A 71,656-nucleotide genomic window follows, 5' to 3' on the forward strand; every position below is an offset into this window, starting at 1 on the left:
CCTATGAGGCCAGTACTATGCTTACTCCCATATGGCATATAGGAAAAGATGAGCACAAGGAGGTTGAATGACATGCTCCAGTTCTCACATGGACAAGTGGAAGAGCCTGGATCTGAACCCACAGGTCTGTGTCGGAGTCTTTACTCTTCCCCTGCCCTGCAGCCCCACTACCAGGGTGGTTTTTTCGGTACATATGGGGCGGGGGGGCAGGAAGCAAGTAACTCTTAAGGACAAATGTAAAATGGCAACTCACTTGTGTGTTTTATTAAGGTAGAATAAGCAAATTTTATAAATAACAAGGGATGAAAATTATCCAGTATGGAAGAAGAAGTAGGTGGAATCCAGCTGAGAACAGACCAGAGATTCCAGGAGCTCCTTCTTCCCTCTGCACAGACCTAATCAGTCATTTATTGCCTGATTTAGCCAGAGTAGAATTGAACCTGCTACCCTTCAAGCTGTAGGCTGCCACTCTTACCACTGAGTCAAACCTGCTAGGGTTTGCCTCCCTTTTTAAACTCAAAACTTCATAATGATGACTCAGTCTGTCTGGATTTTGTCTTTTTTTTCTTGGTTATTGTTCACTATTGTATCTTTGGCACTGAGAACATGTCCCTTAGAGACCTTCTATACTAACAAAAGCCTAGGTGGCGTCATGCTCTCACGTGCAATCTTGTCATAAGATGGCCACCACAAGATGGCGGCCACAAGATAGCCACAAGCATAGTGGAGGCCAGGCCTGGTGGCAGCTTAGTGCATTAAGATCTGGGAGTCCCACGGCTCTGCCTGGCACAGAGGAGGCCGGTCCCAGCGTGTCCGTTACCTTGTGTGGAGGAGGCGGGTCCTGGTGGAGGAGGCGGCTCACAGCAGGGGAGGGAAGTTGTGGGCAATCAGGCCAGCAAGGCAGGGCAGTTGGGGATGATCAGGCCAGGGTGGGGGGCAGTGGTGGGTGATAGGGATGGCAGGGGAGGGATGTTGTGGGCAATATGGCCAGCAGGAGAGGTTAGTTGGGGGCCATCAAGGTGGCAGGAGAGCAGTTGGGCATCAATCAGGCCAGTGGGGGGTGGTTAGGGGGAGATCAGGCAATCAGGCAGGTTAGTGGTTAGGAGCTTGTGGTCTCAGATTGCAAGAGGGATGTCCAACTGCCTAAACTGTTAGTCGGACATCCCCTGAGGGGTCCCAGATTGGAGAGGGTGCAGGCTTGGCTGAGGGACCCCACCCACCAGTGCACGATTTTTGTGCACTGGGCCTCTAGTCTATTACAGTGGTGCCTCACACAACGAACTTAATTCGTTCCAGGAGCAAGTTTGTTATGCGAAAAGTTCGTTAAGTGAAACGCGTTTTCCCATAACAATGCATGTTAAAAAAAATAATTCGTTCTGTAGCATAAAATATGCTAAGATGACATAAAAAAATATGCTAAGATGACATATTTTTATTTAGATACATCTAAAAACATAATTTTTTTTGAAAAAAACACACATTTTTTTAATTTTAAGACAGACTAAGTAGAGTCTACCAAATCTTGCACATCTTCATCCATTTTCTGCTTTTTGGCCGATGGTTTCATGAAAAACCTGTCCAAAGTTCGCTGTGCGAGGCGTTCGTTATGCGAGGCACCACTGTATATTGTAATATCATCCTTTAATATAGGAAGAAGCTGAGGCTAAAAGAGCCAAAGGATTTTCCCTTAGATCACAGGATGAACAACAGGTCCAATGCCTGGCAATGGGAGGTGAGTACAGGTGATGTAACTAATTTTTGGTTGTGCTTTTCTTTCCCCTTTTCTCCTCTGGATGGAATGATGATGAGCATAGGAGCATTAGATTTAAGTCACCTGTCTAGAACTAGGGAGCAGTGATTTGAAAGAGCATAGGTGTCTGATGCCTTGGAGACACCAGTCAAGTTCTAGTAACCTCTCTTGTATTTCTTTTTAGGGCACCAAAACCATAAATTGAAATTCTTAAAAATATTTGTTTCTAAATCCCTTGAAAAATAATAATGTACATTCTATCCTCAAGACATTTATGATGAGAGAGATTATATTTCAAAGAAGTGAATCCCAGTAGAAGGTGCGAAAGATCAAATAAATGAGATGTAATAACAAGTTGATCTAATCACAGTGAGAAAGAAAAAAGTCCTAGGAAAAAGAACTAAGAAAAGGGTATAAGAAAAATGGATTCTCTTCATTTGATGTCAAATTTCATTTCCAGGTTCTCTACCCTCTGCTGCATACTGGGAGGACACATCTCTTTGCCTCACCACTGGGTACTCTTTCCCTCTTGTTGTTCTCAGAAAAAGTGACACTGATAGCTGTAGGGCAGGAGGAGGGTGATTGAGGTTTAATTCCTTGCCTCTCTGCTGTTAGGCTGTGAGCTTGCCATGGTGGTGTTACTCTACCTAAGGAGAGAGCCCCTGGCTGTGGGCCTTTTTTATTTTTATTTATTTATTTTTTTTGTCATAGAGACTAACACCAGTACAGCCACAGCTTTCCTATGTTCTGGTCACTTATATTTTCCTTTACACTTCAGGATGCACAATGGCAAAAGCTCCCTATTATGATTTATCTTTAGGGACCTCTGTATCCTTTATTTATTTCCTTTAGTCCTGCTAACCCTTTATAGACAGTATTTTTATTAAACTCTCTTCAATTTCCCTATTTGTTTGTACCTTGTGTTTTTGGCTGGGACAAGAAAGATACATGCATATAACAAACAAACTCATAGAACAGCAAGATAATGTGTGAAACTTGAGGTTATTAACAACAATTCATATTTGAAAACTATGTCTCTGAAGCAGAAAGGACCTGGGTCTCTCACAGCCTAAGCTACCAGCATCCACAGTTTCCCTGAAAGAGCTTCACGTCTCTGGACTCTCCCTCATGGGTGCCTATGGCTCCTTGCAGTAGTGACCATGTCGACTAAGAGGTAGAAAACAAAGATAGTTCTGAGCTGACTCTTACCTGAGCACCATCTTCTTGTTGAAGGTAGTGAGTGGAAAAAGAGGAGCTTTCCAGGGAGTGCTGAACACCAGAGAATGCTCTCCTACCCTGGATAGGAGGTGTCTGCAGAAGCAGGAGTGGAACTTGGTGACCAAGTGAGGCTTATCAAGATGCTGGGCGGCCCCTGGTACTTCCTGCACAAGGGGCCCGAGCAAGTGAGATTCTGGGGATTTGAGACAAGGGCTTCATGAGATGCTTCTCACTTGCCCTAAGTTCAACGACTTATCTCTTCCTCTCTCCGTCTTACCCCATCTGGTCCTCCTCCAATGAGGAATGGCTGAACTAGAACCTGCAACTGCACACTGTGGGTGTGTGCAGGAAGCCCCCCAAGAAGCAACGTGAGCTTGCATAGCTGAAGAAGAGTTTACTTGGCATTCAGGTCCTGCATGGCCTGGCTCATCTGATCTGTTTCCATTTACTCTCAGGAGGGATGTATGTACATGAGTTTATTTCAGAGGACACAAGTGTATATAAAATAAAAATGTGAAGACTCTTCTAATCTCAATCACCAATAGCAACCAATGTTTACAGTTCTCATTTTAACTCTTTTTCAAGTTATTTTATAGCTTTGTGTAATGAAACCTGCTTTCTTGTTGTGACTTATTGATATCAACAACTGTGTATACTGTGTTACCTTTAAAAATTTATTTTTATTGTTTAAAGTGTTACAAATAGTAGTACATATATCTCCTTTTTTCCCCCCATTGACCTCCACCTGGCCTCCACTACACCCCAGTACATGCTCTCACCTGTCCCCCCGCAGTGTCTTGTATTTATTGGTTATGCTTATATGCATGCATACATGTCCTTTAGTTGATCTCTTACAGTACCCCTTCCAATCTCCCCTGTCTTCCTGTTCTAGTTTGACGGTGTGTGCAATGCTTCTTTGTCTTTGTATCTATTTCCCCCCCCCTCCACCCCAATTTCTTTTGTTTAAAAAATCTCCATCAGGAGAGAACTTGGGGGTCAACAGAGTTGGAGCACAGACCCTCACCCACCCCCAATCCTGCAGGAGCCTGAACCCTCACCCCTTCTGAGGGAGGTCTCCTGCCCCCTTACCTGCTTCACTTCCAACGTCCAGCTCAGATCAGGACCCAGGTAACAGACAGAGACCTGGCAGCACTGAATCTCAAAGTTACTTTAGGCTGATCAGTATAGAGGCTCTCATCACTGCCCCAGACTGTGCCCCAACATGCACAGCATTTCCCCAGCTCAGATTGGGACTCGGGTAATAGACATAGAGACTTGGCAGACAGCAGCTGCCCTATATCTAAATCCAGACTATCTCCAGGAATGCTCAGGGCCTACTCAAGAATGCAAACAATCCTTTCCACTAATATTTACAGGGTAAACTAAGATTGTTGGTAGAGTCTTAAATTTGACAGTAAAATAGTAACCAAGTTTTCAGATTAATTTAAATTGGCTCATTGAAATAAGTGAATATTCAAGAAAATTTAATTGTACTGGACAAAAAGCTGTTCCTAAAGTATTAACTAAAATTTCTATTGGTAGTTAATCTCATGGTAAAATTGCTTAACATGCAATGAACCTAAAGCAGTCATATTTTTGTGCAAAGCTTTAAATTTAAAGTTATCAAGACTACATTATAAAATTTACAAAAGCCTTCATTAATCAAAAAAAGGGGAGCTAGTAGGGTAATATCATGCATTCCCTTTTAACAGATAAGGAATTTAACACACCACAGGCACTACCAGTCAGTCATTTATTCCTCTCCCTGCCCGCCCCCCTTCCCACTCTCTCCCTGACATTTGTTAGCTAGATTATTTTCACATGATGTGGGGATAACCAGTGTTTTCTACTTTAGTTCCTATGACTTCCTTTCATGTGCCCATGCCACAGACAAATTGAGTTAGATGACATTTTCTTAAAAACTTAACTATGAAGCATTTGAAACAATGAGAGAAACTTATTCACTCATTTCTGCATTTACCCAAATCTACTGTGTGCATATACTGTGCCAGATCCAGGCAGAGAAGGTGCTGTAGACCAATGACACCAGAGGACCTTTCACAGGCCCAATTTTATGGACTGTGCTTATCTAAGGATATCATTTTACCTAAACCCAGACAACCCAATGAGATTAGAGGTAGGCCAACTCATTTATTCAAGCTTTTAACATGTAGAATGCCCCCGACCACAGAACTAAGCATGAATTTAAAGGGCGTGTAGTCTGAGAGAAACATAGGGAATCTTCTTTTTCTATCCAATCAGGTAGAACAATTCTGAATGGCTCTTTATAGTTTTGGACAAGGATTTTTATTTTTAACTTATTAAATATTACCTCAGAAGTCAATAATATATTAGAGACTTCACATGTATTAACTGCTGATCTTTATGAAATATTTAGTTATATTTGGTGCCTGGTTGAGTCCTTTTCTTCTGTTTTCTATATTATTCCTCACTAAGATCCTATGAGCAGATGATTTCACTGCATTTTACAATGAGTTAACTGAGGCTTGGAGAGGAGAGCTGCAGAACCAGAACTTTAGACCTGAATTTGTCTGATTTGGACAGGAATTCTTTCTGTTGCAATGAAGATTCTAAAGAAAAAGCATTCAAGCCAAAACCGGTTTGGCTCAGTGGTAGAGCATCGGTCTGTGGACTGAAAGGTCCCAGGTTCGATTCCGGTCAAGGGCATGTACATTGGTTGCGGGCACATCCCCAGTAGGGGGTGTGCAAGAGGCAGCTGGTCAATGTTTCTCTCTCATCGACGTTTCTAGCTCTCTAACCTTCTCTCCTCCTCTCTGTAAAAAATCAATAAAAGAAAAAAAAAGAAAAAAAAAGAAAAAGCATTCAATAAAGAAATACTATAAGATTACATGAGAAATTTATTGGTATTGTCAAGAATGATGGAGAGTTATAATATTAGAATTGATGCTTTCTCTGAGAAGAACTAGAGCAGCCATATTAAAAACTACCTAGTTGAAGAGACTGGGGAATCACTGAAGCATTCTGAGGCTGAGGCTGAGAGAAGACTAGATACTTTCCAAGCCTGGCAGGGCAGCAGTGAGTCTCAAAGTTACTTCAGACAGATCAGGACAGAGGCTCTTCATCACTGCCCCACACTGCTTCCTGACATTTCCAGGGTTTCTCCAGGAAGGCTTTCTCTAAGTTCATCCACTTCAGGAGTGTCCTGCAGAGCCCTCTGGAGAACCAGCCTCATGGTGTGTCGCGGCTTCCATCATCTCTGCCTGAAGGAGCCAACAAAGAAGTAAATGATGGGGTTGGCACAGCTGTTGACACAAGACAGTGGTACTAGAAATTCATAAACATAAAGGAAGGCATCAAAATTTTTTTCAAGCCAGTAAAGGAGGAACCAGTGGATGCCAACGGGCAGGCCACAGAGGAGAAAGACCAGCACTGTGAGCAAGACGGTTACATAGAGCCTGGTGGGTGGCAACCAGTGGGAGCCACACAACAGTCTTGTCATCAGGGCCAGGCTGGACCCAGAGAGCAGCACAAATAACAAAATTAGCAACACCACGGTGATGATATATAACACTGGACACCAAACTTCATAAGCATTCTCAGTCAGATAGCCAAAGTAGTTCCCTTCCAGCATGCTCAGCAGCAGGGACAGGGCCCAGAGTAGGGCATACATGATGGTACGGTAGATAGTTTTCTGGGGCGGTGGCAGACGTGCAAGATGGGCCACAGGACAGACATGCAGCGCTCCTTACTTATGGCGCTGAGAAAGCTCAGGCCTGAGATGTAGATAAAGACTAATACAGGCAAGAGAAACTTGTTCATTACTCTAAGGAAAAAAATCGACGTCGAAAAATAAAACTAGGGTAGTTATAAATCGGCAGCAGAGGAAGAGGAAGTTGGCTCCCGCCATGGTGAGGATGTAGAATGAGAAGGCGTTCCTGTGCATGCGGAAGCCCAGTAGCCAGAGCACCACCGCGCTCCCTGCCAGCCCCACTGGGGCCACGATGACTGTCAGTACATCCAGGATTTTGTTCTCTGTAAACTGTTGATCACTTCCATGGGTTGGTGTGAGCTCAGTCTCCCAGGCTGTGACAGTCATATCCATGCTCAGAAACGCTGCAGTTGTGGGCCTGGAAACAAAACAAGACTTCTAAAGGTTTTGGGCATCTTCCTTAGCAGTTTGATTTGTGGCTCTATTTCCTCCGGCTTAATTGTCTCCCCTTTCTAATGTCTTTTGCAGTGCACTATTGCAACTGCCTTTGGGAGCCAGATGTCCTCTTCTTTCTGGCTGAAGTTGGTAACCCTCCTTCTCAGGGTATGGCACTGTGTCCCCATCAAAGGGACTGGATTAAGGCCAAAAGTTTACTGATGTTCCTCTGTTCAGGAACTGTGCTTAAATGGTGTAGTCCACGGTGACTACCGCTGCCCTTGCATATCAGAAAGTAACTGCTCCCATCCATGAAGAGTACCTCGTCTGGTGATGATGGTGGGACATCTGTCAGGTCTGGGTCTGTTACCTCTGTGTGGTCATGAATGAGTTCCTCTGGATCATCTGGAAGCAGGCTGGCAGGGTTGATGGCCAGTGTTTTATGGAACCGGATGCAGGGCTGGTCCAGGAGAAGAGCTTGGCACTGGGTGATTCTGGTGTTTGATATCCATCTCTCTGGAGTACCTTGAAGGAGGGTCTCAATGGCATGGGGTGTTGTCAGGGCTAGCTCCTGGCCCAGAGTCTGCTTATCTGCCTCCTTCACCAGCAATGCTGTGGTGGCCACTGCCCAGAGGCACACTGGCCACCCTGCTGCCAGAGGGTCTAGCCTCTTAGACAGATAGGCAACAGGTCTATTAAAAAATGCATAACCATGCTTTAAACCTCCTATTATATTAAAATATTTGGAAAAGGCAGAGGGAAGAGGGAGCATGCCCAGCACCCTGTTCCCAGGCTCCAGCTGCTTGAATGAGAAAAAAAAAAAAAAAGGTATCCTTAAATATAAAATGCCTAATTATACAGAATCTCAGACCACTTGCCTTATTTCCCCTGCTAAGGACAGAACAAATGGTTAATGTAGAGGAGGGGAGGGGAGTGTCAGCAGATAATTGTAAAGCTGTAAGAAATAAGGTTTTGTTTATTTTTACTGGCTACAGACCACTTTGCTAGTCTTGGGGTCTTATCAGAACTTCTAACTGCCCTGGTGATTTAAAAGTTGACTAGCAAACTCATCCCCCAAGAACCAGATAAAAGAAGGAAGTGAGGAGGTCTGGATGCCTGAGCTGCCAAGGGTTTAGTACTTATTGCTGCTGGAAGGGGGTGGGGCGGGGGCAATACCCAAGCCACTGCCACAGAAGCACTTTGCAATATGCAAAGCAGTTTCTAACTACAACTCAGGCCATTGTAGAATGGCAACTTAGAGTCAAACAGCAAAGGAAAGGCACTTTCTTTGGACTGGGAAGCCTTCAGGACTTTGAGAATCTCCAAGAGAGGAGAAACCTGACTGGGGGATGGCAGAAACTCTGTTGGGTTAAAAGGACCTAAGGCCACATGTTAAACTTATAAATTAAGGCTTTCTAGGCAGATGTTCAAGCCCAGTTATATAGGGTTAAGCTGCCTGTTTATAGCAAAACAACTTTCTCCCGTGCACAAATAAATTTCAGGGAAATTAGACAGACTGTGTTATGGCTAGAAATAAAAACTGGCCAACATGCACAACCCTAACAGTGCCCTGCAGAAAACTGTATAATAGACTTAAACGACATTGCAAAATCTTTAAAAGAAAAATATTTTGAGGGTCACTTGGTCCTTCTGTGTATATGTCAACTCTTAAGTTATAGTTTTAAAATCAGTAATATTAATGGAAACACAGTCAGATAGAAGAGTTTTCCAGAAAGGCCAGGGAGACTGATTGCAGTGTAGGGGTCACTGGTTCCCCCAACGCCTTTGTCAGCAGGAGGCAAGCAATTTTCCCAGTGGACCACCAGATGAAAACACCTTGGTGGGAGAACCTCCTTCACCACCTGGGACCCAAGCTGTTGGCACAGGGTGATTCTGGTGTTTGATATCCATCTTTCTGGAGTACCTCGAAGGAGGGTCTCAATGGCATGGGGTGTTGTCAGGGCTAGCTCCTGGCCCAGAGTCTGCTTATCTGCCTCCTTCACCAGCAGTGCTGTGGGGGCCACTGCCCAGAGGCACACTGGCCACCCTGCTGCCACAGGGTCTAGCCTCTTAGACAGATAGACAACAGGTCTCTTCAAAAATGCATAACTATACCTTAAACCTTCTGTTATTTTAAAATATTTGGAAAAGGCAGAGGGAAGAGGGAGCAGGCCCAGCACGCTGCTCCCATGCTCCAGCCTCTTGAAATTTAAAATGCCACATTTTCGCCGAAACAGATTTGGCCCAGTGGATAGAGCGTTGGCCTGCAGACTAAAGCGTCCCGGGTTCAATTCTGGTCAAGGGCATGTACCTTGGTTGTGGGCACATCCCCAGTTGGGGCTGTGCAAGAGGCAGCTGGTCGATGTTTCTCTCTCATAGATGTTTCTAACTCTCTATCCCTCTCAATTCCTCTCTGTGTAAAATCAATTAAATATATATATATATATTTTAAATGCCACATTTTTCCTACAGATACAGATCTCAGATTCTGATTGGCCTGAAAAGAGGAATGGGAGAATTTCTAACTGCGCCTTTAAGACCCCTAACAGAACATGGTGAAAAGTGTCCAAGGAGTTGCCAGGGGTTCTTGGGTCTCATTGGGGTGTATTGGCTCACAAGGGAATTCCCTTCCTTATTCCTACCACCACTACTCAAAACAACCCATGGAAGGGATGGACTCCCAGTGGGTGGAGACAGGGAGGACAGCCCGAGGTCCTCCTGTGCTTCCACTTAGATCGCTTCAGGCTTCACATATTTCAGAAATGAGCTCACACAAGAAAGATACAAACACACAAATACACAGACACCTACCATAGCCAGTCAGGCTCTCCAGGTCGGGGGTTCCTCGGGGTCTTGGGCATCCTGGAAGAGCCCTCAAATGTTATGCACAGATTTCATGATCCCCAAAGACCACCAGGGAGCCGAGTCAGATGCAAACGCAGAAGAGTCTTTTTATTACAGGCTAGCCTGGCTCACCCCTCCACATACCGACGCAGAGGCAAGGTGGAGGAAGAAGAGACCCGGTTTCTCCAGAATAAGAGATTTAAAGGGGTGGTGAGGTCACTGCTTTGGCTGACCCAGATTGGGTGAGTGGGGGCCAGGGTCCAGTTACATAGTGACATAGTTATGCAAAATGGAGGAAGTTAACCCTGTCCTGCCCTTTCACTTTCATTCATTATTTCACTTATTCAAACAACATTTATTATGCTAAGGAGCCAGTCTAAGGACTGCCAAAATCATCAAGGCTGCTCACGGGGGCTTGACTGAACTTTAATTTGTTTAATTTATAGAGACATTGTAGGAGAATGACCACAAAAATTGTCAAGAATGTAATGTTCATGTAGTTTCTATAAAATTCAGTGATGAAAGAAATTTAGACTTTTCCTGTACTTCATCTTCTGCTGTAGGTGAGATTCTGTAATGTGATAGCAGTGCTGGACATTAGCTCCCAAAGATGGCAAAGCTCCCATGGGCATGGGGTGAAGGCCCTGGGTGAGGCAGTCCTGGGACCTTGCAATCTGTGTTTGTCTAACAGGTACTGTCTCACTTCATCCTCTGGAGCTGGATTATTATGTTAATTGTTTTAATGCAGGGGTCCAGAGGGTAAACACGGTAGGAAAACCAATCAAATGAGAGGGACAAAGCTGGCTTTCAAAGTCAAACCTGTCTGAACAAAGCAAGGCTCTGAATCAGGACACCAGACTTTCTGACATGGCCATGGTTTCCCCAGGAAGGCTTTCTCCAGGTTCATCCACCTCAGGAGTGTCCTGCAGAGCCCTCTGGAGAACCAGCCTCAGGGTGTGTCTCTGCTTCCACCATCGCTGCCTGAAGGAGCCCACAAAGAAGTATATGATGGGGTTGGCACAGCTGTTGAAACAGGACAGGAGAACTGTCACTAAGAATAGATAAATGGAGCCATCAAAATCTTGAAACCAGGATACCAGGAACCAGTAGATGCCAAAGGGCAGGCCACAGAGGAGGAAGTTCAGCACTGTGAGCAAGATGGTCACATAGAGCCTGGTGGGTAGCACCCGGTGGGAGCCACACAGCAGTCTGGTCATCAGGGCCAGGGTGGACCCAGAGAGCAGCACAAATAACAACATCAGCCACGTCACAATGATGAAATCTAACACTGGACACCAAAATTCATCCTCATTGTCATCCAGGAAGCCACAGTAGTACCCTTCCAGCATGCTTAGCAGCAGGGACAGGGCCCAGAGCAGGGCACACATGATGGCAGATAGTTTTCTGGGGCGGCGGCAGCGGTACCAGATGGGCCACAGGACAGACATGCAGCGCTCCGTGCTGATGATGCTAAGAAAGCTCAGGCCAGAGAGGTAGGCAAAGATTGACACAGGCCAGAGAAACTTGTTCATTAGTATAAAGAAAAAATTAACTTCATAAAATAAAATTAGGGTAGTTATAAATCGGCAGCAGAGGACGAGGAAGTCGGCCCCCGCCAGGTTGAGGATGTAGACTGAGAAGGCGTTCCTGCGCATGCGGAAGCCCAGGAGCCAGAGCACCACCACGTTCCCTGCCAGCCCCACCAGGGCCACGATGACTGTCAGTATTAGTAGAATTATGATCTCTGTATAATGTTGATGATCGGCCTCAAATCTTCCATAGGTTGTTGTAAGATTGGTCTCCCAGGTTGTGACAGTCATATCCATGTTCAGAAACGCTGCAGTTGTGGGCCTGGAAACAAAACAAGACTTGAGCACCTGCTCTATGACAACTGGCCCTCATGGCCACTCTGTCTGTTCTGTGGCAAATGGAGGCTTCCAGAGATTAAGATTCTTCCTGAAACACACAGTTTTGGGGTCCTGGGGCCTGAATTTAAACCCAGTTTTTTCTGAATCTTAGAGCCTGGGCTCATTCTACTGCAATACAGACCCTCCATGTCCAACCTCTCCACTCACCATCCAGTCCATGGCATGTGCCCTGGAGGCAGGAGGAGAAGAGTCTGCTCAGGTCCTGTGGAGGACAATAGGGTTCTGAGTTCCTCTGTATTTGTGCTCTGGGAGAGTGGCTTTGTTTGACTGTAGGCTGTTAGAAGCTCCAGGGCAATCTCAGCAACTGAGAGTGAACTACTCACTGGGAAAAAGCAGGTTATGACTTAGGCTCATGAAGGCAATGAGACTCCTTGTTAGGAGAGAGTGAGGACACCCAAAGCTCTGGCATTAGAAATGTCCCAGTGTGTCATCTTTATGAGGATAGACACAATGTTGTGTCTCCAGGGCCCAAGTCTGTGTGGGAACAAAATGGGGCTGTCAAAAAAATTTAAACCCACAAATGAATGAGTGAATGAGTGGATGATTGAGGAGTAGTAACAAAATTTGGATTTATTATAATATGATAATTTTTAAAATGAAGAATATTAAATGTAAAATAGAAGTCAGCACTTTTCACCTCCAAAACCATACAAGTAACAAAAAGAAAATTCATGTTCCAATTATTTATTCTGTGAAAAGGTCTTGTGTGCTTGAAATAATTTTTATGCCTGCAGACATCTCCTATCCAGGTGCGAGAGGATTTAGGACTGAATTAAACTTCTCTGCATTTTAGAGGAGAAAAAAGCCATTTGGGGAAGGAGAGAGACAGAGGTGGCCACGGGTATGAATAGAGGTAGTTGGGACAGAAATACAGAAGGGGCATTATTAACTGGGTTTCCTATGATGTGTGTAATAGGAAAGCCACGCATTGTCCCTTTATATGATTCGAAGTAGAAATTTTTATATATCAAAGCATTTGTGTAAGAGAATTCTCATGGTGGTGGTGAAATTAAGAAGTTCTTAGTTCTGTTTTACAAAGTGCTATGGATTAAAAGGGAGAAAGTCTTGCAGAATTTAGGTGAGAAACACAAACCAACTCACACATATGTGAAGAGGAGCAACTGATGAGAGCTTACATGCTATTACCTTTTTTAATCCTCCTAATAGCTCTAGAAGCAAGTACTATACTTACTCCCATCTGGCATACAGGAAAAGAAAAGCAGGAGGAGCTTGAATGACATGCTCCAGTTCTCATGTGCACAAGTGGAAGAGCCCAGATCTGAACCCACAGGTCTGTGTCAGAGTCTTTCCCCTTTCCCTGCCCTGCAACCTCACTACCAGGGTCACTTCTAACAAGGGAACTAATCTGTGTGTTTTATTAAACTAGAATAGCAAATTTCACAAATAACAAAGAAATGGGAACAGACCAGAGATGCCGGGAGCTGCTTCTTGCCTCTGGACAAACCCAATCAGTCACTTCTTTGCAGGTTCACTGCGATAGCTCAGTGTTCCCTGTGTTCTGGCAACTTATTTTTCCTTTTAAACTTCAAGATGTGAAAGGCAATAATTCCCTTTTATGACTAATCTTTAGGAGTGTCATCCTGTTCACCCTTTCTACAGTCTTTTATTTACTCCCTTCAATTGCCCTATTTGTTTGATGTCAGAGTGGGTCCAGAGACATGGAAACATGGAACAGAGTGCAGAATCTCTGAGTGAAGGCGTGGGGCGGGGAGGGGGAGAAGGTAGGTGGGTGGGAGGTAATCAACCAAAGACCTTGTTTGCCTAATCCATGGACTCAGATAATACCGTGCTTCCCCGAATATAAAACATCCTCCGAAAATAAGACCTACTTACAGGTTTCCTTCTGAGTGAAATATAATGCATCCCCCTGAAAATAAGCGCCCCGCCCCAGGCTGTCTCAGAATGAAAATTAATTTACCGTAAACTGGTCACTAGGGCCGCCCTGACTGGAGTCTAGCAACCAGTGACATTACGTGGAGTCCTGATGTCACTGCTGTTTGGAGGCAAACGGAGGTCCCAGTGAGCAGTGAGCACGGGGCGGGAGAGAGGAGGAGACTTTTGCAGATGTGTGTAGAAGAACAAGAGGATTAGAGCAGACAGGACGCGGTGGTGAATGCTGGTCTGTCTCTGGTGACACTACCTTATGCTCACGGCCGCCCTCATGATGACTGAAGGTTCTCAGTCAGTGGCAGACCCTGCCCCAGCCCAGATTCAGGCTCCAGCAAGCCCAGTGACAGTCCCCAGGCAGGCCCCAGGGGGTAAATGTCTGATAAAGGGGTAGGGGGATGTCTGGTGAAGGTGTTCAGTGGCACAGGGGTGGGGGAGGAGGATCACTTAAAATGACACAGGAGGATCAGAGGAGGCAATCAAAATGACACAGGAGGATCAAAAGGGGTTACTAAAATGGTAATCCCCCCTCTGATTCTCCTGTGCCATTTTGATTCCCCCCTCTGATCCCCCTGTGTCATTTTAAGTGATCCCCCTCCCCGCACCTTGATACCCTAATTCCTTTTTTTACCCCTAGAAATGAGCGCAAAAAGAAAAAGCTACTCCGTGGAGTACAAGAAAGGAATCATGGAAGACTCTTGGGGCCAAAATCTTACTGCTTTCTGCAAAGAGATGTTGAGTATCCGATTGGTCTGAAAATGGCAAGCAGAGTATGGTAACTTCATTAAACAAGTGGACAAGGGAAATGCTAAAAAGCGCAAGTGTGGATCAAGTAGGCAACCGTTACTTTCCGAGCTGGAAGACCTGATCTGTGAATGGGTTGTTGACAGGAGAGCACAGGCTTTGGATGTGAATAGGGCTCAGATTCAAGAATTTGCCCTTGCAATGGCACCACAGTTTGACATAGCTCCGAAGACTTCAAAGCATCACAACATTGGCTGGATAATTTCCTTCAGTGAAGTGAACTGTCTTTAAGAAGATCTACAACATTGTCTAGGTTGGAAGATACTCAAGTTATTAAGCAAGCACTTGCATTCAAGTCCTTTATTGATGATGCTGACTTCTCTAAATACAATCTTTCCAACATGATTGCTATGGATGAAACTGCAGTGTTTATAGGCCAATCATCTCAAACAACAATTGAACAGCGGGGTACCTCCTTAGTGTATGTTCCCTCCACTGCTTACAAAAGTGCACGTGTTTTCTGTATTTTGGCAATTCGTCTGGATGGCACAAAAATTCCACCTTTAATCATTTCTAAGGGCAAGAAGGAAAAGATTGAACGTGTTTTGGGCGTTTTTATTCTTAAAACTGAAAAAGTCTGGGCCACACAAGCAGTTATAAGAAAGTGGGTTGATTTAATGCTGCCCCTTGTTAGGTGAGGGAGCCAAAGAGGTCTGCTAGTCTGGGATGCAGCCAACACTCACCAGGCTAAAGACATGAAGACATTTCTTCATGAAAGAAAAATAGATCAGATAATAATTCCTGCAGGAATGATGGCCTATCTCCAGACTCTTGATATTGCAATAAACAAGTCATTCAAAGACAATTTGCACATGAAAATTAATGACTACATTGAAAATAGAATGGAGAGAAATCAGCGTGGAAACGTTGTGAAACCTAAACTGCAAGAAGTTGTGACTTGGGTGAAGATTTCATGGGACAAAATCACTGACAGTCGCATTGCAAATGCACTGCGAGCAGGCTACCTTGACTAGAAGTACTCATTTAAAGACAGTGCTATTGCTAAACATGAGAGATTTGACCACTGATTCTGAAAGAAATGGAGTAACAAGAAATTCACCAGGAAATTCAGGAATTGGATGGTTATGATGATGTTCCAGAATATGATGACATGATTGTCATTGAATAAATGAGCAAATTCTTGATACTGTAGGATTCAGAGTTTGTCTGGTTTGTGTTGGCAACTACCATACTATCGTACCGTGTACAGGTAATAAATTTCCTTTATTTTTATTTAAAAATGTTTCTTCATGGAAAAATAAGACATCCCCTGAAAATAAGACCTAGTGAATCTTTGGGAGCAAAAATTAATAACAGACACTGTCTTATTTTGGGGGAAACAGGGTAGGATAGTGAAGGCCTGATCAGGAGAGGAGGCATGATGGAGTCAATGGGGCAAAAAGGGAACAATTGTAATACTTTGAACAATAAAACTAAAAACAATATGTCCGTATGGGTGCATCAATTTCAATAAATGTGCCACATTAATGGAAGATGTTAGTAATAAGATAAACTGTGTGGGGAATTTGGAATGGGGGGTATAGAAATCTTCTGTACTTTATGTACTATTTTTCATAAAAAGTGCTCTAAAGTATAAAAACTATTAAAATGAATAAGCAAATTAGCATCTGAATAAATAGTTACAATATACATAACTAACCAAAGCCCCGTTCGGCATATATCAAAACTCCTACAAACAAAGAATGCAAAAAGGCAACCATTAATAAAAACTTGCAAAACTAAAAAAGACACTTCAAGAAATATAAGTAACCTATAAGCTCATGAAAGGATGCTCATGCTTGAAAAGGTTGAAAAATGATGAAAATAATGCACTTAAAGAGGGTGACTCAAATCTGGTAATGGGATTTAGCAGAGACTTGACTTGAAAATTACCATACTTTCATTCTTTAGTTCACTTATTCAAACAACATTTATTATGCTAGGGAGCCAGTCTAAGGACTGCCAAAATCATCAAAGCTGCTCCCTGGGGCTCAATTGAACTTTAATTTGTATAATTTATAGGGACATTGTAGGAGAATGACCACAAAATCTTGTCCAAAATGTAAGGTTCATGTAGTTTCTATCAAGTTTAGCGATGAAAGAAATTTAGACTTTTTCTGCACTTCATCTTCCTCTGTAGGTGAGATTCTGTAAATGTGATAGCAGTCCTGGACCCCAGAGATGGCAAAGCTCCCATGGGCATGGGGTGAAGGCCCTGGGTGAGGCAATCAAGGGACCTTGCAATCTGTGTTTGTTTAACAGGCACTATTTCACTTCATCCTCTGGAGCTGGATTATTATGTTAATTGTTTTAATGCAGGGGCCCAGAGGACGAACATGGTAGGAAAACCAATCAAATGAGAGGGACAAAGCTGGCTTTCAAAGTCAAACCTGTCTGAACAAAGCAAAGCTCTGAATCAGGACACCAGACTTTCTGACATGGCCATGGTTTCCCCAGGAAGGCTTTCTCCAGGTTCATTCACCTCAGGAGTGTCTTGCAGAGCCCTCTGGAGAACCACCCTCAGGGTGTGTCTCTGCTTCCACCATCGCTGCCTGAAGGAGCCAACGAAGAAGTAAATGATGGGGTTGGCACAGCTGTTGGAACAGGACAGGAGAACTGTCACCAAGAAATAAGGAATGAAGGCATCAAAATATGGAAACCAGATTACGAGGAACGAGTGGATGCCAAAGGGCAGGCCACAGAGGAGGAAGACCAGCACTGTGATCACGATAGTCATGTAGAGCCTGGTGGGCAGCACCCAGTGGGAGCCACACAGCGGTCTGGCCATCAGGGCCAGGAAGGTCACAGAGAACAGCACAAACAACAAAATCAGCCACACCACAGTGATGAAATCAAACACTGTGCACCAAAAATAATGCATAGTCTCCTCCAGGACCCACAGTAGTTCATTTCCAAGATGCTTAGCAGCAGGGACAGGGCCCAGAGCAGGGCACACATGATAGCAGACATGTGAGTGGGGCGGCGGCAGCGGTACCAGATGGGCCACAGGATGGACATGCAGTGCTCTGTGCTGATGGTGCTGAGAAAGCTCAGGCTTGAGATGTAGGCCAAGACGGACACGGTGATGAAAAATTTGAAGATGAATATGTTGATGAGAGAGATGTCCCAGATGAGTCTCTCCAGGGCATCCATAATATAACAGCAGAGTAAGAGGAAGTTGGCTCCAGCCAAGTTGAGGATGTAGACAGAGAAGGCGTTCCTACTCATGAGGAAGCCCAGGAGCAAGAGCACCCCAACGTTCCCTGCCAGCCCCACCAGGGCCACGATGACTGTCAGTAATTGCAGGATTGGGAACTCTGTTTTGAAAGTTTGTTCTCCTCCACTTATAGATGAGAGATGGCTTCTCCAGGCTGTGACAGATGGATTATTGCTCAGGAACCCTCCACTGGTGCCACTGGAACCAAAACAAGACTTGGGCACCAGGTGCCTGATCAGTGAGTCTCATAGCTACCCTGCTACCTGGGAATTACTGTCCATGTTACAGAGGTGGGAAATGGAGGCTTGCAGAGAATATGATACCAAAGGCTTCACTGCCTTGGAGTCCTGGAACCTGGATTCAAACCCAGTTCTCTTTGACGCTAGAGTCTGGGGTCTCTCTATGCAACTCGGACCCTCTGCTGACATGGGAATATTCTCTAGTCCAAATACCTCCACCCATAGTCAGAGACCATGTCATGTCTGCTGGAGGCAGGAGGAGAATAATCTGAATTCTCTTCATTTGACATCAAATTTCACTTCCTGCTTCTCTACCCTCCTCTGTGTACTGAGAGGACATGTCTATTCCCCTCACTACTGGGCTCATCTCTGGCTCCTGGGTGGTCTCAGGAAGGATAGACACTGGCAGGTGGTTGGAGGGTAGGAAGAGGGCAGGTTTCCACTCCCTAGTTCTGGGAGGTGAGTTGGTCACGGTGGTGTTATTCTACATGAAGACATAGCCCCTGTCTGGTTGCCAATCTTACAGTTAAAATGACAATCACCACTACAGCCATAGCCTCCCTGTGTTCTGGTAACTTACTTTTCCCTTTACTCCTTAGCAGTAGCTCCCTGTTATGACTTATCTTTAGAGTCCTCTCCATCTTTATCAATTTCCCTTAGTCCTGCTCACCCCTTTGTACATATTCCCATTATTGAACTTTCTTCAATTATTCATTAGTTTGTGCCTTGTGTTTTTTGCTGGGACAAGAAAGGTGTACAAACATATAACAAACAAACAAATCCAGCGAACAGTAAGCTAATGTGTAAAAGCTGAGTTATTAACAACAAATCAGTTTTGAAAACAATGTCTGTGAAGCAGAAAGGACCTGGGTCCCTCACAGCCTAAGCTACCAGCACCCACAGCTTCCCTGAGGAAGGTTCAAATCTCTGGACTCTCCTTCATGGGATTCCATGGCACCTTGCACGCTGCACCCCACGATGCAGTAACGACCATGTGGACTAAGAGGGAGAAAACAAAATTGCCTTTTAGAGAAGATATTTCTGAGCTGACTCTTACCTGAGCACCATCTTCTGGTTGAAAGTGGTGAGTAGAAGAAGAGGAGCTTTTCAGGGAGTGCTGAACACCAGACAATGCTCTCCTACACCGGATAGGAAGTGTCTGCAGGAGCAGAAGTGGAACCTGGTGACTAAGGGAGAGTTATCAAGATGCTGGGCTGCCAATGATGTGACTTCCTGCACAAGGGGCACTGGCAAGTGAGATTCTGTAGATGTGAGATAAGGGCCTCATGAGATGCTTTAGGTTTGACTTGAGTCAAATGTCTTATCTCTTCCTCTCCCCATCTTACCCTAACTGGTTCTCCTGCTGTGAGGAATGTTTAAACTGGATCCTATACAACTAAATAAAAGGAAGATGAATGATCCAATTAAAAAATGGGCAATGGACCATATAGAATATTTTCAAAAGAAGACAGAAGGAAGGCCAAAAGGCACATGAAAACATGCTCAAAGTCACTAATTATCCGAGAGATGCAAATCAAAACAACAATGCGGTACCATCTCACACCTGTCAGAATGGCCAACATCCACAAATCAACAAACGACAAGTGTTGGCGAGATTGCGGAGAAAAAGGAACCCTCGTGCACTGCTGGTAGGAATGTAGACTGGTGCAACCACTGTGGAGAACAGTGTGGAGTTTCCTCAAAAAACTGAAAATGGAACTCCCATTTGACCCAGTAATCCCACTCCTAGGAATATATCCCAAGAAACTAGAAACACCAATCAGAAAGGATATATGCACCCCTATGTTCATAGCAGCACAGTCTACAATAGCTAGAATCTGGAAACAGCCTAGGTGCCCGTCAGCAGATGATTGGATCCAAAAACTATGGTACATCTACACAATGGAATACTATGCTGCCATAAAAAAGAAGGAATTCTCATCATTTGCAGCAACCTGGGTAGAACTAGAGAACATCATGCTGAGTGAAATAAGCCTGTCAATGAAAGAGAAATACCACATGGCCTCACTCATTTATGGATATTAAAAAACATTATAAACTGACAAACCAAAAGATAGATATAGAGACAGTAAAGCAACAAGTAGACTGTAAAATTACAGCGGGGAGAGTAGGGAGATCTGGGGGAGATAAGAGATCAACCAAAGGACTTGTATACATGCATATAAGTACAACCAATGGACACAAAACTCTGGGGAGGGAGGGTATGTATGGGGGGGGGCAATGTTTAAAATATGTACACAGATAATAATTTAATAAAAAAAATAAAAAATAAAAAAAAAATAAACTGGATCCTATAATTGCCCACTGTGGGAATGTGCAGGATGTGCACCCAAGTAATGTGAGCTTCTATAGCTAAAGTGAGTTTCATTGACATTATGTATGTGCCCTGCATGATGGAACACATTTGATCTGTTTCCATTTACTCCCAGGAGGAATGTATGCACATTAGTTTATTTCAGAGGACACAAGAGTAAATAAAATAAAAATGTAAAGTCTGTCCTAATCTCAATCACCAATAGTAACCAATGTTTACAGTTCCCATTTCAACTCTTTTACAATTTATTTTATAGCTTTGTGTAATGAAACCTGCTTTTTGGTTGTGACTTATTGATATCGGCACTTGTGTATATTGTGGTTCCTTTAACAGATAAATAATTTATTGCACCACAGGAATGACTTGTCCCTTCTCCCTCCCACCCCCCAGGACATTTGTTAGCTAGATTATTTTCACATGATGTGGGGAAAACCAGTGTTTTCTGCTTTAGCGCCTATGACTTCCTTTCATATGCCCAGGCCACAGCCAAATTGAGTTACATGGTATTTCCTTAAATAAATTAACTACAAAGCATTTGAAACAATGAGAGCAACTTATTCACTCATTTTTGTGTTTTCCCAACTCTATTAGTACTGCGTGCCTATACTGTACCAGATCCATGCAGAGAAGATGCTGTGTAGACAAATGCTAATAGAGGTCCTTTCACAGGCCCAATTTCCTTGATTGTGCTTATCTAAGGATATCATTTTCCCTTAACCTAGACAACCCAATGAGATTAGAGGTAGGGCAACTCATCTATTCAAGCTTTTAAGCTGTAGAATGCTTCCAACCACAGCACTAAGCATAAATCTAAGGGGCTATTATTATGAGAGAACCATAGGGAATCTTCTTTTTCTATCCAATCTGGCAGAACAATTTCTAAATGATTATTAATAGTTTTTGACAGGGATTTTTTTTAACTTATGAAATACCAGAGGGCTGATGCATGAAAATTCATGCACTGGACGACATGGGGTCCCTCAGCCCAGCCTGCCCCATCTCACAGTCTGAGATCCCTCAGAGGTGGGAGGCAATCCAGTGATCAGGGGAAGGTGATGCTCCCATCACACTTCTGCTGCTGCCACTGCCAGCAGCTCAAGCCTCAGCTGGCCCTGGTTACCTGAGCCTTGAATGGCCCTGGGAGGCTGGGCAGCCACCATCTGAGGCTTGCCTGCACATCAGGGCAGCCCTGGGCAGCTGAGAAGCCACCATCATAGGATTGCCTGCTCCTCAGGCTGGCCCTGGGAAGCTGGGGGGGCAGTGGGAATAGGGGATGCCAGAGGCAGATGTGTGGCCTTGCCTCATGCCTGCCACCCTGGCAGGGCTGATGGGATTGGACACTGTCATCTTGTGGCTATGGGTGCTGCCATATATGAGGGCATGGCAGTTAATTATCATATGCCCTCCTGATTTGCTGTGGGTGCCGCCATATTTGAGGGCAGGACAGTCAATTAGCATATTACATCCTTATTGGCAGTGGGTGCTGCCATCTTTGAGAGTGCAGCAGCCAATTAGCATATTCCCTCCTTATTTGTTATGTGTGCTGCCATCTTTGCAACAGCATGAGGGTCAATTATCATGTTTTCTCTTTATTAAATAGGTTTACCTCAGAAGTCAATAATATATTAGAGGCTTTACATGTATTAACTCCTGATGTTCATGAAATATTTAGTCATCTTTGGCACCTGGCTGAGTCCTTTTCATGTGTTTTATAATTTACTAGAGGCCTGGTGCATGAAATTTGAGTACTGGGTGTGTGTGTCCCTGAGTCCAGCCTGCACCCTCTCCAATCTGAGACCCCTAGAGAGATGTCCAACTGCCCAGTGGGAACGGGCCTAAAAGGGCAGCCAGACATCCCTCTCACAATCTGGGACTGCTGGCTCCCAACCTCTTGCCTGCCTGCCTATGTGATTGGCTCTAACCGCTTCTGCCTGACAGTCTAGTCATCCCCTAATCACTCCCTTGCCAGCCTAATCAATGCCTAACTGCTCCCCTGCCAGCCTGATTGCTCCAAACTGCCCTCCCCTGCAGGCCTGGTCACCCTAACTGCCCTTCCCTGATTGCCTTGTCGTCCCCAACTGTCCTCCCTTTCAGGCCAAGTCTCTCCCAACTGCCCTCTCCTGCAGGCTTAGACCCTCCCCTGCTGGCGTGATCACCTACAACTGCCCACCCCTGCTGGCTATCTTGTTGCGTTTTTTTTTTTTAAATATATTTTATTGATTTTTAACAGAGAGAAAGGGAAAGAGATAGAGAGCTAGAAACGTCTATGAGAGAGAAACATCGACCAGCTGCCTCTTGCACAACCCCTACCGGGGATGTGCCCGCAACCAAGGTACATGCTCTTGACCGGAATCGAACCTGGGACCTTTCAGTCCGCAGAACGATGCTCTACCACTGAGCCAAACTGGCTTCAGCTGGCCATCTTGACTTGGCCATTAAAGATGGGGCGGTCATCGTTAATCAAATGGGGGCAGCCATAACGTGTGTTGGAGTAATGGTCAATTTGCATATTACCTCTCTATTATATAGGATTCCCCACTAGGATCCTATGAGCAGATGATTTCACCACATTTTAAAGTGAGTTAATGGAGTCTTGGAGAGGAGAGCAGATCTGCCAAACCATGGCACCAGACAGGAATTTGCAGATCTGCAAAACCAGGATATCTGACTGGGATTCTTTCTGTTGCAATGAAGATTCTAAAAAAAAAATTCCTAAGAAATTTAGATCACATGAGAAATGTATTGGTAATGTCAATAATGATGGAGAGTTATAATGTTTGGACTAATGCATTCTCTGAGAAAAACTAGAACAGCCAGATTAAAAACAACCGATTTGAAGAGATTGGGGAATCACTGAAGCATTCTGAGGCTGAGGCTGAGAGAAGACTAGATACTTTCCAAGCCTGACAGGGCAGCAGTGAGTCTCAAAGTTACTTCAGACAGATCAGGACAGAGGCTCTTCATCACTGTCCAGACTGCTTCCCGACATTTCCAGGGCTTCTCCAGGAAGGCTTTCTCCAGGTTCATCCACCTCAGGAGTGTCCTGCAGAGCCCTGTGAAGAACGAGCCTCAGAGTGTGTCTCTGCTTCCACCATCACTGCCTAAAGGAGCCAATGAACATGTAAATGATGGGATTGGCACAGCTGTTGACACAGGACAGGGGTACTACAAACTCGTAAAGATAAGCAGAGAAATAAATTTTTTTTTTAAACCAGTGAAAGAGGAACCAATTGATGCCAAAGGGCAGGCTGCAGAGGAGGAAGATCAGCACTGTGAGCACGATAGTCATGTAGAGTCTGGTTAGCGGCACCCGGTGGAAGCCACACAGCAGTCTGGTCATCAGGGCCAGGCTGGACCCAGAGAGCAGCACAAATAACAAAATCAGCCACGCCACAGTGATGAAATCCAATACTGGACACCAAACGTCATGCATATTGCTAATCAGGAAGCCACAGTAGTTCCCTTCCAGCATGCTCAGCAGCAGGGACAGGGCCCAGAGCAGAGCACACATGATGGTAGATAGTTTTCTGGGGCGGCTGCAGGGGTACCAGATGGGCCACAGGACAGACAGGTAGTGCTCCGTGCTGATGGCGCTGAGAAAGCTCAGGCCAGAGATGTAGGCAAAGATTGCCACAAGCAAGAGAGAGTTGTCCATTACTCCAAGGAAAAAAATCAACTTTTAAAAGTGAAACTAGGGTAGGTATAAATTGGTAGGAGAGGAAGAGGAAGTCGGCCCCCGCCAGGTTGAGGATGTAGACTGACAAGGTGTTCCTGAGGATGCGGAAGCCCAGGAGCCAGAGCACCACCGCGTTCCCTGCCAGCCCCACCAGGGCCACGATGACTGTCAGTACTTCCAGGGTTATGTTCCCTGTAAACTGTTGATCATTTCCATGGGTTGTTGTGAGATTGGTCTCCCAGGCTGTGACAGTCATATCCATGCTCAGAAACGCTGCAGTTGTGGGCCTGGAAACAAAACAAGACTTGAGCACCTGCTCTGTGACCACTGACGCTTATGGCCACCCTGTCTGTTCTGTGGCGAATGGAGGCTTCCAGAGCTTAAGATTCTTCCTGAAACCCACAGTCTTGTAGTCCTGGTGCCTGAATTTAAACCCAGTTTTTTCTGAATCTTAGAGCCTGGGCTCATTCTACTGCAAGACAGACCCTCCATGTCCAACCTCTCCACTCACCATCCAGCCCATGACATGTGCCCTGGAGGCAGGAGGAGAAAACTGCTCAGATCCTGTGGAGGACAATAGGGTTCTGAGTTCCCCAGTATTTGTGCTCTGGGAGAGTGGCTTTGTTTGACTGTAGGTTGTTAGAAGCTCCAGGGCAATCTCAGCAACTGAGAGTGAACTACTCACTGGGAGAAAGGAGGTTATGACTTAGGCTCATGAAGGCAATGAGACCCCTTGTTAGGACAGAGTGAAGCCAACCAAAGCTCTGGCATTAGAAATGTCCCAGTGTGTCATCATTATGAGGATAGTCACAATGTTGTGTCCCCAGGACCCAAGTCTGTGTGAGAACAAAATGGGGCTGTCAATAAAATTTAAACGCACAAATGAATGAGTGAATGAGTGGATGATTGAGGAGCAGTAAGAAAATTTGGATTTAATATAATATAATTTTTAAAATGAAGAATATTAAATGTAAAACAGAAGTCAGCACTTTTCACCACCAAAAACACACAAGTAACAAAAGAAAATTCATGTTCCAATTATTTATTCTGTGAAAAGCTCTTGTGTATTTGTAAAAATTTTTTATGCCTGCAGACATCTTCTATCCAGGTGGGAGAGGATTCAGGACTGAATTAAACTTCTCTGCATTTTAGAGGAGAAAGAAGCCATTTTGGGAAGGAGAGAGACAGTGGTAGTGGTAGTTGGGACAGAAATATAGAAGGGGCATTATTAACTGGTTTTACTATGATGTATATAATAGGAAAGCCACTTATTTTCCGTACATATGATTTGGAGTAGTATTTTTTTTATATATCAAAGTATTTGTGTAAGAGCCGAACCCAGTTTCGCTCAGTGGATAGAGCATCAGTCTCTGGGTTCGATTCCAGTCAAGGGCATGTACCTTGGTTGCTGGCACATCCCCCAGGGGAGGGGGATGTGCAAGAGGCGGCTAATTGATGATTTTCTCTCATAGCTGTTTCTAGCTCTCTATCCCTCTGTCTTCATCTCTGTGAAAAATCAATAATATATATATATTTGTAAAAAGCATTGTGTAAGAGAATTCTCATGGTGGTAGTGGAATTAAGAAGTGCTTAGTTCTATTTTACAAAGTCCTATGGATTGAAAGAGAGAAACTCTTGCAGAATTTAGGTGAGAAACATAAACCAACTCATACATATGTGAAGAGGAGCAGCTGATGAGTGCTTACATAGTATTACCTCTTTTAATCCACCTAATGGCTCTAAGAGCCCGTACTATACTTACTCCCATCTAACATATAGGAAAAGACAAGCAGGAGGAGGTTGAATGACATGCTCCAGTTCTCATGTGCACAAGTGGAAGAGCCCAGATCTGAACCCACAGGTCTGTGTCAGAGTCTTTCCCCTTCCCCTGTCCTGCAGCCCCACTACCAGGGTCACTTCTAACAAGCGAACTAATCTGTGTGTTATGTTAAACTAGAATAGGCAAATTTCACAAATAACAAAGAAATAGGTGGAAGCCAGCTGAGAACAGATCAGAGATGCCAGGACCTGCTTCTTGCCTCTGGACAAACCCAATCAGTCAATTCTTTGCAGGTTCACTGCGATAGCCCAGCCATCCCTGTGTTCTGGCAATTTATTTTTCCTTTTAACTTCAAGATGTGTATCGGCAATAGCTCCCTTTTATGACTAATCTTTAGGTGTGTCATCCTGTTCACCCTTTCTACAGTCTTTTATTAACTCCCTTCAATTGCCCTATTTGTTTGATGTTGGAGTGGGTCCAGAGACATGGAGACTTGAAAAGAGTGCAGAATCTCTGAGGGAAGGCTGTGTGTGTGGGGGGTGGGGGTGGGGGTGGGGCGGGAGGTGGGGAAGGTAGGTGGGTGGGAGGTAATCAGCCAAAGACCTTGTTTGCCTAATCCATGGATTCAGATAATAGGATGGTGAAGACCTGAGTAGGAGGGGAGGCATGATGGGGTCAATTGGGGCAAAAAAGGATGATTGTAATACTTTCAACAATAAAACTAAAAACAATGTGTCCATATGGGTGCATCAATTTTAATAAATGTGGCACATTAATGGAAGATGTTAGTAATAAGATAAACTGTGTGGGGAATTACAATAGGAATGGGGGGGGTATAGAAATCTTCTGTCCTTTCTGTACTAGTTTTCTTAAAAAGTGCTCTAAAGTGTAAAAACCATTAAAATGAATAAGCAAACCAGCATCTGAATAAATATTTACAATATACCGTATTTTTTGGACCATAAGACGCACCGGACCATAAGACGCACCAGTTTTTAGAGAAGGGAAATGAAGAAAAAAAGATTCTGAAACAAATAGTGTCCTAAAATATTTTATGTGCATTAAAACCCAACATCACAGTCATAAACACATGTAATCAACCCTGTAAAGTAAACAGCAGCATTTAGAACCATTTTAGAGCCGGGCAAGCACACAGAGACCACACAGAGCCGGGCAAGTAAAAAAACTTTTTTTTTACAGTATATGTGTAGGCTATATTTGGACCATAAGACGCAGGGACTTTTTCCCCCCACTTCTGGGGGGAAAAAAGTGCGTCTTATGGTCCGAAAAATACGGTATATAACTAACCAAAGCCCCGTTCGGCATATATCAAAACTCCTACAAACAAAGAATGCAAACAGGCAACCCTTAATAAAAACTGGCAAAACTAAAAAAGACACTTCAAGAAATACAAGTAACCTATAAGCTCATGAAAGGATGCTCATGCTTGAAAAGGTTAAAAAATGATGAAAATAATGCACTTAAAGAGGGTGACTCAAATCTGGCAATGGAATTTAGCGGAGACTTGACTAGAAAATCGACATACTTTCATTCATTAGTTCACTTATTCAAACAACATTTATTATGCTAGGGAGCCAGTCTAAGGACTGCCAAAATCACCAAAGCTGCTCCGTGGGGCTCAACTGAACTTTAATTAGTTTAATTTATAGGGACATTGTAGGAGAATGACCACGAAAACTTGTCCAAAATGTAAGGTTCATGTAGTTTCTATCAAGTTCAGTGATGAAAGAAATTTAGACTTTTCCTGCACTTCATCTTCCTCTATAGGTGAGATTCTGTAAATGTGAGAGCAGTCCTGGACCCCAGAGATGTCAAAGCTCCCATGGGCATGGGGTGAAGGCCCTTGGTGAGGCAGTCCTGGGACCTTGCACTCTGTGTTTGTTTTATAGGCACTGTTTCACTACATCCTCTGGAGCTGGATTATTATGTTAATTGTTTTAATTCAGGGGTCCAGAGGGCAAACACAGTAGGAAAACCAATCAAATGAGAGGGACAAATCTGGCTTTCAAAGTCACACATGTCTGAACAAAGCAAGGCTCTGAATCAGGACACCAGACTTTCTGACATGGCCATGGTTTCCCCAGGAAGGCTTTCTCTAGGTTCATCCACCTCAGGAGTGTCCTGCAGAGCTCTCTGGAGAACCAACCACTCTGAGGATGTGTCTCTGCTTCCAACATCGCTGCCTGAAGGAGCCAACAAAGAAGTAAATGATGGGGTTGGCACAGCTGTTGAAACAGGACAGGAGAACTGTCACCAAGAAATGAGCAATGAAGAAATCAAAATCTTGAAACCAGATTAACAGGAACCAGTGGATGCTAAGGGGCAGGCCACAGAGGAGAAAGACCAGTACTGTGAGCAAGATGGTCATAAAGAGTCTGGTGGGTGGCACCCGGTGGGAGCCACACAGCAGTCTGGTCATCAGGGCCAGGCTGGACCCAGAGAACAGCACAAACAACAAAATCAGCCACACCACAGTGATGAAATCCAACACTGTGCACCAAAAATAATGCATAGTCTCCACCAGGAACCCACAGAAGTTCATTTCCAGGATGCTCAGTATCAGGGACAGGGCCCATAGCAGGGCCACATGATAGCGGACATATGAGTGGGGCGGCGGCAGCGGTACTAGCTGGGCCACAGGACAGACATGCAGCACTCCGTGCTGATGGCGCTGAGAAAGCTCAGGCCTCAGATGAAGGCAACGACAGACACATTGATGAAAAATTTGCGGATGAATATTTTGATGAGAGAGAAGACCCAGATGAGTCTCGCTAGGGCATCTATAATATAACAGCAGAGTAAGAGGAAGTTGGCTCCAGCCAAGTTGAGGATGTAGACAGAGAAGGTATTCCTACTCATGAAGAAGCCCAGGAGCCAGAGCACCACCATGTTCCCTGCCAGCCCCACCAGGGCCACGATGACTGTCAGTAATTGCAGGATTGGGAACTCTGTTTTGAAAGTTTGTTCTCCTCCACTTATAGATGTGAGTTGGCTGCTCCAGGCTGTGACAGATGGATTCATGCTCAGGAACCCTCCACTGGTGCCACTTGAACCGAAACAAGACTTGAGTATCAGGTGCCTGATCAGTGAGTCTCATGGCTACTCTGCTACCTGGGAATTACTGTCCATGTTACAGAGGTGGGAAATGGAGGCTTGCAGAGAATATGATACCTAAGGTTTCACTGCCTTGGTGTCCTGGAACCTGGATTCAAACCCAGTTCTCTTTGACCCTAGAGTCTGGGGTCTCTTTATGCAACACAAAACTTCTGCTGACATGGGAATATTCTCTAGGCCAAATACCTCCACCCATAGTCAAAGACCATGTCATGTCTGCTGGAGGCAGGAGGAGAATAATCTGAATTCTCTTCATTTGACATAAAATTTTACTTCCTGCTTCTCTACCCTCCTCTGTGTACTGAGAGGACATGTCTATTCCCCTCACCACTGGGCTCACCTGTGGCTCCTGGGTGATCTCAGGAAGGATAGACACTGGCAGGTGGTTGGAGGGCAAGAAAAGGGCAGGTTTCCACTCCCTAGTTCTCTAAGGTGATTTGGCCATGGTGGTGTTATTCTACCTAAAGACATAGACTCTTTCTGGTTACCTTTCTTATGGTCAAAGTGACAACCACCACTACAGCCATAGCCTCCCTGTGTTCTGGTGACTTATCTTTCCCTTTACTCTTTAGCAGTAGCTCCCTGTTATGACTTATCTTTAGAGTCCTCTCCATCTTTATCAATTTCCCTTAGTCCTGCTCACCCCTTTGTACATATTCCCTTTATTAAACTTTCTTCAATTACTCATTAGTTTGTGCCTTGTGTTTTTTGCTGGGATAAGAAAGGTACAAACCTATGACAAACAAATCCAGCAAACAGTAAGCTAATGTGTAAAAGCTGAGTTATTAACCAATCAGATAAAAAAAAAAAATGTCTGTGAAGCAGAAAGGACCTTGGTCCTTCACAGCCTAAGCTACCAGCACCCACAGCTTCCCTGTGGAAGGTTCAGTTTCTGGACTCTCCTTCATGGGTTTCCATGGCTCCTTGCATGCTGCACCCAAAGATGCAGTCACGCCCATATGGACTAAGAGGGAGAAAACGAAACTGCCTTTTAGAGAAGATAGTTCTGAGCCAACTCTTGCCTGCGCACCATGTTCCAGTTGAAGGTGGTGAGTGGAGAAGTGGAACTTTCCAAGGAGGTCTGAACACCAGAGAATGCTCTCCTACCCTGGATAGGAGGTGTCTGTAGGAGTAGGAGTTGAACCTGATGTCCAAGAGAGGCTTATCAAGATGCTGGGCTGCCACTCTGACTTCCTGCACAAGGGGCACAGGCAAGTGAGATTCTGTAGATGTGAGATAAGGGCCTCATGAGATGCTTTAGGTTTGACTTGAGTCCAATGTCTTATCTCTTCCTCTCCCCATCTTACCCTAACTGGTCTTCCTCCTGTAACTAATGTTTAAACTGGAGAATGTAATTGCCCACTGTGGGAATGTGCAGGATGTGCACCCAACAAGTAATGTGAGCTTCTATAGCTAAAGTGAGTTTCCTTGGCATTCAGTGCCCTGAATGATCAAGCTCATGTGATTTGTTTTTATTTACTCCCAGGAGGGATGTATGCACATTAGTTTATTTCAGAGGACACAAGAGTATATAAAATAAAAATGTAAAGTCTCTCCTAATCTCAATCACCAATAGTAACCAATGTTTACAGTTCCCATCTCAACTCTTTTACAATTTATTTTATAGCTTTGTGTAATGAAACCTGCTTTTTGGTTGTGACTTATTGATATCAGCACTTGTGTATATTGTGGTTCCTTTAACAGATAAAGAATTTATTGCACCACAGGCATGACTTGTCACCTTCCCTCCCCTCCCCAAGAACATTTGTTAGCTAGATTATTTTCACATGATGTGGGGAAAACCAGTGTTTTCTGCTTTAGCACCTATGACTTTCTTTCACGTGCCCAGGCCACAGCCAAATTGAGTTACATGGTATTTTCTTTAAAAAATTAACTACAAAGCATTTGAAACAATGAGAGCAACTTATTCACTCATTTTTGTGTTTTCCCAACTCTGTTTAGTACTGCGTGCCTATACTGTACCAGATCCAGGCAGAAAAGATGCTGTAGACAAATGCTAATAGAGGTCCTTTCACAGGCCCAATTTCCTTGATTGTGCTTATATAAGGATATCATTTTCCCTAAACCTAGACAACCCAATTAGATTAGAGGTAGGCCAACTCATCTATTCAAGCTTTCAAGCTGTAGAATGTTCCCAACCACAGCACTAAGCATAAATCTAAGGGGCCATTATTATGAGAGAACCATAGGGAATCGTCCTTTTCTATCCAATCTGGCAGAACAATTTCCTAATGATTATTAATAGTTTTTGACAGGATTTTTTTTAAAAAACTTATTAAATACCAGAGGGCTGATGCATGAAAATTCATGCACTGGAAGACAGGGGTTCCGTTAGCCCAGCCTGCCTCCTCTCAGAGTCTGGGATATCTCAGAGGTGGGAGGCAATCCAGTGATCAGGGGAAGGTGATGCTCCCATCACACCTCTGCTGCTGCCACTGCCAGCAGCTCAAGCCTCAGCTGGCTCTGGTTACCCGAGCCTTGAATGGCTTTGGAAGGCTGGGAAGCCACCATCTGAGGCTTGCCTTCTCCTCAAGCTGGCCCTGGACAGCTGGGGGGCAGAGTGGAATGGGAAATGCCAGAATCAGACGTGTGGTCTTGCCTCATGCCTGCCACCCTGGCAGGGCTGATGGGATTGGGCACTGCCATCTTGTGGCTATGGGTGCTGTCATATATGAGGGCATGGCAGTTAATTATCATATTCCCTCCTGATATGCTGTGGGTGCCACCATCTTTGAGGGCAGGACAGTGAATTAGCATATTACATCCTTATTGGCAGTGAGTGCTGCCATCTTTGAGAGTGCAGCAGCCAATTAGCATATTCCCTCCTTATTGGCTGTGTGCGCTGCCATCTTTGCAACAGCATGAGTGTCAATTATCATATTTTCTCTTTATTAAATAGGATTACCTCAGAAGTCAATAAAATATTAGATGTTTCACATGTATTAACTCCTGATGTTCATGAAATATTTAGTCATCATTGGCACCTGGCTGAGTCCTTTTCATGCATTTTATAATTAATAGTGGCCTAGTACATGAAATTTGAGTACTGGCGGTGTGTGTCCCTCAGCCCAGCCTGCACCCTCTCCAATCTGGGACCCCTAGAGAGATGTCCAACTGCCCAGTGGGATAGGGCCTAAAAGGGCAGCCAGACATCATTCTCACAATCCAGGATTGTTGGCTCCCAACCTCTTGCCTGCCTGCCTACCTAATTGGCTCTAACTGCTTCTGCCTGCCAGACTAATCACCCCATAACCACTCCCTTGCCAGCCTGATCAATGTCTAACTGCTCCCCTGCCAGCCCAATTGCTCCTAACTGCCCTCTCCTGCAGGCCTGGTCACCCCAACTGCCTTCCCCTGCTGGCGTGGTCACCCCCAACTGCCATTCCCTGCAGGCCTGATCACCTACAACTGCCCATCCCTGCTGGCCATCTTGTGTTGGCCATCTTGTATCCACATAAGGGTGGGAATTATGTGTGTTAGAGTGATGGTCAATTTGCATATCACCTCTTTATTATATAGGATTCTCCATTAGGATCCTATGAGAGATGATTTCTCCACATTTTAAAGTGAATTAACTGAGGCTTGGAGAGGAGAGCAGATCTGCGAAACCATGATACCAGACAGGAATTTGCAGATCTGCATTACCTGGATATCTGATTGGGATTCTTTCTGTTGCAATGAAGATTCTAAAGAAAATTTTAAAGAAATTCAGATCACATGAGAAATTTATTGGTAATGTCAAGAAAAAAAAAGAAAACATGATCAAGCCAAGACCGGTTTGGCTCAATGGATAGAGCGTTGGCTTGGGGACTGAAGGATCCCAGGTTCGATTCTGGTCAAGGGCATGTACCTTGGTTGCGGGCATATCCCCGGTAGGGGGTGTGCAAGAGGCAGCTGATCGATGACTCTCTCTCATCGATGTTTCTAACTCTCTATCTCTCTCCCTTCCTCTCTGTACAAAATCAATAAAATATATTTAAAAAAAAGAAAAAAGGGAAAAAAAAAGAGAAATTTATTGGTAATGTCAGTAATGATGGAGAGTTATAATGTTTGGACTAATGCGATCTCTGAGAAAAACTAGAACAGCCAGATTAAAAACAACCAATTTGAAGAGATTGCGGAATCACTGAAGCATTCAGAGGCTGAGGCTGAGGCAGAGAGAAGACTAGATACTTTCCAAGCCTGGCAGGGCAGCAGTGAGTCTCAAACTTATTTCAGACAGATCAGGACAGAGGATCTCATCACTGCCCCAACCTGCTTCCTGACATGTACAGTGTTTCCCCAGGAAGGCTTTCTTCATGTTCATGCACCTCAGGAGTGTCCTGCAGAGCCCTCTGGAGAACCAGCCTCATGTTGTGTCGCCACTTCCACCATCTTTGCCTGAAGGAGCCAACAAAGAAGTAAATGATGGGTTGGCCCAGCTGTTGACACAAGACAGGGGTACTGGAAATTCGTAAACATAAAGGAAGGCATCAAAATTATTTTCAAGCCAGTAAAAGAGGAACCAGTGGATGCCAACGGGCAGGCCACAGAAGAGAAAGACCAGCACTGTGAGCAAGACGGTTACTTAGAGCCTGGTGGGTGGCACCCGGTGGGAGCCACACAACAGTCTGGTCATCAGGGCCAGGGTAGACCCAGAGAGCAGCACAAATAACAAAATCAGCCACGCCACAGTGATTAAATCTAACACTGGACACCAAACTTCATGCTCATTCTCAGTCAGGTCGTCAGCATCCTCAACCAGGAAACCACAGTAGTACCCTTCCAGCATGCTCAGCAGCAGGGACAGGGCACAGAGGAGGGCACATATGATGGTAGATAGTTTTCTGGGGCGGTGGCAGCGGTACCAGATGGGCCACAGGACAGACATGCAGCGCTCCGTGCTGATGGCGCTGAGAAAGCTCAGGCCTGAGATGTAGGCAAATAATGACACTGGCAGGAGAGAGTTGTCCATTACTCCAAGGAAAAAATCGACTTCGAAAAGTGAAACTAGGGTAGTTATAAATTGGTAGCAGAGAAGGAGGAAGTCGGCCCCCGCCAGGTTGAGGATGTAGACTGAGAAGGCATTCCTGCACATGCGGAAGCCCAGGAGCCAGAGCACCACTGCGTTCCCTGCCAGCCCCACCAGGGCCATGAAGACTGTCAGTACATCCAGGATTTTGTTTCTGTAAACTGTTGATCACTTCCATGAGTTGGTGTGAGCTCAGTCTCCCTGGTTGTGACAATCATATCCATGCTCAGAAACACTGCAGTTGTGGGCCTGGAAACAAAACAAGACTTCTAAAGGTTTTGGGCATCTTCCTTAGCAGTTTGATTTGTGGCTCTATTTCCTCTGGCTTTTAATTGTCTCTCCTTTCTAATGTCTTTTGCAGTGCACTATTGCAACTGCCTTTGGGAGCCAGATGGACTCTCCTTTCTGGCTGAAGTTGGTAACCCTCATTCCCGGTGGATGGTACAGTGACCCCATCAAAGGGCCTGGATTAAGGCCAAAAGTTTACTGATGTTCCTCTGTTCAGGAACTGTGCCCAAATGGTGTGGTCCACGGTGACTACCGCTGCCCTTGCATATCAGATCCCATCCTGAAAGTAACTGCTCCCATCCATGAACAGTACCTCATCTGGTGATGATGGTGGGACATCTGTCAGGTCTGGGTCTGTTACCTCTGTGTGGTCATGAATGAGTTCCTCTGGATCATCTGGAAGCAGGCTGGCAGGGTTGATGGCCAGTGTTTTATGGAATCGGATGCAGGGCTGGTCCAGGAGAAGAGCTTGGCACTGGGTGATTCTGGTGTTTGATATCCATCTCTCTGGAGTACCTTGAAGGAGGGTCTCAATGGCATGGGGTGTTGTCAGGGCTAGCTCCTGGCCCAGAGTCTGCTTATCTGCCTCCTTCACCAGCAATGCTGTGGTGGCTACTGCCCAGAGGCACACTGGCCACCCTGCTGCCACAGGGTCTAGCCTCTTAGACAGATAGGCAACAGGTCTCTTCAAAAATGCATAACCATGCCTTAAACCTCCTATTATTTTAAAATATTTGGAAAAGGCAGAGGGAAGAGGGAGCAGGCCCAGCACCCTGTTCCCAGGCTCCAGCCTCTTGAAATTTTAAATGCCACATTTTCGCCGAAACCGATTTGGTTCAGTGGATAGAACGTTGGCCTGCAGACTAAAGGGTTCTGGGTTCGATTCTGGTCAAGGGCATGTACCTTGGTTGTGGGCACATCCCCAGTTGGGGCTGTGCAAGAGGCAGCTGGTCGATGTTTCTCTCTCATAGACGTTTCTAACTCTCTATCCCTCTCAATTCCTCTCTGTGTAAAATCAATTAAATATATATATATATATATATATATATATATATATATATATATATACATACATATATATATATACATATATATATATATATATATATATATTTTTTTTTGAAATGCCACATTTTTCCTACAGATACAGATCTCAGATTCTGATAGGCCTGAAAAGGGGAATGGGAGAATTTCTAACTGGGCCTTTAAGCCCCCTAACAGAACACGGTGAAAAGTGTCCAAGGAGTTGCCAGGGGTTCTTGGGTCTCATTGGGGTGTAGTGGCTCACAAGGGAATTCCCTTCCTTATTCTTACCACCACTACTCAAAACAACCCATGGAAGGGATGGACGCTCAGTGGGTGGAGACAGGGAGGACAGCTTGGTCCCAGGTGGTGACGGAGGTGCTCCCACCAAGGTGTTTTCATCTGGTGGTCCGCTGGGAAAATTGCTTGCCTCCTGCTGACAAAGGTGGCGTGGGGGGAACCGGTGACCCCTACACTGCAATCAGTCTCCCTGACCTTTCTGAAAAACTCTTCTATCTGTCTGTGTTTCCATTAATATTACTGATTTTAAAACTATAACTTAATAATTGACATATACACAGAAGGACCAAGCGACCCTCAAAATATTTTTTCTTTTAAAGATTTTGCAATGTCATTTAAGTCAATTATATAGTTCTCTGCAGGGCACTGTTAGGGTTGTGCATGGTGGCCAGTTTTTCTTTCTAACCATAACACAGTCTGTCTAATTTCCCTGAAATTTATTTGTGCACGGGAGAGAGTTGTTTTGCTATAAACAGGCAACTTAACCCTATATAACTGGGCTTGAACATCTGCGTAGAAAGCCTTAATTTATAAGTTTAACATGTGGCCTTAGGTCCCTTTAACCCAACAGAGTTTCTGCCATCCCCCAGTCAGGTTTCTCCTCTCTTGGAGATTCTCAAAGTCCTGAAGGCTTCCCAGTCCAAGGAAAGTGCCTTTCCTTTGCTGTTTGACTCTAAGTTGCCATTCTACAATGGCCTGAGTTGTAGTTAGAAACAGCTTTGCATATTACAAAGTGCTTCTGTGGCAGTGGCTTGGGTATTGCCCCCCTCCCCCACCCCCCTTCCAGCAGCAATAGGTACTAAACCCTTGGCAGCTCAGGCATCCAGACCTACTCACTTCCAGGGCAGTTAGAAGTTCTGATAAGACACCAAGACTAGCAGAGTAGTCTGCAGCCAGTAAAAATAAACAAAACCCTATTTCTTACAGCTTTATAATTAACTGCTGACACTCCCCTCCCCTCCTCTGCATTAACCATTTACTCTGTCCTTAGCAGGGGAAATAAGGCAAGCGGTCTGAGATTCTGTATAATTAGGCATTTTATATTTAAGGATACCTTTTTTTTTTTTTTTCTCTCATTCAAATCTATAACCATTGTTTTCCTCATAGATTTTTTACTCTAAGCCCCTAGATTCCTAGAGGATCTTAAATCCTCTTTTACCATTCTTGATTTCTCAGACCACGCCCTCCCCACCCTGTCCCATCCCCCAGTCCAATTGCTAGTCTCTCTTTCCCATTGTGAATCAGAGGAAGACAATTTCTACAGAGGCGGGAAATAGAAACACTGGGAGTTTCAGAGAAGACTACAGACTGCTGCTGTAGCAGTCCTCCTTTTCATAGGCTGAGGTTTGACCTGTGAAAAATAACTATTAGTGAGCCTGGAAAGATAGGGAGGAGGAAGATAAGGGTGTGTAGGGAGATTTCTTGCGAGCTAAAAGCCTGGATGGTCTCCTGAAAGAAAGGTTATTTAATCCAGTTACAGATGCTATTAGAAGTGGGGGTCCATAGGTGGTTAATAATAACTCCAGCCTTAGTTCCATGTTGGATGATGATGTCACATGCAGGGACAGGGCCTGTAAATCTCTCCACCCTGTGGAGCTGTAAGTCCCTGAAAGTTTCCAATTACCAAAAGAGACAATAAAGCCATTAATAAAAGTTCTTTGTTCCTTGAAATTTCACAAATTTATACCTTTAAATTAACCTTAGGGCTTTATAATTTCAATTTAATATGGCAAATTATAAATCAGAGCAAATGAAACCTTTACTTATGCAAACATACAAACAGAGAGAGAAATTTTTATAAGCTAAGTGGGCTGATTCCCTCCACTGAGATAGAGAGTAAACATCTCTGAGAAAAATAACTCAGCAGCTGCTTAAGATGTTTACAGACCATCAGAGCAGGACTGCCTTATCTTCAACAATTTAAACAACAGAAAGATAAATACTCCCATGCATCCATAGCATAAAACAGAAATACAAACATAGACAAACAAAGGGCCCATAAGAATAGCCTTCTAACTTCGTGGAGACGACGGCCTCACGCCGACCCACCTCATCTCAGATCCTGGAGGGGATTCCATGTCCCTCCTTGAGGGGATTCCACGTCCCTCCTGTGGGAGGATCAGAGTATATTCTGATCCTCCTGCCCGAGGTCCTCCTATGCATCCACTTAGATCGCTTTGGGCTCTGCATATTTCAGAAATGAGCTCACACAAGAAAGATACAAACACACAAACACACAGACACCTACCATAGCCAGTCAGGCTCTCCAGGTCGGGGGTCCTCTGGGTCTTGAGGATCCTGGACAAGCCCCCAAATGTTATGCCCAGATTTCATGATCCCCAAAGACCACCAGGGAGCCGAGTCAGATGCAAACGCAGAAGAGTCTTTTTATTACAGGCTAGCCTGGCTCACCCCTCCACATACCCATGCAGAGGCAAGGTGGAGGAAGAAGAGACCCAGTTTCTCCAGAATAAGAGACTTAAAGGGGTGGTGAGGTCACTGCTTTGGCTGACCCCAATTGGGTGAGTGAGGGCCAGGGTCCAGTTACATAATGACATAGTTATACAAAATGGAATAAGTTAACCCTGTCCTGCCCTTTCACTTTCATTCATTAGTTCACTTATTCAAACAACATTTATTATGCTAAGGAGCCAGTCTAAGGACTGCCAAAATCATCAAGGCTGTTCACTGGGGCTGACTGAACTTTAATTTGTTTAATTTATAGAGACATTGTAGAAGAATGACCACAAAAACTTGTCAAGAATGTAATGTTCATGTAGTTTCTATAAAATTCAGCGATGAAAGAAATTTAGACATTTCCTGTACTTCATCTTCTGCTGTAGGTGAGATTCTGTAATGTGATAGCTAGTCTGGACCCCAAAGATGGCAAAGCTCCCATGGGCATTGGGTGAAGGCCCTGGGTGAGGCAGTCCTGGGACCTTGCAATCTGTGTTTGTCTAACAGGTACTGTCTCACTTCATCCTCTGGAGCTGGATTATTATGTTAATTATTTTAATGCAGGGTTCCAGGAAGTAAACACAATAGGAAAACCAATCAAATGAGAGGGACAAAGCTAGCTTTCAAAGTCAAACGTGTCTGAACAAAGCAAGGCTCTGAATCAGAACATCAGACTTTCTGACATGGCCATGGTTTCCCCAGGAAGGCTTTCTCCAGGTTCATCCACCTCAGGAGTGTCCTGCAGAGCCCTCTGGAGAACCAGCCTCAGGGTGTATCTCTGCTTCCACCATCGCTGCCTGATGGAGCCAACAAAGAAGTAAATGATGGGGTTGGCACAGCTGTTGAAACAGGACAGGAGAACTGTCACTTTGAATTGAGGAAGGAAGGCATCAAAATCTTGAAACCAGGCTATGAGGAACCAGTAGATGCCAAAGGGCAGGCCACAGAGGAGGAAGATCAGCACTGTGAGTAAGATGGTCACATAGAGCCTGGAGGGCAGCACCCGGTGGGAGCCACACAGCAGTCTGGTCATCAGGGCCAGGCTGGACCCAGAGAGCAGCACAAATAACAACATCAACCATGCCACAGTGATGAAATCTAACACTCGACACAAAACTTCATGCACATTGTCAGCCAGGAAGCCACAGTAGTACCCTTCCAGCATGCTCAGCAACAGGGACAGGGCCCAGAGCAGAGCACATATGATGGTAGATAGTTTTCTGTGGCGGTGGCAGCGGTACCAGATGGGCCACAGGACAGACATGCAGCGCTCCGTGCTGATGGCGCTGAGAAAGCTCAGGCCAGAGATGTAGGCAAAGATTGACACAGGCCTGAGAAACTTTTTCATTACTCTAAGGAAAAAATTGACGTCAAAAAGTGAAATTAGGCTAGTTATAAATTGGTAGCAGAGGAAGAGGAAGTCGGTCCCCGCCAGGTTGAGGATGTAGACTGAGATGGCATTCCTGCGCATGCGGAAGCCCAGGAGCCAGAGCACCACCGTGTTCCCTGCCAGCCCCACCAGGGCCACGATGACTGTCAGTATTTCCAGGATTATGTTCTCTGTAAACTGTTGATCACTTCCATGGGTTGGTGTGAGCTCAGTCTCCCAGGTTGTGACAATCATATCCATGCTCAGAAATGCTGCAGTTGTGGGCCTGGAAACAAAACAAGACTTGAGCACCTGCTCTATGACCACTGACACTCATGGCCACCCTGTCTGTTATGTGGCAAATGGAGGCTTCTAGAGATTAAGATTCTTCCTGAAACACACAGCTTTGGAGTCCTGGAGCATGAATTTAAACCCATTTTTTTTTCTGAATCTTAGAGCCTGGGCTCCTTCTACTGCAACACAGACCCTCCATGTCCAACCTCTCCACTCACTATCCAGCCCATGACATGTGCCCTGGAGGCAGTAGGAGAAGAATCTGCTCAGGTCCTGTGGAGGACAATAGGGTTCTGAGTTCCCCAGTATTTGTGCTCTGGGAGAGTGGCTTTGTTTGACTGTAGGCTGTTAGAAGCTCCAGGGCAATCTCAACAACTGAGAGTGAACTACTCACTGGGAGAAAGCAGGTTATGACTTAGGCTCATGAAGGTAATGAGACCCCTTGTTAGGACAGAGTGATGACACCCAAACCTCTGGCATTAGAAATGTCCCAGTGTGTCATCTTTATGAGGATAGACACAATGTTGTGTCCCCAGGGCCCAAGTCTGTGTGGGAACAAAATGGGGCTGTCAATAAAATTTAAACCCACAAATGAATGAGTGAATGAGTGGATGAATGAGGAGTAGTAACAAAATTTGGATTTAATATAATATGATCATTTTTAAAATGAAGAATATTAAATGTAAAACAGAAGTCAGCACTTTTCACCACCAAAAACACACAAGGAACAAAAAGAAAATTCATGTTCCAATTATTTATTCTGTGAAAAGCTCTTGTGTGTTTGAAATACTTTTTTTATGCCTGCAGACATCTCCTATCCAGGTGGGAGAGGATTTAGGACTGAATTAAACTTCTCTGCATTTTAGAGGAGAAAGAAGCCATTTGGGAAGGAGAGAGACAGAGGTGGCCAAGGGAATGAATGGAGGTAGTTGGGACAGAAATACAGAAGGGGCATTATTAACTGTTTTTCCTATGATGCGTGTAATAGGAAAGCCACTCATTGTCCCTACATATGATTTGGAGTAGAGAATTTTTATATAATATATCAAAGCATTTGTGTAAGAGCTGAAACCAGGTGAGATTTTGTAAATGTGAGAGCAGTCCTGGACCCCAGAGATGGCAAAGCTCCCATGGGCATGGAGTGAAGGCCCTGAATGAGGCAGTCCTGGAGCCTTGCACTCTGTGTTTGTCTAACAGGCACTATTTCACTTCAAATGATGGGGTTGGCACAGCTATTGAAACAGGACAGGAGAACTGTCACCAAGAAATGAGAAATGAAGGAATCAAAATCTTGAAACCAGATTAACAGGAACCAGTGGATGCCAAGGGACTGGCCACAGAGGAGGAAGACCTGCACTGTGAGCAAGATAGTCAGATAGAGCCTGGTGGGCAGCACCTGGTGGGAGCCACACAGCAGTCTGGTCATCAGGGCCACGCTAGACCCAGAGAGCAGCACAAACAACAAAATCAGCCACACCGCAGTGATGAAATCCAACACTGTGCACCAAAAATAATGCATAGTCCCACAGTAGTTCATTTCCAAGATGCTCAGTAGCAGGGACAGGGCCCAGAGCAGGGAACACATGATAGTGGACATGTGATTGCGGCGGCTGCAGCGGTACCAGATGGGCCACAGTCAGACATGCAGCGCTCTGTGCTGATGGCGCTGAGAAAGCTCAGGCATGAGATGGAGGCAAAGATAGACACAGTCCCAGATGAGTCTCTCCAGGGCATCCACAATATAACATTAGAGGAAGAGGAAGTCGGCCCCCGCCAGGTTGAGGATGTAGACAGAGAAGGCATTCCTGCGCATGCGGAAGCCCAGGAGCCAGAGCACCACTGCATTCCCTGCCAGCCCCACCAGGGCCACGATGACTATCAGGAATTGCAGGATTGGGAACTCTGTTTTGAAAGTTTGTTCTCCTCCACTTATAGATGTGAGTTGGCTGCTCCAGGCTGTGACAGATGGATTCATGCTCGGGAACCCTCCACTGGTGCCACTGGAACCGAAACAAGACTTGAGCACCAGGTGCCTGATCAGTGAGTCTCATGGCTACTCTGCTACCTGGGAATTACTGTCCATGTTACAGAGGTGGGAAATGGAGGCTTCCAGAGAATACGATACCAAAGGTTTCACTACCTTGGAGCAGTAGCTCCCTGTTATGACTTATCTTTAGAGTCCTCTCCATCTTTATCAATTTCCATTTGTCCTGCTCATCCCTCTGTACATATTCCCTTTATTAAACTTTTTTCAATTACTGATTAGTTTGTGCCCTGTGTTTTTTGCTGGGACAAGAAAGGTACAAACATATAACAAACAAACAAATCCACCGAAGAGTAAGCTAATGTGTAAAGGTTGAGTTCTTAACAATTCAGATTTGAAAACAATGTCTGTGAAGCAGAAAGGACCTGGGCCCTTCACAGACTAAGACCATGTGGAGTAAGAGGAAGAAAACAAAATTGCCTTTAAGAGAAGATAGTTCTGAGCTGACTCTTACCTGAGCACCGTCTTCTGGTTGAAGGTGGTGAGTAGAGGAAGAGGAGCTTTCCAGGGAGTGATGAACACCAGAGAATGCTCTCCTATCCCAGATAGGAGGAATCTGCAGGAGCAAGAGTTGAACCTGATGTCCAAGAGAGGCTTATCAAGATGCTGGGCTGCCAATGTGACTTCCTGCACAAGGGGCACTGGCAAGTGAGATTCTGTAGATGTGAGATAAGGGCCTCATGAGATGCTTTAGGTTTGACTTGAGTCAAATGTCTTATCTCTTCTTCTCCCCATCTTACCCTAACTGGTCCTCCTCCTGTAACTAATGTTTAAACTGGAGCCTGTCATTGCCCACTGTGGGAATGTGCAGGATGTCCACCCAACAAGTAATGTGAGCTTCTATAGCTAAAGTGAATTTCCTTGGCATTCAGTGCCCTGAATAATCAAGCTCATGTGGTTTTTTTCCATTTACTCCCAGGAGGGATGTATGCACATTAGTTTATTTCAGAGGGCACAAGAGTATATAAAATAAAAATGTAAAGTCTGTCCTAATCTCAATCACCAATAGCAACCCATGTTTAGAGTTCCCATTTTAACTCTTTTACAAGTTATTTTATAGCTTTGTGTAATGAAACCTGTTTTCTGGTTTTGACTTATTAATATCAGCACTTGTGTATATTGTGGTCCCTTTAACAGTTAAAGAATTTATTGCACCACAGGCATGGCTTGTCACCTTTCCTTCCTTCCCCCCCAAAAAAATCATTTGCTAGCAAGATTATTTTCACACAATGTGGGGAAAACCATTGTTTTCTGCTTTAGCACCTTGTCACTTTCTTTCTTTTGCCCAGGCCACAGCCAAATTGAGTCACATGGTATTTCCTTAAATAAATTAAGTACAAAGCGTTTGAAACAATGAGAGCAACTTATTCACTCATTTTTGTGTTTTCCCAATTCTATTAATACTGCGTGCCTATACTGTGCCAGATCCAGGCAAAGAAGATGCTGTAGACAAATGCTACTATAGGACCTTTCACAGGCCCAATTTCCTTGATTGTGCTTATCTAAGGATATCATTTTCCCTTAACCTAGACAACCCAATGATAGTAGAGGTAGGCCAACTCATCTATTCAAGCTTTTAAGCTGTAGAATGCTCCCAACCACAGCACTAAGCATAAATCTAAGGGGCCATTATTATGAGAGAACCATAGGGAATCTTCCTTTTCTATCCAATCTGGCAGAACAATTTCTGAATGGTTATTTATGGTTTTTGACAGGGATTTTTTAAAAAAACATTAAATACCAGAGACCTGGTGCATGAAAATTCATGCACTGGACGACAGGGGGCTCCCTTAGCCCAGCCTGCCCCATCTCACAGTCTGGGATCCCTCAGAGGTGGGAGGCAATCCAGTGATCAGGGGAAGGTGATGCTTCCATCACACCTCTGCTGTTGCCACTGCCAGCAGCTCAAGCCCCAGCTGGCCCTGGTTACCCGAGCCTTGAATGGCCCTGGGAGGCTAGGCAGCCACCATCTGAGGCTTGCCTGCACTTCAGGGCAGCCCTGGGCAGCTGAGAAGCCACCATCATAGGATTGCCTGCTCCTCATGCTGGCCCTGGGCAGCTAGGGTGCAGAGAGAAATGGGGGATGCCAGAGGCAGACATGTGGCCTTGCCTCATGCCTGCCACCCTGGCAGGGCTGATGGGATTGGGCGCTTCCATCTTGTGGCTATGGGTGCCACCATCTATGAGGGCATGGCAGTCAATTATCATATGCCCTCCTCATTGGCTGTGGTTGCCGCTATATTTGAGGGCAGGATATTCAATTAGCATATTACATCCTTATTGGCAGTGGGTGCTGCCATCTTTGAGGGTGCAGCTGCCAATTAGGATATTCCCTCCTTATTGTGTGTGCTGCCATCTTTGCAACAGCATTAGGGTCAATTATCATATTTTCTCTTTATTAAATAGGATTACCTCAGAAGTCAATAATATATTAGAGGCTTCACATGTATTAACTCCTGATGTTCATGAAATATTTAGTCATCTTTGGCACCTGGCTGAATCCTTTTCATGCATTTTATAATTTACTAGAGGCCTAGTACATGAAATTCGAGTACTGGGGGTGTGTGTCACTCAGCCCAGCCTGCACCCTCTCCAATCTGGGACCCTTAGCGAGATGTCTAACTGCCCAGTGGGATAGGGCCTAAAAGGGCAGCCAGACATCCCTCTCACAATCCAGGACTGCTGGCTCCCAACCTCTTGCCTGCCTGCCTACCTGATTGGCTTTAACCCCTTCTGCCTGCCAGCCTAATCATCCCCTAACCACTCTCTTGACAGCCTGATTAATGCCTAACTTCTCCCCTGCCAGCCCAATTGCTCCTAACTGCCCTCCCCTGCATGCCTGTTTACCCCAACTGCCCTCCCCTGCCTCCAACTGCCCTCCCCTGCAGGGCAAGTATCTCCCAACTGCTCTCCCTTGCAGGCTTAGACCCTCTCAACTTTCTTTCCCTGCTGGCCTGATCACCTACAACTGCCCATCCCTGCTGGCCATCTTGTGTTGGCCATTAAAGATGGGGTGGTCATCTTTAATCAAATGGGGGTGACCATCACATGTGTTGGAGTGATGGTCAATTTGCATATCACCTTTTAATTATATAGGACTCCCCATTAGGAACCTATGAGCAGATGATTTCACCACATTGTAAAGTGAGTTAATGGAGTCTTGCAGAGGAGAGCAGATCTGCCAAACCATGACACTGGACAGGAAATTGCAGATCTGCAAAACCAGAATATCTCACTGGGATTCTTTCTGTTGCAATGAAGATTCTAAAGAAAAATTCTAAAGAAATTTAGATCACATGAGAAATTTATTAGTAATGTCAATAATGATGGAGAGTTACAATGTTTGGACTAATGCTTTCTCTGAGAAAAAGTAGAACAGCCAGATTAAAAACAACCGATTTGAAGAGATTGGGGAATCACTGAAGCATTCTGAGGCTGAGGCTGAGAGAAGACTAGATACTTTCCAAGTCTGGCAGGGCAGCAGTGAGTCTCAAAGTTACTCCAGACAGATCAGGACAGAGGCTCTTCATCACTGCCCCAGACTGTTCCCCAACATTTCCAGGGCTTCTCCAGGAAGGCTTTCTCCTTGTTCATGCACCTCAGGAGTGTCCTGCAGAGCCCTCTGGAGAACCAGCCTCAGGGCATGTCTCTGCTTCCACCATCGCTGCCTGAAGGAGCCAACGAAGAAGTAAATGATGGGGTTGGCACAGCTGTTGACACAGGACAGGGGTACTACAAACTCATCAGGATAAGTGAAGGCATAAAAATATTTTTTAAACCAGTAAAAGAGGAACCAATGGATGCCAAAGGGCAGGCCACAGAGGAGGAAGATCAGCACTGTGAGCAAGATGGTCACATAGAACCTGGTGGGCAGCACCCGGTGGGAGCACAGCAATCTGGTCATCAGGGCAAGGCTGGACCCAGAGAGCAGCACAAATAACAAAATCAGCCACGCCACAGTGATAAAATCTAACACTGGACACCAAACTTCATGCTCATTCTCATCCAGGACTCCACAGTAGTACCCTTCCAGCATGCTTAGCAGCAGGGACAGGGCCCAGAGCAGAGCACATATGATGGTAGATAGTTTTTTGGGGCGGTGGCAGCGGTGCCAGATGGGCCACAGGACAGACATGCAGCGTTCCGTGCTGATGACGCTGAGAAAGCTCAGGCCAGAGATATAGGCAAAGATTAACACAGGAAAGAGAACCTTTTTCATTACTCTCCAAAAAAAATCAACTTCTAAAAGTGAAACTAGGGTAGCTATAAATTGGCAGCAGAGGAAGAGGAAGTCGGCCCCCGCCAGGTTGAGGATGTAGACTGAGAAGGCATTCCTGCGCATGCGGAAGCCCAGGAGCCAGAGCACCACTGCGTTCCCTGCCAGCCCCACCAGGACCACGATGATTTTCAGTACATCCAGGATTATGTTCTCTGTAAACTGATGATCACTTCCATTGGTTGGTGTGAGACTGGTCTCCCAGGCTATGACAGTCATATCCATGCTCAGAAATGCTGCAGTTGTGGGCCTGGAAACAAAACAAGACTTGAGCACCTGCTCTATTACCACTGACCCTCATGGCCACCCTGTCTGTTCTGTGGCGAATGGAGGCTTCCAGAGATTAAGATTCTTCCTGAAACACACAGTTTTAGAGTCCTGGAATCTGAATTTAAACTCAGTTTTTTCTGAATCTTAGATCCTGGGCTCGTTCTACTGCAACACAGACCCTCCATGTCCAACCTCTCCACTCACTATCTAGCCCATTACATGTGCCCTGGAGGCCGTAGGAGAAGAGTCTGCTCAGGTCCTGTGGAGGGCAATAGGGTTCTGAGTTCCTCAGTATTTGTGCTCTGGGAGAGTGGCTTTGTTTGACTGTAGGCTGTTAGAAGCTCCAGGGCAATCTCAGCAACTGAGAGTAAACTACTCACATGGAGAAAGGAAGTTATGACTTAGGCTCATGAAGGCAATGAGACCCCTTGTTAGGATAGAGTAAGGACATCCAAAGCTCTGACATTAGAAATGTCCCAGTGGGTCTTTTATATGAGGATAGACACAATGTTGTGTCCCCAGGGCCAAGTCTGTGTGGGAACAAAATGGGGCTGTCAATAAAATTTAAAAGCACAAATGAATGAGTGAATGAGTGGATGATTGAGGAGAAGTACGAAAATTTGGATTTAATATAATATAATTTTTTAAATAAAGAATATTAAATGTAAAACAGAAGTCAGCACTTTTCACCACCAAAAACACACAAGTAACAAAAAGAAAATCCATGTTCCAATTATTTATTCTGTGAAAAGCTCTTGTGTGCTTGAAATGATTTTTTTAATGCCTGCAGACATCTCCTATCCAGGTGGGAGAGGATTCAGGACTGAATGAAACTTCTCTGCATTTTAGAGGAGAAAGAAGCCATTTGGGAAGGAGAGAGACAGAGGTGGCCAAGGGAATGAATGGAGGTAGTTGGGACAGAAATACAGAAGGGGCATTATTAACTGTTTTTCCTATGATGCGTGTAATAGGAAAGCCACTCATTGTCCCTACATATGATTTGGAGTAGAGAATTTTTATATATCAAAGCATTTGTGTAAGAGAATTCTCATGGTGGTGGTGGAATTAAGAGATGCTTATTTCTGCTGAAACCGGTTTGGCTCAGCGGTAGAGCGTAGGTCTGCAGACTGAAAGGTCCCAGGTTTGATTCCGGCCAAGGGCATGTACATTGGTTGTGGGCACATCCCAGGTAGGGGGTGTGCAAGAGGTAGCTGGTCGATGTTTCTCTCTCATCGATGTTTCTAGCTCTCTATCTCTCTCCCTTCCTCTCTGTAAGATAATCAATAAAATACATGAAAAAAATGCTTATTTCTATTTCACAAAGTGCTATGGATTAAAAGAGAGAAACTCCTGCAGAATTTAGGTGAGAAACACAAACCAACTCACACATATGTGAAGAGGAGCAGCTGATGAGTGCTTACATGGTATTACCTCTTTTAATCCTCCTAATAGCTCTAGAAGCCAGTAGTATGCTTACTCCCATCTGGCATATAGGAAAAGGAGAGAGCAAGGAGGTTGAATGACATGCTCCAGTTCTCATGTGCACAAGTGGAAGAGCCCAGATCTGAACCCACAGGTCTGTTTCAGAGTCTTTTCCCTTCCTCTGTCCTGCAGCCCCACTACCAGGGTCACTTCTAACAAGGGAACTAATCTGTGTGTTATATTAAACTAGAATAGGCAAATTTCACAAATAACAAAGAAATGGGTGGAAGCCAGCTGAGAACAGACCAGAGATGCCAGGAGCTGCTTCTTGCCTCTGGACAAACCCAATCAGTCAATTCTTTGCAGGTTCACTGCGATAGCCCAGTGTTCCCTGTGTTCTGGCTACTTATTTTTTCCTTTTAAACTTCAAAATGTGTAAGGGCAATAGCTCCCTTATATGACTAATCTTTAGGTGTGTCATCCTGTTCACCCTTTCTACAGTCTTTTATTAACTCCGTTCAATTGTCCTATTTGTTTGATGTCGGAGTGGATCCAGAGACATGGAACAGAGTGCAGAATCTCTGAGAGAAGGAATGGGGCAGGAGATGGGGAGAAGGTAGGTGGGTGGGAGGTAATCAGCCAAAGACCTTGTTTGCCTAGTCCATGATACTCAGATAATAGTATGGTGAAGGCCTGATCAGGAGGGCAGGCATGATGGGGTCAAATGGGGAAAAAGGGAACATTTATAATACTTTCAACAATAAAACTAAAAACAGTATGTCCGTATGGATGCATCAATTTCAATAAATGTGCCACATTAATGGAAGATGTTAGTAATAAAATAAACTGTGTGGGGAATTAGGAATGGGGGGGGGTAATAGAAATCTTCTGTACTTTCTTAAAAAGTGCTCTAAAGTATAAAAACTGTCAAAATGAATAAGCAAACCAGCATCTGAATAAATATTTACAATATACATAACTAACCAAAGCCCCGTTCGGTATATATCAAAACTCCTACAAAGAATGCAAAAGGGCAACCATTAATAAAAACTGACAAACCTGAAAAAGACACTTCAAGAAATATAAGTAACCTATTGTATAAGCTCATGAAAGGATGCTCATGCTTGAAAAGGTTGAAAAATGATGAAAACAATGCACTTAAATGATGACTCAAATCTGTCAATAGGATTTAGCAGAGACTTGACTTGAAAATCACCATACTTTCATTCATTAGTTCACTTATTCAAACAACATTTATTATGCTAAGGAGTCAGTCTAAGGCCTGCCAAAATCATCAACGCTGCTCCCTAGGGCTCGATTGAACTTTAATTTGTTTAATTTATAGGGACATTGTAGGTGAATGATCACAAAAACTTGTCAAAAATGTAAGGTTCATGTAGTTTCTATCAAGTTCAGCGATGAAAGAAATTTAGACTTTTCCTGCACTTCATCTTCCTCTGTAGGTGAGATTCTGTAGATGTGATAGCATTCCTGGACCCCAGAGATGGCAAAGCTCCCATGGGCATGGGGTGAAGGCCCTGGGTGAGGCAGTCCTGAGACCTTGCACTCTGTTTTTGTTTAACATGCACTGTTTCACTTCATCCTCTGGAGCTGGATTATTATGTTAATTGTTTTAATGCAGGCGTCCAGAGGGTAAACACAGTAGGAAAACCAATCAAATGAGAGGGACAAAGCTGGCTTTCAAAGTCAAACCTGTCTGAACAAAGCAAGGCTCTGAATCAGGACACCAGACTTTCTGACATGGCCATGGTTTCCCCAGGCAGGTTCTCTCCATGTTCATCTATCTCAGGAGTGTCCTGCAGAGCCCTCTGGAGAACCAGCCTCAGGGCATGTCTCTGCTTCCACCATCGCTGCCCGAAGGAGCCAACAAAGAAGTAAATGATGGGGTTGGCACAGCTGTTGACACAGGACAGGAGAACTGCCACCAAGACATGAGGAACGAGGGCATCAAAATATTGAAACCAGATTACGAGGAACCAGTAGGTACCAAACGGCAGGCCGCAGAGGAGGAAGAACAGCACTGTGAGCAAGATGGTCACATAGAGCCTGGTGGGCAGCACCTGGTGGGAGCCACACAGCAATCTGGCCATCATGGCCAGGCTGGACCCAGAGAGAAGCACAAACAACAAAATCAGCCATGCCAAAGTGATGAAATCCAACACTGGGCACCAAAAATAATGCCTAGTCCCCCCCAGGAACCCACAGTAGTTCCCTTCCAGGATACTCAGCAGCAGGGACAGGGCCCAGAGAAGGGCACACTTGCCCGCTGACCAGTGTCTGTGGCGGTGGCAGCGGTACCAGATGGGCCACAGGACGGACATGCAGCGCTCCGTGCTGATGGCGCTGAGAAAGCTCAGGCCTGAGATGTAGGCAAAGATGGACACAGTGATGAAAAATTTGGGGATGAATTTGATGAGAGAGAAGTCCCAGATGAGTCTCTCCAGGGAATCCACAATATAACAGCAGAGTAAGAGGAAGTCAGCTCCAGCCAGGTTGAGGATGTAGACAGAGAAGGCATTCCTGCGCATGCGGAAGCCCAGGAGCCAGATCACCACTGCATTCCCTGCCAGCCCCACCAGGGCCACGATGACTATCAGGAATTGCAGGATTGGGAACTCTGTTTTGAAAGTTTGTTCTCCTCCACTTATAGATGTGAGTTGGCTGCTCCAGGCTGTGACAGATGGATTCATGCTCAGGAACCCTCCACTGGTGCCACTGGAACCGAAACAAGACTTGAGCATCAGGTGCCTGATCAGTGAGTCTCATGGCTACTCTGCTACCTGTCCGTGTTACAGAAGTGGGAAATGGAGGCTTGCAGAGAATATGATACCAAAGGCTTCACTGCTTTGGAGTCCTGGAACCTGGATTCAAACCCAGTTCTCTTTGACGCTAGAGTCTGGGGTCTCTCTATGCAACACGGACCCTCTGCTGACATGGGAATATTCTCTAGTCCAAATACCTCCACCCATAGTCAGAGACCATGTTATGTCTGCTGGAGGCAGGAGGAGAATAATCTGAATTCTCTTCATTTGACTTAAAATTTCACTTCCTGCTTCTCTACCCTCCTCTGTGTACTGAGAGAACATGTCTATTCCCCTCACCACTGGGCTCACCTGTGGCTCCTGGGTGATCTCAGGAAGGATAGATCCTGACAGGTGGTTGGAGGGAAGGAAGAGGGTGGGTTTCCACTCCCTAGTTCTCTGAGGTGATTTGGCCATGGTGGTATTATTCTACCTAAAGACATAGCCCCTGTCTGGTTACCTTTCTTATGGTCAAAGTGACAACCACCATTACAGCCATAGCTTCCCTGTGTTCTGGTAACTTATCTTTCCCTTTACTCTTTAGCAGTAGCTCCCTGTTATGACTTATCTTTAGAGTCCTCTCCATCTTTATCAATTTCCCTTAGTCCTGCTCACCCCTTTGTACATATTCCCTTTATTAAACTTTCTTCAATTACTCATTAGTTTGTGCCTAGTGTTTTTTGTTGGGACAAGAAAGGTACAAACATATAACAAACAAACAAATCCACCGAACAGTAAGCTAATGTGTAAAGGTTGAGTTCTTAACAATTCAGATTTGAAAACAATGTCTGTGAAGCAGAAAGGACCTGGGCCCCTCACAGCCTAAGCTACCAGCACCCACAGCTTCCCTGAGGAAGGTTCAGTTTCTGGACTCTCCTTCATGGATTTCCATGGCTCCTTGTATGCTGCACCCCAAGATGCACTCATGACCTTGTGGACTAAGAGGGACAAAACAACACTCCTTTTTAGAGAAGATAGTTCTGAGCCAACTCTTACCTGAGCACCATCTTCTGGTTGAAAGTGGTGAGTAGAAAAAGAGGAGCTTCCCAGGGAGTGTTGAACACCAGAGAATGCTCTCCTACCCTGGATAAGAGGTGTCTGCAGGATCAATTGTGGAACCTGATGACCAAGAGAGGCTTATCAAGATGCTGGGCTGCCAATGTGACTTCCTGCACCAGGGGCACTGGCAAGTGAGGTTCTGGAGATGTGAGACAAGAGCATCACGAGATGTTTCTCACTTGTCCTGAGTCCAATGACTTATCTCTTCCTCTCTCCATCTTACCCAATCTGGTCCCCCTTCCTGTGAGGAATGGCTGAACTGGAGCCTGTCACTGTCCACTCTGGGAGTGAGAAGGAAGCCCACCCAACAGGCAATATGAGCTTCCATAGCTAGATAAGAGTTTGCTTGGCATTTCTGCATCGCCTGGTTCATGTGATTTGTTTCCATTTACTCCCAGGAGTAATGTATGCACATTAACATATTTCAGAGGACACCAGAGTATGTAAAATGAAATGTAAAGTCTTTCTTAATCTCATCTCCCAATAGCAACTGATGTTTGCACTCCCCATTTTTTTTAACTCCTTTACAAGTTATTTTGTAGCTTTGCATAATAAACTACATTTCTAGTTTTGAGATATTAATATCAACAACTGTGTATTGTGTTTCCCTATAAAAGATAAGGAATTTAGCACACCACATGCACTACCAGTATCCTCTCTCTCTCTCTCCTCATGACATCTGTTAGCTAGATTACTTTCACATGATGTGGAGGAACCCAGTGTTCTTAGCTTTAGTTCCTATGACTTCTTTTCATGTGCTCACGCTGCAGCCAAATTTAGGTACATGACATTTCCTTAGAAACTTAACTATGAAGCATTTGAAGCAACGAGAGAAACGTATTCACTCATTTCTGTGTTTACCCAACTCTACTAATACTGTGTGCCTATCCTGTGCCAGGCAGCGATCCATGCAGGGAAGATGCAGCGATGCATACACGCAGAACTGTGTTGGTACATTCCAGATGAGCTGGGTGAGCTCACCCTGGGAAAGAGTGCTGATGGAGAAGAGTTTTGAGACTCAGCATTAGGGCCTCCACCCTCCTGGGAGAAGGGGTTGGCCAGCCACGGCAGCAGTAAGAAGCAGCTACTGAAGGAGGCATAAAGGAGGAGGGCACAGCATCCTGAGGCTGAACTGAGAAAATGATTGTGAACAAGGGAGTGAGCAATGGCTTCAATCCAACATGAGAGGCTGAGTAAGATGAAGACTCAGAATTAAAGTTGGGACACGCAGTATAGAGTCATTGCCAATCATGATAGGCATGGTTCCAGGGGATGGTGAGGCTGGATGATTGCAAGAGTTGGCTTAGGAGAGAACAGCAGGATAATTCCTCTGGCAAGTCCCAGAGAATCAACTGACAATCATGACAGTGAAAGACAGCTCAGAAACATGGCTGGGAACAAAATTCCTCTGCAGATGTTAAAGCTTCTCACATATTAAAAAAAATTAGAACATATAATAAAATGAAACCTCAGCTACTTCTGGAGAAAACAGAAAGGTGTGAGATCTGTGCCACTCTAACTGAAATTAGACGCTATTCAAAAACGTTAGTGAAAACAACCATGTTGTGTTAATATACAAACTGGCAAGAGAGATCGACAGAGCCTGGGAGAAAGTCTCAGGAATTAATATATGTACACATGGAGACAGTTTGTGCTGAGGGGGCTATTTAAGAATGGAAGGCCTGGCCCAGCCAGTGTGGCTCAGTGGTTGAGCATCGACATATGAATCATGAGATCACAGTTTGATTTCCTGTGAGGGAACATGCCCAGGTTGCAGGCTTGATCTCCAGTAGGGGTTGTGCAGAAGGCAGCCAAATCACTGATTCTCACTCATCATTGATGTTTCTAACTTTCCCTCTCCTCACTGAAAAAAAAGAAAAGAAAAGAAAAGAATTGAAGGCCTGGAGGTAAACTATTTAATGAATGTCATCGGCAAATGGGAAGCTATTTAGAGTACAACATAGCAGGCATTGTATTTTACCCTTTTACATTTCAAATGGATTGCATATTAAATATGAATAAGAATTAAAAGAGAACATGAGAAAATTCTTTTGTAACCTTGGATCAGAGAAGATTTTTCTAACCATGACACAAAACTCAGAAACCATAAATGAAAATAATGATTTTTAAAAACTATGAAAAAATGAAAATAATTTTTCTGCCTGGCCAGCATCAGCAAGTCAAACAACAATATGGAAAAATATGTATAATGCATACATTGGACAAAATCCTATATAATGAAAACCTAATATGCAAATTGTCCCCTTAATGGCAAGTACGACTGCTTGCTATGACATGTGCTGACCACTAGAGGGCAGAATGGAACATGGCGGGCATTAATTACACAGTGCTGGCAATGGGCAGCAGTGGAGGTGCTGCTGGCCCAGTGGCAGTGGTGGGAGGCAGGGGTTGGGGCCACTGCCCTGCTCCCAGGTCCTAAAGGAGCTGGGGGATAGTGGGGAGGCCTGTCCCCAGATTGATGATCCCATTGACTGTGACCAGCAGCCTGCAGGCCCTAATTGGGGCAGGCCCCTGGGCTGGAATAGGGAACTGGGGGTGGGTGGTGCCAACCAACCTCCCTTGATGCCTGCGGCGGGGGGTGAAGAGGGTGAGTGGGATAAGGCAGGTAGAGGGAAGGGGCTGCTACCTCTTGCTGGCTATCTGGGGGCATGGGTGACAGGGTCGGAGGTGCGGTGAGAATGTGGGGTGTCTGCCAAGCTCACTCTTACTCCCCCTGCTATCTTTCTCAGGGACACCAGGGCTCATGCACCGGGGAAGCCCCTGTGCTCAGGTTTATGTGTTTGTGTGTGTGGCTGATTTTACTACATAAGCTTGCACAGATATACTTTGAGTGGGTGCTACTCATCCCAAGGTCAGAGTCTATTGTCATTCCACTCCATGTGGCCATCACCAGCCAGAGAAAGCCCAGCACATGCAATGAAACCAAGAAAATGGGAGTATCTTTATGATGTCATTTGATCTCTGGATTGAGTATACTGGAGCTAGCTTCTCTTACAGATTCTCTGTCATTTGAATTAATGACAACCCATTTTTGCTAAAACTAATTCTATTTGGCTCTGTTTTTTGCTTACACAACCACAAACAAATCCATATGAAAGTATGTATCCTGTAGTGCTTTAAGCATCTCAGGACATATTACTCTCTCTTTGCATTGAGAGTGCTTTGAGAATAATAACCATGAGTTTGTGTCTCAGTGCCTGGAACAATATCTGGCCCAATGATCAGCAAATTTCTTTTTAAGTGCACATGAGAAAATTCTTTTGTAACCTTGGATCGTGACTGAATAGATGACTGGCGATGTGGGTTGGGTAGTCATTCTGGGCAGAGAACTTTTAGAGCTTATCTGTCAGTAGAAGGGCAAGACAAGATGAAGACCAAGACTATTGGGCAGGATAAAGTCTAGTTTAAAATTTACCCAGCAAGTAAGAAGCACAGCCCTTGTAGGAAATGGACTCATCTGTAGTTACCTTAGATTAGTTTCTCACTTCCTGTAAAATTTGGAAAGCGGAGTATTGAAAGGATGGGGGAGCAAGCCACTGTGATAGAGAGGATCACTTTGGGATAGAAAGTTGGGTGGGGACAGAAAAGTCACTGGGTTACAGAATCCTTTCTATAAAAACACGTTTGGGGAGTGATTTTACAATCTCTTGTGTCTTCCTGGTCAGGCTGAAAGACTATGGTGATTAGAATGACAGTTGACATAGGGGGCTGGAGCAAATGGATCAATATTAGCTTGAACTTGCTGGATAAAGGGAAGAACAGTCAGAACGAGGAGTGAGGCTGGGGTGTGCTGAGGAGGGCAGGAGGTAGGAACTCCCTCATGAGAGCACTGTTTCCCTTCTCACTGAGTTATGGTTATCTTTGCATAGGAAATCACATGATTTCTCAGGCTCTTGGTGACACCAGATAAGGCAGCTCACTGTACAAGAATCTTCCCCATCAGAGGACCAGAAGTTCATTTCAGAGTCAAGAGCTCCAGGAAGAACCTCCTATTTCAAGGCAGCTCTGAGCTGTCTTTCTACTGGGATAGAGGAGAAGAAAGGTAAAGGCTGGTTAGATTCTTTTCTTTCCATTTCTTTGCCTCTTTGGTCAAAGTGCTCTTGTTTAAGCAACAGCCAGGTTTCTCAGAAAGTCAGGGGATCGTGGAGTCAGGAATTCAAGGCTTCTATTAGCTGTGTGGTTAGGGAAGCTTGGAGCCATGTTCACCTGACTGGGGAGAGCCAGCTCCTGCCTCTATCTGGTCCTTCCTCTCTATTTGTTCTTTCTTTCTGTATTCTCCTGTCTGTCATCCATTTTGATCTGCTGCCAGAGAACATGAGGTGTAGGTCTAGGGAGATTCTAGAAATAGAAAAGCTTGGAAAACCAATATTTTAGTTTTCCTGGTTAGAATGCCCTTTTTCCCCCACAAAGTACCACATAATTTCATTTAACATATATTTATTGAATGTCTACTTTGTGCCAGGCACTGTTGTAGGCACTGGGGAATCAAGGGTGAATATCACAGATGAAATTACAATCTGGAGATATTTCTATGCATCATTTATAAGCTTAATTTGATTGAGTGAAAGTCTGGTTGAGATGTCTTTTTTTATATGATCATATTCAACTATCAGCAAACTGCTGTGGAAGGCATCTGCCCACTACACCTTGATGTTCTGCTCTTTCCTGAAGCTCCCAGCATTGTGTGGAGTCATATTGGTTTCTTTTACCCCATCAGCATCTCTCCCAAGCTCATAGAGATCCAGATTTCATTGATGGAGGGGCTCTTCATCACCACATTACAGATGTAAAATCTGAGAGTCAGCAAGGGCATGTGCACTGTCAAGGTCACATACCTGTCAGGCACAGAACAGGGAACATAACTCTAAGCTCCTCCCAAGAGTGTGCCATGCCTCCTTTCCCCACGACCCCCCAAGTTCTTCCCTCTGACTCTTTCTCCATTGGGTGATTTTATTGATGTGGCAACTGCACTGCTAATAATCCCACCTCTTTCCAAAAAGGAAATGTGTTTCTCAGCCCCCAGGTTGGTCAATTCTGATAGACAGGAGCAGCCAAAGTGCTGCTGAGACTGTCCCTAGAGGACACACAACCAAGAAGCCCCTTCTGTCAATATCAGGGTGCTGGCTCTCTGTCCATACCATTCTCCAGTGGGAGGGGTTCTCTCTGTGCCTCTGTCTGTGTCTCTATCAACCTAGTATCCCTGAATCTGTCTGATTTGTGCTGTTTTTGTCTCCACTTTGTTTATCTCTGTATGTCACTATTTCTACCTTTCCTCTTCGTGTCCTTGGTTTTATGTATCACCCCTCTCTCTCTATTCCCCACTCCTAGGCCTTCACCTCACCTACAACAGTTTGAGGTGATTACCTCAAGAAAGGGCTCATTAAGAGCTTTTTTAACAGCTCAGTCTGGGGAGCTTAGAGATGTCTGGGGAGCATGGGAGAAGCAGGAGGGGCAGGCAGGGCTTTGAAGGACTCTGGAGAGTTTCTACTGGAGCCAGAGCTGAGGCGTGGTGTCTGGAACTTTCCTGAAATTGCTGTAAATCCCTGTAAATTCTTGTAATTTACAGCCTCCTGTAAATCCCTGTAAAGTTGTAGATGATCATTACAACTAGTTGGTATAATTCTTCAGCTCTCGCGGACATTTGTTGAGGAGCAGAATAAGAGAGTTAGAAACATTGACCAGAATTGAACCTGGGACCCTTCAGTCTGCAGGCCGACGCTCTATTCACTGAACTAAACCAGTTTCAGCTTCCTGTAGGTATTCTTAGGGATGCTGAAGTAAGGGGAAGCAAAGGTTTCTGGTCATTGAAGTATCACATCAGATAAAAAAGGAATACAAAAATTTGACGTTCTACCTGGCACCACTAGGTGGCAGTCAATGAATACTGTGGGGGATCATGTAATGCTAGACTAGAGAGAATGGAGCCGAAGCCAAGGAAGTTTGGAAGAGGTCCAATTTAAAGTAGGATAGTGTTAGTTGAGCATCATCATCCTGTGCACGGAAAGGCTGCCAGTTCAATTTGTTTCCATCTCTCCTTTCTTCTCTCTAAGCATGTCCTCGGGTGAAGATGATAGATAGATAGATAGATAGATAGATAGATAGATAGATAGATAGATAGTGAAGGGACCTCGTTTTTTTCTAGCTGGTTATTCATGGATGGCAGTGAGGACATTGTGTGGCAGTGTCTATGACTTTACCTCTGGAATGGTCATCCCCAGCCTCCAGTCCTGGATCTAACAGGATTGCTAACTATCTTAGCCTTTCTAACAGTTAAGTTACTTACCCTCAGTCACTAACCCTCAGTTTCCCCATTTGTGAAATGGTGACATCTGCCTATAGTGTTGTTGTGAGTCACTCAATTGAGTGTTTAGCACAAGGTAAAAATCCCATGCCTGGCCAGAACCTGATCATCATCATCATCATCATCATCATCATCATCTTTATTAGCCTACCCTTTCTCAGACTTCCATGAGCCTCTGAAGCTGGGTCTTGAAATCCAGGACCTCAAGGCCAGCAGGGTCTGAAGCTACTCAGCCCACATCAGCCACTTGAGTCTTTGGGATCAGCAGAGGGCTGCACTCGGCTCTTCCACTGCTGCTGTGTGGCTGAGAGTCCCAGTTTCACACCTGTTGCTGTGTGTCTATTAGAGTAGACACCGCGTGGAAACGCAGGCTGTAGACTGGAAATCCCTGTAAAGTTGTAGAGGATCATTACAACTAGTTGGTATAATTCTTCAGCTCTCACGGGCATTTGTTGAGGAGCAGAAGAGCCAGACTCTCTGCCACCTAGGTCACAGCAGACAGCAGCTCCGCTCTGTCTCTTTGTGGCTTCAGGGAGCCCCAGTGACCTTCAGGTCACCCTTTTCTCCTGGGTTCCTTAAGATCTGGCTGCTACCTGGTGAGGCTCAGCAGTCTGGTTTTCTTCAGCTTCCTCTGCTAGTGATAGACCAGGGCAGGGTGGGGAGGGTGTGTGAGTGAACACCGTTATGGCAGGTTGGACAGCCAAAGAGGAGAGCAGAGGTCCAGACCCAGACTGGGTTCAGTGTAAACTGCAGCTTTCTGAGGGCTGGTTGGAATCAGGCCTTGTTGGGGTTGCTGGATGGAGGGGATCTGTGGGGCCTGGGAACCGACAGATCGCTGTACTAAACCAGCTCCTGGGATGGGGCCGGACTTTAGAAAACCAGTGTTTGAGGGTTGGGCTCATGCCCAATTTACAGATTGGAGTGTGTTGTGCCTTGGGAGAATGAAGAGGAAGGGCTTACTGGAGCAGACTGTGTTCCAGAATGGAAGGATCCATACAGCATCAAACTATCTTTTCCTATACCTCCTAAATAACCCCAATCCTGTGTGCACCCAAGCCTTTTGCTCTGTGCTCTTCCCTCTTCTCTGCCTCTTGGAATCCCCTTTATCCTTCGAGCTCTCGTTTGGAATACAGCCGGTTATAGGGCACTGTCCTCAGTTGTAACTCTTGTGCCTGCCCCGTAGATTTGACACAGCATACTATGCTCTACCTTGATATTTATAGGTCTGTCCTTCAGGTTGGGAACTCCCTGAGAGCAGAGGCCATTCATTCATTCGTTTATTCATCCACTTGTTAAATAAATATTAATTGAGACCCATTGCCTGGCAGGTTCTGCTTTTGGGTTGAAATTTATGCAGAGAACCAGGCCTAAAATCCCTGTCCTGACTCTTGGCCCAGTGCTCTTTTTTTTTTTTTTTTTTTTTTTTTTTAATATATTTTATAGATTTTTTACAGAGAGGAAGGGAGAGAGATAGAGTGCTAGTAACGTCGATGAGAAACATCGACCAGCTGCCTCTTGCACAACCCCTACTGGGGATGTGCCCGCAACCAACGTACATGCCCCTGACGGGGATCGAACCTGGGACCTTTCAGTCCGCGGACCAACGCTCTACCACTGAGCCAAACCGGTTTCGGCTGGCCCAGTGCTCTTTATAACAGACATCCTACCTCCTGCTCACCTCACCCAGAGCCTGACCCTCTGGGTGTACATCAGGGAAGCAGGGCCCAGGTTCCACCTTCTCTCAGAGCCTTGACAAGTGATACCCTGCAGTATTTGTGGGCAGGTACAGGGAGCTGGAAGGCACCTCTCTGCCACTTCTCTCTTCTTCCTAGATAATATCAGGCACTAATAATAGAGACACACATTTTCCTTTCCTGCCTCTGCCTCCTTCTCCCATGGGGCCACAGGGGCTCACTGGGCCTACCTAGAGCCTTGGTCAGCCATTCCTAGCCATGTGACCTTGGGCAAGTCCCACTAGCTCTTCAAGCCTTCGTTTCCTCATTTCTAAAAAGGAGATAGCAAGAGCATCTTCTCCCTGAGGTGTGATGAGAATCCTCAGTGATTCTGCACCTTTGATAAGTGGTAGTTCCTGTCCTGCCTGCCCCACCCTCACTCCCACCCACAGGCCTGAGGGCTGAAGTCCACTCCCACCCTTGGCAAGTCAGGCTCCAACTCAGCAGACTCGGAGCTAGGAAGCCTGATCCCCTCCTCTAGTACCAGATCCTAGATAGAGTAATGACAATAATAACAATAATAGTGATGAGAGTCATTATAGCACCATCTATCTGTGCCAGGCATTGTTAAAGCAGCTGTCTGAAAGTAAGAGATATTCGGTGCAGCTCTGGTACAGCATGTGGCCAAATGAAAAAAGGTGAGACTAGAATATGTGAAGTGGGACACAAAAGATGCCCAGCATATCTAGGAACCTTCTTCCCAGGGCACTCAGACACCCTGTGAGCCAGGCCTCTGCTGACTCATCCTCTCATTGGGTGCTGCCTGCATCAATGTTCTAGAGGAGGAAAGGGGTGGGGGTGTGGGTAGCCGGTGGTCCATGCTCCCTCCTCAGGACACACTAGGCTTCCAGGGAATTCTCCCAAACGTCCGGAGTCCACGTGGCACAATACTCGCTGTGCTTTAAAGTAAAAACACAGAGCTCACACATGGCCGTGAAATGAATCATCAGGTTTTCATTTCCTTATGTAAACGCTCTCCAAGACACTGGACTCTAACCAACTCCTAAACTGCTTATGACAATTCAAAATGTCATTTTCTGTTATGCTTCTGTTCTAAGGATAAGGGCAGGGTAGCCAGAGCAATCAACTGTGAGAATCCCATGGAGGCAGACAGTGGCTGAAGATGTGAGGGTGTGTCCATCGCTGGGGGGTTAGGTGTCTGACAGAGGGTGCCTTACGAGTTTCCTTGGGTTCTGATAGTCTGACGCATTGTCATTCTGTCGGTCAACCTTGGAACTCTCTGGAGAAGATGACTCAGAGTCAGCCATTCTGAGCAGGGTAGTCAGAAGAATACAGTCCTGGTTATTCTAGTTTCTAGGAGGTATTTGGAAAAGTCTTGATGGATGAGGAAATAGATGAGTGATTAATGACTCTCAGAGAAGCTTTCCTCCGTCCCGGCCTCACCCAAGGGCCATCACAGGGGCCTGGTTTTTTCTGCGCTCACAGAAGAAGTGGGTATGGCCTAGCAGGTTTCCATCTTGGGTTTCAGCTAGGAGAATATTAAAACCTGAAATAAATGGAACCCATCATGTTTACAATTGAATCTCAAAGGGCCGATTCTCTAAAAAGCCCTCATCCAACCAAATAATCCGAGCTCAGAGCTATGAGCACTCAGAGCTGTCCTCTGGAGACAAGGAATGTTACTGGCCCCTGCCCACCAAGTGTGTTGCGTCAGTCTTGCTGAAATCAGCCAGCCTGGGACTCCATCCACCTTCTATATCACACTGGAAAATCTCCTAAGTAGCAACAGTGACAGTAAGGATTGACATTTGTACAAACGATTGCAATTAATAAAGTACCTCCATGTTCATTCCTATTTGATCCTCAGAAGAACCGCCCAGTGAGGGGGAAAGTGGGAAGCATACAAACTGGGAATGTGAAACTCCGAAGACAGAGATCTTAAGGACTTGAGCAAAGGTAATTGGTTTCTAAGGAGCAGATCCAGACCTTGAATTTGGGGCTCTTGATTACAAATTATTCAGCTCCAGCTACTGACTGCCCTTCTTGGGGACGATCATTTGAGTTCTGGCATCAGTGCAGCTCTCAGAATAAATAAGCCTTATGAAAGGAGAAGAGTTCATTTTTATAAACTTAAAAGCAAAAATGCTTCAAGGGATCATCTTAGGCTACAACCAGTCCCTGCCCATCCTCTGCATGCCTCCTCTCCTATGTCACAGCAGAAAATCCTTAGGGGGCTTCAGTGTGGTTACACCAAAGTTCATGCTTGTTCTCATGAAGGAAGGTAGCTTGCATAGTGGCTGAGAGCATGGTTTCTAGCTTACCTCCTCTTCAGCTATGTGGTCTTGGACAAGTTAGCTACTTCCTTGAACCTCAATTTCATGTGTCCCATCTCATGGGGATGTGATACTGACTAAATGAGGTAAAGTACTGGAGAGCTTCCCAGTGTTTGGCATGTAATAGGTGCTCATTATGTACAGCCTGAACATCTACAAAAATAAAAGTGTAATATGCTAATTAGAATGGATGTCTTTCTGGATGACCTTCTGGACAAAGCTGCGGTGGCAGAGGCTGAGCCCCTTGCACGAATTTCATGCACCAGGCCTCCAGTAGGTATATAAAACAGACTGTAGGCAAAGCCCTCAAACTGCCAGGACTCATTCTTGCAGCCTTGACAGAACACATGCCCCATGCCAGGTGCTTTGGTGTGCATTGCTCACTGGCTCCACCCAGCAACCCCACAAGACAAGTATTATTATGCCCATTTTACATACAAGGAAATGAGGCTTACTTGCCATCTATTGTCTTTCATAAGTGTCAGAACTGGGATTTGAATTCAGCTGTCTGGCTCTTATTCCAATCTTTTACTGTGCCATAGATGGTCACCAGTATGCAGAGATTGGAAAGGGTGTGTTATTGATTAGGAGTGGTTACAAGAGCCCCCAAATTAGGGTGTCCAGGGGCTGTACTTCTAAAGTTGTGGCTCTCTCACACTTGCTGGGCAACTTTGAGCCAGTCACATCACCTCTCTGGACCTCACTGGCTTTATCTGAAAACCAAGGAGGTTGGACAGATTGTCTCAAAAACCCTTTCTAGCTATAGCCTGATGCAATGCACTTCAGATTTCAGAAGAGACTCCAGAACAGGATCTTTGAATGGAGGAAACATAACAGTGACCCCTGAAATCTCAGATCAGTTTTGCTGTTTGAACCCTTGTGTTTCTGCGCAAATTCAGAATCTGCCAGAGGAAAACTCTCTAATTATCCTACAGGGACTAGCCCAGCTAGTAATTACCCCTATTATTTTTAATTGTATTTTATAAGGTGCCTTTCATCCAAGATCTCAAAGAGTTTCTCAAACATTCATTAGTGGAGTCCCACCCCCCTCCTGTGTGGATATGAAAGACAGAGACTGATTTTAATGTCAGAAAGAAGAGGTGGGGGTGGGGAGAGAATGGGGGACTGAGATCCCAGGAGTAATTTCACCTGTGAGTTCGAAGGAGAGAACAGACATATGCTGGGGAAATGCTTACCTTCAGAAGGAGTTCAAGTGAAGAGGAGGTGGATCAGGAAATGCTCCTCGTTTTTAAAAAATCAACTTCTGTCTGGAAGAGTCTAGGAGAGGGCCATTCAATTTGACTGGCTTTATTTCACTTTAGACTTACCCATCAGTTGTCCTTTCAGCTGGTGTACAGCACATAGCACTGTGCTAGGTGACATGAAGGATGTAAGGGAAGTAAGGGTTTAAGCATATACCCACTGCAGATTGGGGTACATTGGTGTACAGGCACCTCCCTGGACAGCCCTGATGCCTGAAGCAAAAGCTAAGATGCTCCAGTTTGTGGCCTAGAGTAAGGGGAGAGAATGAGTTTGGGTCCACGTGCTTAGTCCAGGGACATGACTCACAAATGACATAGAAGGACCATATTTTGAGTTGCTGATCCTGAGGGCCACTCTTCTCTTTTCCTCTCCATTCCCTTGAACCATAACCAAGCCATTTGGAGCAGTTGTACTGGGTTCCTCTCATCCATGTTCCAATGAATGAATAGAAGGGGATCACTGTGGAGGGGTAAGGAACTTTTCTCCCAGGGTTGGGCGGGGTGTCTCTCCTGCTGGTCTTTGGACTCCTGAAGGACAGACAGGACTCTGCCTGCCTCTTTACCACTTTCCCCAGCACATGCTCTGGGCACAGAATGGTGGATACTCAGAAGATATTTGTTGGTTAAAGGAGCACATCTCAAAGCTGCTACTCTGCTTCTGGCCTTGAAAGATGGTTTGATACAAGCTAGATAAAGATATTTTTCTCCTCAGCTTGGAGATGGCTAGATTCAAAGGGCAGCCAGGGCCACAGGGCTCTAATGACTTCATAAACCAAAGATGGAAGTTGCTGTTAAGTTGGGCGTGAGGGTACCAATGTTGTGGTGACTGAGGGCCCCGGGATGAGATGGTGTGAGAAGCAAGGTGCATAATGTGAGGCAACAGAGAGGAGGACTGTCCTGACTGCTGGGAGCATGTGGGCCCTTTAAAGAAGAAGGTTGGAACCTATGGGGTAGGGCTTCCAACCATGTCAGTGACAGGGCCTTCAAGGGCCCTTGACTGGTACTCTCCACACTTGATCTTAGCCAAAAAATCAAGCAGCAAATGATAGATACTCTCAGGATGACAGGAAGCTGAGGCATGGCCTTGCCCTCAAAGAACCGGTAGTTTGTTTTGGGGATGAGACTTACAGACAAAGCAATAAGGAAACAATGCTAGATTTGTCACTAACTACACTGGGAGTCTTCTATGTTGAAAGATGTTTTATTCATTGTAGTATTTCTTGTTGGGTCTGGCAAGAGTCTAGGCACTTTTTTTTTTTTTCTCCAGATAAACTTGATGATTAGTCATCCAATAGGTGGCATGAAAAGTTAAATGGCCTAAGTCAGAAATGGTAGGAATTTGGACTCAACATATTGGGGAGGGCTTCAAGGAGGAGGAAGAGCCAGAGAAGCCATGGTGGCTACTATTATAATAAATGACCAGAGAAAAGAGTAACCCCACCTTATAAAAGGACTTTCACATCACAAGGGGCCTGTGCAGTGAGGACAATCAGGTTCCAAGTGGAAAAGAGACTGCCTTACAGTTGCTCAGAGAAAGGATGGCTGAGGTTTTTGCCTGCCCAGCATCCTTCTCTTCTGGGAATGCATCTCTGTCTTCATGATCAGTCCATAGGGCTGGAGCGGGCATCACCTCTAGACTTTGTGGGAATGCCCAGCCAATCAGAATGTTGCACTCTCCTGGCCTTGGGATTTGTCCAGGGATGAATACCTGACCCAAGCTGGGCCAGTGAGAACCCTCTTGAGGACATTTTCTAGAACTCTTGGGAGAAAGGCACTTTTTCTTTTGGGGTTGCTAAACTAGATGAATGAAAGCCTGGAGCTGCTCGATGTGCACCTGGCCACAAGGTAGGGAAAGACTGTCTAAGGATGAAGCTAACACAGAAGAAACCAGAAGTGCAAGATAAGAAGGGACTTTTGAAGAGTTTTAAAATATATAAGTCAATGCATATTTTATTCCCTCATAAACTACTTAGATTTAGGTTTATGTCACTTGTAATTGAAAATATTCTGGTTCATATGTCCAGATGGTAAGTATTATTGTGAATCAGATCCTGGATCCATCCATCCATCCATCCATCCATCCATCCATCCATCCTTCCATCCATCCAGTACACATATTGTACATTTAATGTAAATAGCAGTTCCTCAATGCACATTTTTGAATGAATTAGTGAATGGCTAATTTGACATCATGTATTTAATGACAAAGACACATCCACCTCCTTTTAACCCCAGTGGAGATTGGTCAACAAAGGGCAAACGAATTTCTAAACTCAGAACTTGGAACTCAGTCAATCCCCCAAGGTAATAGTGAGTTTCATCAGTGCCATCAGTCCACAGCCAGACAGGATCCATCCTTTGCCAAGCATGGACATGCTGGTCATGCTAGTACCACAGCCCAAATAGGAGGGTTTAAAATGTCATTGACAAGCATGCGGGTTTTCCTGTTGGACCAGATGCCAATACCGTGAGCTCTGCGGCGACCTGAGTGTGAATTGCCAACGTGACTTTTTTGCTTTATCCTTATGGGACCTTGTTTTGCCCCTTGTAACTGCGGTAACCATGGTAAGTCAAGATCTGCCTAAAATCCACAGAACATATTGGGCTGGCAACCCAATATGTTCCAATCTTCATTTGCTGTGTGTTTTCTCAATGTTCACATGTGAAGAGTCTCTGCTTTGACCACAGTATCTTCTTTTTTTTTTTTTTTTTTTTCCTGCTGTGCCCACCTTAGATATTCTGGCCTTTTCCATCCCACAGCACTGCCTTATTCTTCTCACCAGCTGTGACCCCATCTCCTCTGTAAACCCGTTCTCTCTGACCGCCCATTCGTTCTCCTCTCTCCTAAAAATGTTACATAGTTCCTGAAGACGGAGCCAGTGTCCCACCTCTGTTTTCCTTGTACACTCCACACCCCACACCAGTCAGTGAATAGTCCCTAGAGTCGTGATTCTCAGCAGAAAAAAGGCAGGAAATCCATTTCTGTCTAAGGCTGGGTCATGTGCTCCCAGCTTGCCTACTGTTGGAGGTGAGTCAGCGAGGGCCTTGTTAAACCTGTTTCCCCAGCTGAGGCTCTGGGCCCAGTCCTGTCCCCAATGCCCAGGATGACCACAGATCTCACTGGGGGGATGTTGGCTCAAATGTCCAGGGAAGGGAGGCAAGTTCCCTAACAAGGGCAGAAGTATTGGGTGGAGGGATGCTGGGCTAGAATGTCCAGGGTCTAGAAAGGAAGGCTTGCTGTTCTCTGGCTGAATGGATTCTATCCAGGTTTCTGACAGTATGTGATTAAATTTGAAGATAAGAGGTAGAGGACTACTGGAAGAGGTGGGGTGGGAACCATGCCAAATGAGACGTGATTGTAGAAACCAGTTTTAAGTTGGAGAAAAGAAAGCTTGCGAGAACTTGAACCATGTCTTTAAACTGGTCAAGGGTTGCTGTGAACTAGCAGAGGTGGACTGTTCTGTGTGATTCCTTAGGGTCAAAATTGGACCAAGGGAAAAAATTACAGGGAAGCAGAATTCTGCTCAAGCAGAACTGTCAAATATGGAAGGGTCACCAGGGGGAAGAAATAAGCTCGCTCTTCCTCAGTAGGAGTGTCCACACAATGGTTCCAACCACAACTGATTCCTCAACTCACTTCTGTTTCTCTGCACAATTCTGTCCCCCATTCCTCAAAGTGATCTCAAAACCTCATCCTCTTCCCTTAAGCCTCAGATCCTACTCCAATGCTAATGTATCAACTATTCTCCACTGTCCCCATTCTGGTCCCATTATCTCTTGTAACAATCTCCTAACCAACACCCTAGCCAGTCACCTAGATTCCCACCAATCTGTCTCCGTGTTGCCAGAGAAAGTTCTACTCTATAAATGTGGATCTGTTACATTCCTGCTCAGAGCTCTCCAGTGGATTTCTGGTGTCCTCATGAAATGGCTGAATTTCTTGGCCATGACTTTCTTTTGGCCATAAATTCCACAGTGACTTTCAAGGCCCTTCATGGTCGGTTCTGGGCAGCCTTATCCATTGCCCTTTCCCCTTGGATATTACACACCAGTAATACTGGATGCTTTAGATCCACACCCCACTACCTGCACTCCCACATCTGGGCCTTTGCACACACTTTCCTCTCTGGAAGACTCTTCTTTCTGATTATCATTCTTACCCACTCCAGCCCACTCCACTCCACTCCACTTAACTCTCTACTAGTCACCTGTGATGTCTCAAGTTCGGTGTCACTTCTTCCAGGAAGCATTGCTGGGCTCCCCAAGTCTGGTTTAGATGCCCTTGCCATATATTCCCTTAGCATCCCACCACTAGCTTTTGGCAAACAGTATTGGGTACCTGTATAATTACCTGTACTTCACTAGAGGGCGGGGACATCTGTTTTGTTCTCTACATCTTTCATTACCTAGCTTCTGACACATAGTAGCTACTCAATATATGTTTGTTGAATGAAAGATTGTTCTTTGCAAAGAAGCTGTAGAAGGGATTCCTGGTTTGGGCCCTTATCACCTCTGAGACTGTGCTTCTTATAAGACACACCCTTTCCTACCCTTAAGTAATATGTTATCATGTGCAACAGGGATTTCCGATGTTCATTTCCTGCTTCAAACAGAAATTCACTTGAGGCTGTGATGCAAGGGGCAGTAGGAGTCTCCTCAGGGATTCTGTATGAACAGCATGTAATTGCACAAGAGAATTGCAGAAGGAAGACTCACTGATGAAATGCTTGGTTTCCATAGCATCAAGCTTATTCTAGATACACATGTAAAGGTGATTACTTTTTTGCAAGGGACTGTTCAGACATCCCACCTGTATTACCTCTGAGACTCCTGTAGAACCTGGTGCTCTTCTCTCACTTGGCAGAAACAAATGGACAAGACATTAATAGCCAATAAAATGAACCTTGACCTATGCAAACCTTATACAAAAATAAACGCAAAATGGACCAAAGATCTAAACTTAAAGTATAAAACCATAAACTTTTAGGACAGAACATACGATAAAATCTTCATGATCTAAAATAACAATTCATTAAAAAATTAACTAATTGGGCTTTATTAAATTAAAAGATTGCTCGGTGAAAGACTTGGTTAAGAGAACAAAATATGAACCAGGAAAAACTTTTGCAAATTACTTATCTGAAAAAAGAGTTGTTTTCAGAATGAAGAACCTTTTAAGCTCAACAGTAATGAAACAATCCAATTAGAAAATGAGCAAAAGATGTAGACATGTCACTAAAGAAGATATGCAGATGGCAAATAAACTTCAAATGACAATAAACATAACTAGTTATCAGGAAAATGCAAAGTAAAACCACAATGTGATACCACCATGCACCTCTTAGAATGGCTAAAATAAAAAAATATATTGAAAAAAACAAATGCTGGTGAGGATGTGGAGAAATTGGATCTTTCACATGTTCTTGGTGGGCATGTAAAAATGGTTTAGCCACTCTGGATACCTGTCTGGCAATTTCTTAGATGTTAGACATATACTTGCTATATGACTCATGAATCTTAATCCTGGGCATTTATTTCAGAGAAGTGAAAACTTACATTCACACAAATCTTCACAGCACAATTTTTTTCACACAAAGTTATTTCACACAAAATGTTCACAGCACTTGGTTCACCAAAAATGTCCTTCACACAAGTGTTTATAGCAGCTTTATTTGTAGTAGCCCAAGGTGGAAACAACCCAAGGTTTCTTCAGTGGGTGAGAATTAAACAAACTGTGGTTCATCCCTACTATGGGACACTACTCAGAAATAAAAAGAAATTAATTATTGATACATGCAACAACATGGATGTATCTTAAGGGCCTTAAGTGCAAAAAGTGAATGTTAAAAGGTTGGATGCTGTATGATTTCATTTATAAAATGTTGTCAAATTGACAAAATTGTAGAGATGCAGAAGGAACCTTTAGTTTGTGCTAGGTACCCTTAGTTTGCTCATTAATTCAATGCATTTATTGAATGCTTTCTGTATATCAAGCACTGTGCTTGAGAATAGAAAAGTAAACAAATGGCCTTTGTGATACAGTTTAGCTCAAAAGTGATTAATTAACTTGTCCAAAATCACACACTAGTAAGTGAAGAAATTGGATTCAAACCTACAGTCCTGACCTCAAAGAGAATGTTACCTCCAGAGTTTTTTTTAGTGCCATGTGACCATCATATGTTTATGCTATTGGTTTTGTCACTTAAAAATAAAACTATCTGCAAAGCAATTACTGGCAGGTGATTATTAATTAAATCTCTAGAGGCTGTTTTTGCTCGGTTAGAAGACTTGCTAAAGGTTTTCTGATTTTAAAAAGTATTGAGTTATTGAGAAATTATTCAGTATCTCATCTTTTTTTTTAAACATATTTTATTGATTTTTTACATAAAGGAAGAGAGAGGGATAGAGAGTCAGAAATATCGATGAGAGAGAAACATCAATCAGCTGCCTCTTGCACACCCCCTATTGGAGATGTGCCCCAACCAGAATTGAACCTGGGACCTTTCAGTCCACAGGCCAATGCTCTATCCACTGGGCCAAACCAGTATTGGCTCTCATCCTTTTTATTATTATGGATTCAGTAACAAACACAGAGAGAAAGAAAATGAAAACAAGATAAAAGAAGGGTAAATTTTCCCTTTCTCCTCCCAGAAAGTTCATTCAAGTGTTCAGCTATAAGATCTGGGCTCCCTCTGACCAGGATGGCTGTGGGAAGGTGATAAGCTCTCTGTTTTAGCTCTAGGGTGGGGGAGTAAGGTAGATGGATCCATAAGAAAGGAGTTAGAGGCTTCAAAGGCACAAGGGTCTAACCTGGGATGACAGGACTGGGATAATGGAGGATTGAGAAGCCCCACCTCTTCCCATTCCCTGGAGGTAGAAGGGGGAGGAAGGCTATAGGGCTGAGTGGTGGACTATGCTCAAAGCACCATGGCTTGGGGTCACATGAAGGTCCAGCAGCCAAGTGTACCTGAGGTAGTGTGATCACCACCAGCGGAGCTACCATCCTGAAATGGATGACACACACTGGCTTGGCCAGCAGCATCTGCGTGGTTGTCTGAGGATCTAGGCCTCTCCTCAAAATTGCTGGACTGTGCAAGGTCCAACTACATGTACAATCACAGGGGATTGTATGCAGCAACCCTCAGAATGACTAAGATTATATCTCTTGACTCTGCCAACCAGATAGGTGAGGGCTGAGTAAGATTTGTGTTAATTTAGAAAAATGTGAAAAATGATGTACTTCTATCTGAGTCTTGTGGGTTACACTGATGTGTGTGTGTGTGTGTGTGTGTGTGTGTGTGTGTGTGTGTGTAAATATGAGAGAGAAGAGAGAATGTGACCTTCATTACATTTAACTAGCACTTGCTTTACATACCACCTTGTAGGGACATGCTGACTAAATTTTAGCATAAGTACCCTCCAGCATGTCCTCTATTTTATATTGGTTTTCAGAATTTGTGTTAAAGAACTCACATGTGGCAGGGTGAGGAGGTGAATCCAGGTGTAGCTGACTCCAAAGCCCATCAGTAGGCATGAGATTGAGGTTAACTCACCAAGTTCTGCCTGGAATGGGATTGAATGTTCTCAGGGCTATAATCTCAGAGAGATGCCTGCCATTGCTCTCAACAGCAAGCTGAGAGGGAAGGTGGAATCTTCCCAGTCTCCCCTCTGCTCCTTTGCAGGTCCTGTCCTCTTACCTGACTGCTGACTGTTCCTTAAGCCGAGTCCCTGCGCCAGTCACCGCTAGACTGTGCACAATGACCGTCATTTGCTTTCATAAGTGACTCCCCCCACCTTGACTGTTGTTATCTCCAAGAATTTATGACTAGCTGCCATAAATTCCATCTTCCCAGAACATCCTGGCATAATTAACAATCCTATTTCCAGAGGCAGGGCTTCAACCTGCCAGGTGTTTTGCTTTGTTTTTCATGTCTGATGGCCTCAGCCTTTCCAACACCAAAGCACAATGTATTGTAGAAAGGCATTGGAAAAAGAACAGATTTTTGTTTCCTTTTTGTGTGTGTTTTTTTTTTTTAACGTAAGACTTTGAACAACTTTATTACAATTTTAGATTAGTTATTATGGTTAAAAGTTAATTTTCAACAGATATTTCTGTAAGTCAAGAATGAATATCTATAAATGATTACAAGAATTATATTTATTAAAAAAAAATAAGGCCTCTGGTTTTATTTACATGAGAAAGTTGAGACCGTCCTCCTGCCAGGTGACCTCTGTCAGCACATGACTTTAGCAATCACTGTAAGCTCTATGAATGAAAGTAACCAGAGGAGCTTGGAACTGCTGCTCTCAGCTTTGCATCCTGATTCTGATCTGGCTTCCTCACAGTCCCCTCTGTTTGTATCAACCTGGGAATGACCATCTCTCCTCCCCCAAGCCCAGACCCCCTTCTTATGGTAATTACTTGTGTT

At 44.8% G+C, this 71,656-nt stretch overlaps 3 protein-coding genes and 3 pseudogenes across 6 annotated transcripts; all 6 read right to left on the reverse strand.

Annotated features, from left to right (window-relative positions):
• Positions 1-6,048: 6,048 nt before the first annotated feature.
• Positions 6,049-7,046, reverse strand: LOC311627435 (mas-related G-protein coupled receptor member X1-like; annotated as a pseudogene). Its single transcript has one exon. The product of its transcript is annotated as a mas-related G-protein coupled receptor member X1-like (transcript).
• Positions 7,047-10,783: 3,737 nt separating this feature from the next.
• On the reverse strand, positions 10,784-11,785 carry LOC311627436 (mas-related G-protein coupled receptor member X1-like; the record flags this gene model as incomplete). The annotated part of the gene is made up of 1 exon (XM_084893932.1): positions 10,784-11,785. Exon 1 carries the CDS (start codon positions 11,762-11,764, stop codon positions 10,784-10,786), a length of 981 nt encoding a protein of 326 aa, XP_084750058.1. The 5' UTR covers positions 11,765-11,785.
• A 5,209-nt stretch (positions 11,786-16,994) lies between these two features.
• Positions 16,995-19,102, reverse strand: LOC311627556 (mas-related G-protein coupled receptor member X2-like; annotated as a pseudogene). The gene is made up of 2 exons: positions 19,092-19,102; positions 16,995-17,993 (listed from the first exon to the last, which is right to left on the reverse strand). The product of its transcript is annotated as a mas-related G-protein coupled receptor member X2-like (transcript).
• A 4,211-nt stretch (positions 19,103-23,313) lies between these two features.
• LOC311627557 (mas-related G-protein coupled receptor member X1-like) lies at positions 23,314-42,297 on the reverse strand (annotated as a pseudogene). Its single transcript has 2 exons — positions 42,222-42,297; positions 23,314-24,332 (listed from the first exon to the last, which is right to left on the reverse strand). The product of its transcript is annotated as a mas-related G-protein coupled receptor member X1-like (transcript).
• A 2,902-nt stretch (positions 42,298-45,199) lies between these two features.
• LOC311627437 (mas-related G-protein coupled receptor member X1-like) lies at positions 45,200-46,289 on the reverse strand. Its single transcript, XM_084893933.1, has one exon. It carries the CDS (start codon positions 46,266-46,268, stop codon positions 45,297-45,299), a length of 972 nt encoding a protein of 323 aa, XP_084750059.1. The 5' UTR covers positions 46,269-46,289; the 3' UTR covers positions 45,200-45,296.
• A 3,185-nt stretch (positions 46,290-49,474) lies between these two features.
• LOC311627558 (mas-related G-protein coupled receptor member X2-like) lies at positions 49,475-50,497 on the reverse strand (the record flags this gene model as incomplete). The annotated part of the gene is made up of 1 exon (XM_084894063.1): positions 49,475-50,497. One exon carries the CDS (start codon positions 50,495-50,497, stop codon positions 49,475-49,477), a length of 1,023 nt encoding a protein of 340 aa, XP_084750189.1.
• Between the last annotated feature and the right edge of the window lie 21,159 nt (positions 50,498-71,656).

The sequence above is a fragment of the Pipistrellus hanaki genome (assembly GCF_964339955.1).
Source record: "Pipistrellus hanaki genome assembly, chromosome: 9".
NCBI classification, from domain to species: Eukaryota; Metazoa; Chordata; class Mammalia; order Chiroptera; family Vespertilionidae; genus Pipistrellus; species Pipistrellus hanaki.

Excerpts from the sequence above, each read along its gene's own strand:
- LOC311627437 (XM_084893933.1), bottom strand. The coding sequence starts at position 46,268 with ATGGATATGACTGTCATAGCCTGGGAGACCAGTCTCACACCAACCAAT.